This window comes from Hibiscus syriacus, unplaced genomic scaffold (genome assembly GCF_006381635.1).
Source record: "Hibiscus syriacus cultivar Baekdansim isolate YM2019G1 unplaced genomic scaffold, ASM638163v2 tig00111582_pilon, whole genome shotgun sequence".
Classification (NCBI taxonomy): domain Eukaryota; kingdom Viridiplantae; phylum Streptophyta; class Magnoliopsida; order Malvales; family Malvaceae; genus Hibiscus; species Hibiscus syriacus.
In genome coordinates this window covers 11,398,164-11,470,252 of record NW_024063126.1, presented here as the reverse complement: position 1 = coordinate 11,470,252, position 72,089 = coordinate 11,398,164, and the positions used below count along the sequence as shown (strand labels likewise).

The window sequence follows — 72,089 nt, the reverse complement described above, 5'->3', positions numbered from 1 at the left end:
TAAATATTAAAGTAAATATTTAATCAAATGTTAAAAATATTTTTCATCATTATATCTATTATAAAATCGAGTTTTAAGGGATGAAAGGGGTGGGAACAAGAGACAGATGTATGTAGAGAATGGGAGGGGCTTTTGTCCCTCCCAAATTTTTTGATCCAATATCTATTAGGTTTTTATCAGTTTAAACTTAAGTAAAATTAAACTTTTGTCCTGAGTACATAATAAATTATTATTATTTTAAATTTAAGTATCTTATTTCTTGCAATATTTGACCCTAATTCTGTCCTTGGTGGGGACCAACGAGAACATGATAAAGAGAAGAAAAGATGGAAAAGGATTTGGGGGCAATCATATTATTGGAGACTCGAATAGAAAGGACTCTTGGCCTTGGCCACATAGTGGAATTAAGAGAGAGAGTTTGACAAAGGAAGGAGCATATGCAAGTGTGAGTGGCGCATCATTTTGCCTTTAGAATTGCCATTTTTGCTGCTATTGGTGTAATGGTGGATGGACTAACCCAACAACACAGAGTTAGGTCTTAGTTTTTGGGACCATTAGGTGGGACCTTTAACATCCAAATAGTAAAAACTACACCGTTTAGTAAAAACTTCAAAAGATGAACACTACTTTGTTAAAATTGTGCTTTTGTGGGTTTAAAATAAGTATATTATCTCCAAAACCCACTACCGACAATGGCAAGGTTGCTACAGGAAGATGCTGCGTTGATATAGTTGATAGTTTTCCCTTCATTCACCAAAAAAAAAAAAGTATATTGTGAAGTCACCTATTAATGATTTTATTGAAGTAGTGTGTAGGTGTCAATAACTTTAAGATAAATTATACAATGACTAAAATTAAATTACAAAAAAGATAAAGATATAAACGTATTAACACATAAACGTACGTAATTTCTTTTGGACAAAGTAAACTTAATTTATTTCGGTTCATTTTTTATTTCAATTTAATACATGTTTGATATTTTTTGGTTTGCTCGATTTAGTGTATGTACGATTTGTCTCAAAGTCGCTGACAAATTGTGCACGACTCCGACGAAATCGTTTCTAGTTATTGATGATTTTTAGACCATAATATTTTATCCTAACATATTAGTACATGACGACTTTGCAAAGTTTTATTCATATAGGGATGAATTCATTCAACATTATAGATATTAACCTATTTTCCTAAATAATCTTCGTACATTCATATTTTTCTTGTCTTTTTTTTCATAATATTTCCCTAAATTAGACTTTTCTACATACATAATTTTCATATTAAAGAAACTTAAGAACTAATATCTTTTAAAAAGTTTAAATATTTCAAAGGTTTTATATTATTTTAAAATTAAAATTTTAGTTTCTATGTTTTATTTTTTTCAAAATTGAGTTTTTATATTATTTTTATATAAAATTTTGGTCCCTCCCTTAACTTATGTTCAATGTATTGTTAATTGAAATCTATAGATCTCGTAACTATAAAAAGGTAAATAACTTTTTAGTCCTCTACGTTTATAATTTTATCAACTTAACCCTTGAACAACTGAAAACATAGATAATTAAAATATATATATTATTTAATTAATTATATCTTTTTATATTGACAATAAAAAATTGTAAACATAGGAGCATAAAAAAGTTAATTTTGTTTTTTTTAGCTGGGATGTCAACCATTAAGAGTAAAATTGAACTGAAGTTACAGGAAAGACTAAATTTTTTAAATAAAAAAGAGTACAAGGGCTCAATTTCGTATGGATAAATTTTAAATTTTGGAATAGTATAGAATCCCTTAAAATATTTAAATATTTTAAAATTATATAATAAAATTAGAGAAAAAAACATTATCCACCTGTCAAATTCAATTTTAGAATAAGGAGTTTTAAGAATTCTGAAAATTAAAAGAATTTATAAGTTGTTTTTGGTTTTAAAGTTTGTTTGACTTTAAGAAAAATAAGGTGAGAAAATTAGAAACTTAATTTGAGTGCTTTGCTAATTATGTCGTAAGAATGGAAGATGTTTCAATGCAAAGATATATATATATATATAGAAAAAAATAAGAATTAAATTATAAGGATTATGTTAGAGAGAGGATCAGATTATCTCTGTCGATAGGATCTTAAATTAAATTTAAAATGATATCTTAAAATATCAACTGAAATTTTGGAGAAGTCATTAATTGATCATACTATCCGCCATCGTATTAATTTCACGGCAAATCTATTTAACTCTCATTGTACATATAGAGATAATGCGACAACTCTACCAATGTTAAAACAAACTCATTCATCTATATATTTCTCACATTTTTTGACAACTAAGGAATCATATTTATTAATGTTTTATTTAAATATAGATAAATATGATTTTTGAGATTTAACTAAGTAATTATATTTATTTGGTGATTTTAATGGTAAAATAATATGTTGTTTCTTTTAGAGGTTTTAGGTTCAAACAGTTTCGTCTGTAATGTATGTACATTGTCAATTATTAAAAATATTATAAACAAATACTATCTTATAATCACACCATATTATTCAAAGAAAAGAAAAGGGAACAAAGTAAAATCGCTCACAACTGGACGCTTTTTCATCTCTTATCATTAAAAAAATGCTCAAATATATAAAAGGTGCCCAATCTATGTCATTTTCCCAGTTTAGTAGCTAATGATTATTTCGTTCCAGTTTGGTACCTAACATTTTATTTCGTTACTCACATGGGTCAAGCCGCGAGGCACTGTTAGTTTTCTCTATTAAGTGACACGTGTCATAATCTCGTAATTTTTAAATTTATTTTTTCAAAAAAATATTAAAAATATTATTATATTTATAAAAAAAACTCTTATTTCTTTTAAATTACAAAAAAACCTCAAAATCCCTAAAATCCCCAAATCCTAACACTAACCCACTGTTGTCGACGTATTTCTTGTCATCATCCTAGTTATAAGTCATCGTAGTTGTTGTTGATTGGCCGTCCAAATCGTTTGGGATTGTGATTTTCATCCTAGGGTTTGAGGGGTATAAAATGTCGATTCATCGTCAATCGGCCGTTGATCAGTCACGATTTCATAGGGGATTTGGCCGACTGGGGAATGTGAGGTTGGGTGGAGCTTCGTCGACGGTAAAGGGTGACGGTAGGTATGGGTTTAGGGGTTGAAATGAAGGTTTTAAAGTTTTGGGATTATTTTAAAATTTGTGTTTTCTTTTTTAAAAATATATAATTTTATTTTTTTAATTTTATATAATTTTTTTAAAATTATCATATTGTGACATGTTTTACTTAAAGGAGAAAACTAACGGTCTGTCACGACTTGACCCATTTTAAGTAATTGAATGAAACGTTAGACACCAAACTGGAACGAAATAAAAGTTAGACACTAAACTAAAAAAATGAGCATATTGATGGACACCTTTTATAAATTTAAGCCTTAAAAAAAGACATCATTTCTTTAAATCATTACTTTTAGCGCTAAACTTCTACTTAATTTTAAAATGAATATTTCTACATAAAATTATCTAACCATATATTATGCAATTTGATATAACAATATAGTATGTAATTTCAATAACAAACATTTATCGGTTAATCTTATACAATTTCGACATTGTACGATTTATGAAAGCTTTTACCCCTCATTTTAATAAGGTTATTTAGTTCTAATAAATTTGATTATTTAAATCAATTCTTTCGATCTTAGTCTTGATGTAGACTTGAATATGATGATCCAACCTTATCTCAAACTAAAATAAACTTTTCACACCCCAATTTTAATTTTAAAATATAATTAATTTAATTAAAGGACTAAAATAGACAATTTAGAAAAATGTGGGTTAATTTTGAATGTTTGGGAAGTTCAAGGACTTAGCCTTGAATTATCCCTTTTCGATCAGTAGATAAAATTTTAAAAAGATAGGAGAATGGGTGACTGAGTGGTGTTGAACCTTGACCCCCGAAATAGTCGGTCACGCCCCTATCAATCGAGCTAGGCCACTGTTGCTAATAAGAAGTAATAAAATCTTATTTTATATTTTATATATCGGGTATTAACCCATTTTTTCCAAACCCCCTCGTATTCTTGAATTAAACCCCCTGAAACCCATATGCTCACCAACTCGAACCGTCCACGCCAGTCTCCGTCCAGCCACCTCCGATCGACATCACCGTCGCCATCAAACTCGACGTCATCCGAAGACCCGATTTTGACCCCCTGACTTACCTGGAGCTACCGTCGTTCATCGTGATAAAGAGAGGAAGCTGCTTGACTCACCCCTTCGAACCGTTCGTTGGCCCTCCTCGATTCTCTCACCTCCGGCCGGCAGTGCACGTCACCTCCCGTCCTAGTGAAGACGTCATCTCAACCCGAGCAAAACCCATATGGTTATTCGTCGAAAGGTGTCGCCGATCGCCGTGGAGAATAGTTTTAAAGTCACTAGAGAAACCAAGGTCGCGCGTTGGTTTTTCTTCGATTTCGGTCGCCTTGATCATCTGCTTGCCTCACTTCCGCCATCACTGAATTCCTCGCTGTCGTGCGCTCAAAACCCGATTGAGACCGTCACCCCTCGTCGCTCCATCATCGATTGTTGGTTTGGGTAAGGTTTCAAATGTTTTCGGTTGATTTAAATTATTCTTGATGAATTTTGGGATAGTTGTGGTTTAATTTTGTTGATTTGGTGCTCTCGGACTACTCGACAGCCGCCCGTGACCCCATATTTGTCACCATACACTGCCACGTATGTGTGGGGCTCATCCTCCCCAGCCACGACCTTTCTAAAAACGATTCAAGTGGACGAACCGGTCCGAGTCAACCTCAACCGACCTGAATCAACCTAAACCGATCCGACCCATTGACCTTGACCCAAACCATTGACTTTGACTTGACCGTTGACTTTGACCAAAAATTCAAAATTTTTGAAAAGTCGTATTTTATGCTTTTGGACATCCTGAGTCTAAATTCGAAGTCTATTTTGCCAAATTCAAACTCGGTAAGCTATTTTTTAGGATATTATTCCCGATTCAATACGAATTTTCATGTTTAAGTTATGTTTCTAATGTAATTGGTTTTTGCCATGTATCCTAGATGTTATGGGACGTGGAATTAAAGTTCGAGGGCGATCAAATAGAGTTTAATTGGTTAACCGATGTGGTTCGTAAATCAAGGTAATACTCTACTATATTTTTTATGCTTTTCAGAACTCATTGATAATTGGTAAATGAATTAATGTAAATGATTGGTCAATTAGGTGTATTTAATTATCATTGGACTCAAACTGAATATGGAATAAAGACAGAACATTGTAGAAGACTCAGACGACTCGCAAAAGAAATTGGTAGACAGATCGGAAATAATTATAAGTTTAGGGATTAGTTAGTAAATAAATTGACCTCATGATCCAAAATTCTGATTAATTTCTTTAAAGGTTAAATATAGGGAATACTTGGTTAAGAAATTACAAAATAGCTCTATGGAGTAAAATTTCAAAAATGCACTTGTATTGTAAAAGACCAAGATTGCCCCTGAAGGTGAAAAATAACCCATAAAGGACATACCTGACCAATTACCAGAAAAAGTGCATATGTTTGGATTGAAAAGAATTACCAAAATGTCATCGAACTGTGAAATAACTAAAATAACATCCAATATTCAAATGAATGAAATACCCATGAACTCCAAAAGAATTAGAATACCTTGAACTCTAAGATGACCGAAGTAACCTCGAGTGTTAAAGTAACCTAATATCCTAACGACTTGGAATAAGTGAATGTCTTTGGATAAATTCTAGAACACCAATAAACTTATGGTGTATCATCCCTAAAGGTTATGGAGCATAACTCAAGTATGTTGAGTATTCTTGATACTGATACATTACAAAAATATATAATACCATCGAATATATGATTATCTCCTCTAGTTCCATTCAGTGGTGATTCTGAAATTGACCAGTTCAACCAGTGTAATCAATAGTAAGAAAGGATTATTCGTGAAGTATATCAGTCCGGATTATTGACAAGTTTTACAGGATGGAGATCGGTTAGTAAGATTTGACTCGAAATCATGATAATTCTATATAAATTCAGAATAATACAAACTATCGTTTTACCCTTATTGGATTAAGTTACTAAGAATTAGGGATGGCAAAAGAACCCGACGGGGAAAATCGAAAATCGAATTAAATGGGTCGGGTTCGGGGATGATAAACGGGGATGGGGATGGGGACGGGGAAAAACTGTTTATGCTAAACGGGGACATAGACGGGTTTGGTAATCCCCGACCCGATTACCCGCCCCGATACCCGACCCGATAAATATTAAAAATAATAATAATTATTATTATATTATATATATATATATATTAATAAATTTAAATTAAATTAAAATATATATACTATTTATATATTTAATTTAAATATGTATAGACACCCGATACCCGGCTCGATACCCATTTAAATAACTGTTTATGCTAAACGGGATACCCGTTTTCCCGCGTTTTCCTCGATTACCCGATGGGGATCCCTGTTTAAATCCCTGCGGTTTTTTAAACGGGGACGGGGAGACCAATACCCGGCCCGAACCAGGCCTGTTGCCATCCCTACTAAGAATCCATCAAAATTAAAATGTTCAAATACCCATATTTGCCTAAATAATGGAAACATTCATGTTATATCTAGATATTCAATAATTCTGATGTAAAGGTTTCTGAGTACCTTTTTTAATACACTTGAATCTTAAATGATTTTTTGAAACATCAATTTCTGAATATTGATTAGCTCTGATAATGAACGAACCCTTTTTATAGGGACCTCGATTATAAATTTCGTCCAATCTACAGAAGTTATACATTTTCATTCTTGATAACGATTAATTACCTTCAAAAAATAATTGAATATTCTGGTGTGTTCCCTATATGCTACCTAACCGTTTTATTTGTATTGAAATTATAAATTGATATATGGTTGATTTACGATTATTTTTATTGATTAATAAAATGATTTATTGGTTACTTGTTTTACTGGAAAAATGAAATATGCCTGAAGTCTGGATCATGGAACTACTGGTTACTACTTGAATTGTTTTATTGGGACACCGTCTAGGTAGGCTGGAGTATGAAGGTTTATCTCTGATCAAGCTGGTAACTCTTTACAGACCTAAGATGTCCTTTGGGTAGGCTCTAAGGCTCCAAAGTATTCCCTTAGTATGGGGATTGTATTTTGGTGTACGAGTGGAGGGCTTTTATGTGATTTAAATAACTACATTGTCATTTTTACAACATTATATTGGATCATGATTTTGATATTAAAGTTAGGGTAAAGTATAGTAACGGTCACTGAACTTTTCTAAAGCTTTCATTTAGGTCTCCCAACTTTTAAAACTTATAATATAGTCCCCCAACATTTAGTCCGTTTGTAATATGGTCCCCGACGTTACACTGCTGTTAGTACGTTTGCAATATGGTCACTGAACTTTTCAGGTTCTTGCATTTAGGTCCCCAAACTTTTAAAACTTACAACATAATCCTCAATTTCATTCTAAACCCTAAATTCCTTTTTGATATTAAATTTCCTTTTTTTGCTTCTCTCTTATCATTTTTAGCGTAACTTTTCAGTTGGGGATGCATGAGAAATTCTAATCTAACTTTGAATTATGTGGAGGTGTTGAATTGAATAAGGGTCTATTGAGAGAAGACCTGACTAAGGGACTATCGAGACCATCAACGATTCAAGGTGTAATGTTAGATACATGTCATCTCAGGTGAAGCATAGATGTTCGATGAATTGTATGTGAGAAAAAAAAATGGGGTTAGAAATGCAGAGTTGACAAATACTACTAAAATGAACTAAGTATCATTATTGAAAATCACCAACAAAGTTGAAATTATTTTGTATAAATCACATATAATAATTTCTTCGTTTAATCATTGTGCTTAAAGATTTTCCAACAGATGATCAAATATAATGAAATCTCAAACAGCGCATTAACCTCTTGTTTGGTTTTTGTTCTTCAATTTTTCGCCATGTAAAATTGTAAACCCAAGAAATGCTATGTCTTTCATCTTTTTATTCACAAAGAAAAATGGAGGAAGAATTGCTGGAACGCAACACCAATTGTGTTTATCTTAGCCTCTCCCCTCATTTACAAGAAAGTATTTAGTTTCTCTTTTGGGCTATCCGGAAGTAAGTTTTTCCTCTTTCGCACTTTCCCATTTTCATCTCGTGTTGTGTGTTTTTTGTTGAAATTTTTATGTTTCTGGAAATGCATGTGAATGATATGGATATTCAATGTTATTTTTGAACCAAAACCATCTAATTTTATTTCTTTCTTCTTAATCAAAACTTGTAGTACTCCTTATGAAAGATATTCAACCCATCAGAATAGAAGTGAAATAGGGTCATATGCTAAATTTTTTTGATCTTCTTGTTTGAATTTTTTTAAATCATGGAATTGGTTGTGAGTATCGACATAGTGAAATTTCCAGACTCAATCCGAGAGACTGCTGGTACTAGTTTATTGGGAATTTATTGATCTGACCTATGGTTTTCGGCGTTCTATGAGCTCGTATTCTTTTTAATAAGTTCATATTGATTATGGGACTGATATATCATGAACAAATGGATTTTTTACATGTTTTGGAAATTTTACAGTTGAATTGTATTGAATTATAGCTTTAGAAGACAATTCTGCATGAATGCAACTTGAAAGACATCATGTTAGGGTAGTATATTTGGAGTAGCTACTTGACCTTGTCATGATGTCTTTCGAGTTACGAAAGAGACTGAGAGGTGAATACGCTATTTGGGATTTCATTATATTTGATTATCTGATGGAAAATCTTTAACCACAAGGATTAAATGAAGAAATTATTATATGTCATTTATACAAAATAATTCCAACTTTGTTGGTGACTTTAAAAATGATACTTAGTTCATCTTAGTAGTATTTGTCAACTCTGCATTTCTAACAAAACTTAGTTACGCTGGAAATTAGAAGAGAGAATAGAAAAAGGAAATTTGAGATCGAAAAGGAATTTGGGGTTTAGAATGAAATTGAGGATGTGTTGCAAGTTTAAAAAGTTAGGGTACATAAATGTAAGCGTCTGAAAAGTTTAGTGACCATATTGCAAACATACTAACGACACTGTAACTTCTGGGACCATAATATAAATGGACTAAATGTTGGGGGATTGTATTGCAAGTTTTAAAAGTTGGGGGATCTAAATGAAAACTTTAGAAAAGTTCAGTGACCATTACTATACTTTACCCTTAAAGTTATTGCTCAAACTGAATTCTACTGATACTATATGGGTTGGAGTCTGGAGTACGAACGTTTAGCTTTGATCAAGCTGGTAAATTCTGACGGACCTAAAGAAACCCTTGGGTAGGCCTATAGGCCCCAAGGTACTCCCTTAGGGTGACTCCTTTGTTGTGTGCTTAGGGTAAGTCCTTATACATGCAGTTCTGGGGGACTACATATGAAGTATTCAGGTGGAGCATATTACAGTGATTTTAAAACATGTTTTATTGAAATAAACTACTATTATTTTTAAACTATGATTACATTTATTCTGGTTTCGAGGGAACACACTAGACTCTTCATCTTAATCTCCTGAGTCTCTCTCTGAATATTTCCTTCAGATTTTGATTTCCTGATTGTTACATGAAGAAATGATTAATGAAATCTGAGCTCGTCGGTAGAACCTGATGATGTATGTATCGTTAAGAAAATTCATGCTTTACGTATACCTTATGGCCTGTTGCATTCATCTGGCAGTTCTGTATTACTGAGCTTTCTAAAGCTCACTCTTTACTCACCATTTTAGGTTAAAAGAATCGATACAGTGCAACTAACAACTTCAATATTAGGATTTCCTTTGGCTTTGCTTGCAGAGTAAGGTATAATGTGTAATTAGGGGGCATGTAGGTCACATTTGATCTTTTTTTATATATTGAGTCAGGAACTTGTATGATTTTAATTTTGTTTGTAATATATGAATGATTTTCTGAGCTTGTATTTTATTTATAAATTGGTTTATGATTTTACACATTTAAAAAAAATTTCCTGGATTTTTTACTGTGGGTCACTCTTGTGGCCCTAATGTGACACCTTGAATCGGATCGAGTCACCCACATTAGTCTGAGGGTGTTACAAACTTAAACTAAACTAAATTGAAATCGACCCAAATTTTAGCTCAGTTGATTTTGACCCATATCCAATTTGATTTGAACTGAAAACAACTTGAATTTAATTTATCCAAATCTAATCTAAATATTAACTCGATTTTAACCCGATAGTTGAGTCTAAGTGAAAGAATGATATTATTATTATTATTATTATTATTATTATTATTATTATTATTATCTATATTTAGTAATGTGATAAATAATAAAATAGTGTATGTTTATACTACTAGTTAACCATCGCTTTTAGTAATAATTTAATAGCATAATATCATCTTTACTCCTTTAAAAGACCATCATAATATTTGATATTATAATTTTTTATCTTTTTAAAAAATGTATTTTGAAGGATTATAAAACAAAGTTATTTACAACCCAAAATTTTAGTTTATGTGATTAATTTTAATTCACATCACTTAGACGATAGCTTGTAATTAGTTTTAAAAGAAAAGAAAAGAAAAGAAATTTTAATTTTTTTTTCTTATAAAATAACATGAAACACAAATCTTAAATAAAAAATTCACATTCAAAAAGTGATATGGAGTTACAAATCACCCCAAATATCTACACACAATTGCTCTTACATATAAAACTCAATCACATTGTATTTCTTTTCTTTTTCTTCTGAATGAAATAAGAAATAAGCAAAAGAGTTAGTTGTCTCTATTCTGCATTGGAGTTTCATGCATCTCCTCTTGAACTATTTTGAGCGTTTCCATCGGGGCTGTTCGAAAATTTGTAATCATACCGGTTGTGACCATGTCAGTCTCGTCATGTTATCCGCTACCTTATTCCTCTCCCTAGGTACAAAGATGAACTTCAAACTCCAGCATCTGGTACTCAAGTCTGTAATAAAGGAAGTCATTGAAGATGTATTACTCGATCCCGATCTAGCTATAATTTCACTAAGAGCTTCATTGCTATCTGTTTCCATAATGATGGAGTTCAATCCCAAATTCCAAGCAATCAATAATCCTTCAAAAATACCCCAAAGTTCCGCATCAAGAATAGAACATTTTCTAATGATTTTGGAATATCCCACGATCCATCTTCTTTCATGGTCTCGAATTACACCTCCGCAGGTCGAATTACATTGTGTTTCTTATTATTAATGATGTTTTTTATTAATTAGAGGTAAGTACAAGGCAATATTTGTTCTAAGATAACTCTCAACCATTTGACATTGAATACTTACACCCTTGATATTCATGGTTCTTGAACCCAATACCTCAAGGAATAACAATAATTCCTTTACCACTAAGGTCGTGTGGTTTGTGCTGAAAAAACTTATTAATGATGTTGAATTTGAAACATTGAAAGTTTGAAAGGTTGAGAGTTAAAATTAAACGTAAATGGCAAGATTGACAAATAAAAAATATTTTTATAAGAATACATCAACAATTTTATATATACTTAATCAGAAGTTTGACCCTACTTGAAAACTAATTAGTTTGATATAGGCCCGATTTGATATTGGCCTGAATCAATAATGATCCAATTTATACTCAACTCAACTCAATATACCATATAACCGAACTAAATCTAAACCAAATCTAATTCGATCTGAATCGAATCTAAATAGAATGTAGTTTAAATCTAAATTGGCTCAATCTATATTCGATTTGAACTACTCGATTGCAACCTTTAGATTATTCTACATAGTGTTTGATTTGCAATAATTCCCGAGGTGTTTTCCCCATTTGCGACGGCAATGTCCTTATATTGTATTTGGTTTTTCATTTATTTTCAAAGCTACATTTATAAGAGACGTTTCCGTCCTCACATCATGCATGTGAATTCATTTAATGCAGATTTTACATTTTCTAACACAAAAAGTAATCCAATAATGAGAAAAATAAAATTGTGGGTCAAATTTGCATGCGTATCAAAAATCATCTTAATTTTTCAAAGGTTCGAGAAGATTGCAGATTCTTTTTGTTGATTTGTCTATGTAATGAAATATATATATATATATATATATATATATATATATATATATATATATATATATATATATATATATAACCAGCAACGCCTTTGGTTTAAGTGGTAAACAGTTTGATAGTGATTAAGTAAGTCTTGAGTTTGAGTCATTGTATATATAGAAAATCCTCACTGAGAAATTTATTCTCCTAAACTAGTTGTCCACCTAAGCTTTAAACAGTTTGAAGATTTATCTAATTTATAAAAAAATATTTAAATTTAAAATATAAAAATATTATAAAAATAAAATATTAAATTATTAAAAAAATATTATCTCCCATCAGCTTGAATCTATGATTATTTATTGATCGTATTTTCAGTCAAAAATATAATAGTACTTTTTTTATATTTTTCAACTTTTTAAATATTTATCGAACATAAAATCATAAAAATTCAAATTCAAAACTCAAGAGCAAATTAATTTGTTTGAGAGTTGCAAATAGCCTTTCGGATTAATTGCAATAGGACTAAATGTGTGTATGATTAATTCAAATGATTTACGGTGTTTTCTAACCATTTCTGAATGCAAAATTCTTAAATATTGACTAATCAAGTAAAATTACTTTATATAAGTATTGATGATATGAATGTATAATAATGAAAGTATGTTTAATACACATATATGAGATAGATAGTGTTCAACATGTGTAGTGATGGTTGATATGCATATGAAATTAAAATCATGCTAGCTTTGATGATTTTGTTATATAAATATGCTTAATTTGTCTATGTGACTATATGTTACATGTATATACTTTGAATAGAGCACAAGGTTCTTAACTTTGGGGTCGTGGGATTGAGTCTCACGGAAGGCATTTTATAATTCGGAAGTCTCCTACGGAAGTTGTTCTCAACCTGGCGTTGGGGGCAGCCTACTATCCTACCTCCCCTTACCCCATTACATATGGGAATAAAGGTCCGCTAATTTATATATTCTTTGAATAGTTTAATAGTGTTATCATATAACATTTGAGTTAAATGATATGTCCAAACACTCTCAATATGAAATAATGTTTATGTACTTATATCATATAACTGAAATATGAAATATATATTAAAACGACTCTATGTATGTATTTTGTATTTTTATATGTCTAAATTTGATAACTTAACTTTTATTTTTTCATGTTTATTATAAATATAATAGATGAGATTGTTCCTCTCAATTTTTTAAACATATTCTATTATTCCTAACAAAAGTCAAAAGAGAGAAAATTTATTTTATTTTATAAATTAACATTTTTATTTTAAAAAATTAAAGTAAAACTTGACTTTTCAAATACAAAAGCATTGTCTTTACTTTTTTCTTTTTTTCTATTCTATTGTATTTTCTCATTCATTGGTGAAGTTGTATAAATAATGTTTTGAAAATATATTTTCTCATTTAAGATGTTGAGAAAATTATTTTCTCATCTAGTGTGAATACTATGATATTTTATAGAAGACGAACGAATCATCTGACGATTTTTGAAAGATGCCTGAATTATCTAACGACTTCTGGAAGACGTCCGGACCCCCTAACAATTTCTAAAAGACGTTTGGACCACCTGATGAGTTTTGAAAGATGTCAAAAAGACCCTACAACTTCTCGAGGATGCATGTAAGATCGCAAATTATGTCTTTCCAAAAGACAACGTTTCTTTCATGGATCTTCCAAAGTCATCAGATAATCTGAACGTTTTCCAAAAGTTTTTAGGTGATTCGAGCATCTTTTATAAGATATTATAAAAACACTAGATGAGAAAAAAATGTTTACGACACTCTAGATAAGAAAATCTTTTCTCTAAACACTATCTCAACAAATTTACTCCCATTCCCAAAATCACCTTTGAATTAAAAAAAATGATATTCCGCAAGATTTAAAATGGAGAAATAAATAAAGAGAACAACCAGTAGGATATAAGCCAAGATGCGAACATCAGCTTCAAATTTCTAACCAAAATGCTAAGTGATTAATTTCAAGTTTTAATCAAACATCAGTGTGAATGAAGCAAATTGAGTCGGAATGAACACTTTAAAATAATAAATCTATATAATATTTTATCTGAATTAATTGATCAATATATTAAATATAATTTATTTTACCCAAAACATTTTTTTTGTAATAATGGGCCGACATTGTAGACAAAACTCGGATAAATAATTGAAGTAGCATAGTTATGACTTGGATTCCAGCTCAAAATAACTTCTTTTTCTTGAACGATATCTAATTACAAAGTATCATATGTATTTAATGTTAAATTGGACTAAACTCGCACATATTTACAGAAATAGCTGCTGAAACTCTGATCAGATAGAGAGAATAACATTCTCTTTACCACTGGACCACTCCTTGAGTTCTCCTAAAAAAAAAGTTAAATTCAGCAATACATGGAGAAGGGAAAATAAAAGGCTAAAACATACCTTAAAACTAGTTCATCCAGTTTTTTAATCAGTATTTCTAATTCCGATTCTCCATTTTATATCGGTTTGCAACAGTTCTCTCAGTTTCCAGTTATATAACACCAGTTGAACTGTCGAACCGATTCCGCAACATTGCCTTTCACCATCTTTGATTGCAGCCTCCTTTGTATCAAAGTAAAATGGCATTTAGAGCATAACAGAGACTGAGGCAAACTAAAGAATTAACTAAAAAGGGAAAATGGATCAGTGCATCAATCAACACCCAATGCCAAGGAAAATTGTCCAATTTGAAGCTAAACATTATTTACATAGTTAAGAGTAAAACCACTATTTATTTGACTAAACCCCTTTCAGAAACAAAACCAAGCGGACTATGACTACATAATTTTGCCACAATCTTTTTTGAGATACACATATAGGACAGATTAGGGCTAGCCTAACTACTATAAACAGATCTCTACGAAGTTGTTTGTTTAAACATGGACCACATGCAAAGGACCAATACAGCAAAAAGGGGGAGGACAGATTTTTTACAATCACTTTGTAGGAATAGGAGGCATTATAGAAATGTCAAAAAGCTGAGCTCAGATCAGGACAGGATATCAGCAGGCACATCCTCCAGACTGTTCCTGGCCTGCGATGCATTCGTGTTGCTAGACTTGAGATTGACATCAACCATGTCTTCTTGCTTTGTTGAAGAAAGTGTTTCCATACCAGGTAAGGCAGCTGCAATCTTCCGAAACAGAGCCTGTAAAATGATCAAAGAGGGAACTCGGTAGATTGCACAACACTCATGGAGGAATATGGAGAACAACGAAAAAGAAATAGCAAGTCAAACAATGAACTTGGTTGGTTGCTTAAGAACACTCGGTCGATGTGCAGCAACCGTAATGATAATGCAGGATTCAAGATGCATATTAAACAGATGTTGTATCCATTAAATATGTAGAAGTTGATGCGGAAGTGAAGTAAAAGAATGATCAGACTTTCAGCGATTAGATTATTCGTCTAACTCCGAATTATCATGCAAAATCAATATTACTAGGAATATTCACAGTAGACTACCAATGGTTTACCTTGATATTAAAGCCAGCCTCGGCACTAGTTTCAATAAACATAACATTGAGTTTGTGAGACTTGGCTTCATCTTCCTCTACAGAGATTTGCCTGTAAAATTGGAAAGCTTTGCATCACTATGTTCCTTCTTCATGAGAAAGTCAAACAGATAATCAATAAATTAGTATTACCTTTTGTCCACAAGATCTGTTTTGTTCCCAACAAGCACAATTATAACATCACTACCCCGTTCAGTCCGCACCTCATCAATCCACTTTGAAGTATTTGTAAAGGACTGCCTGCCTACAACATCAAAATTTAAGTAGGTAAACTTCACCCACTTTTATTAAGAAAATGAACAATCAACAAAAGAACGACAGGGAGTTTGTGAGATTGTATTTCACAAATGCCAAAGTATTGCCATGCTAACATGCTGAACAAGAAAATACATGATATATGAAGATTACAAAGCAAGATGATAAAGTGAAGCAATAACATACTAGCAACATCATAGACAATGACTGCCACAGAGGAATCCCTGATATAACTCAGAATAAGACTCCTGAATCTTTCCTGTCCAGCAGTATCCCTGGAATAGAGACCAAGCATATAAGGATCAGAGATGCCAATCTTATCGAAAAACTTTTGCAAAATACATCGCATGGTTATAACTGAATAGAAACAAGAAACATGCAACAGAAACTGTTTGATCATTACAGCCTATATTCACCATCGGAAATGGTATCAGTATCACTAATTGTATCTACTGACAGCTCCAAGGAATATTGACAACTATACAACAAAGCACAAAGATATCCAACTTATTAGAAGAAACAGAACAGCCCAATGGGTGGTTGCCATGGCAGCTAATCCGAAACTTCATGTCAAAACGAAGCACATAGATCTTGACTTGCACTTTGTTAGGGAGAAAGTTATGTCCCATCAGTTGTTAGTTAACTACGTGCCATCTTCAGATCAAGCAGCCAATGTGCTCACAAAGCCGCCGCCTGCTAGTTTGAGGTGTTTCGAAGACAGTTGTGTGTCATTTCCACTGAAGATGTGCTGAAATCAGAAAATGGGGTGAATATTAGAAGAAATAAAGTTTGACTTCCAAGCTCAGAGAATTTTGTTGGGCGGTTGAGACGTCTGTCTCTTCGGTTTCATTTTTACAACTGGATTGGTTAATTTGCTGCTAAAAGTTTGTTAGGCTCAGCAATAAAAATGCATTGTATTGTATTTATCAAGACAGAATTTTCAAAAACGATATGAATTGAAGGAGGGAAAAACTCTCTGAATCCCCAACATATTCTCTTAATTTCTTTCTTCATGTTTAATACACTTTAGTTTCAGTTTATACATCTGCTTTCTGATACACCTAACAAAAGAAACCAAAATTCCAAACGAACACCCAAATACTAATGCATCCTTAATGAGATAATCCAAAATTAAACTAGCAATAGAGTAATTTACGAATTCTCCGCCAAGGAATCGTACCAATTACACAACAAGGTATTACTTGCAAGAGAAACTAAAGTATACACGGAAAAAAGAAGTAGAATCCGAACTTGGTATAAAAATAGCTCACAAATAAAGTAGCTCCAAGAAAACAATTACAATTCATGTCTTACCAAAGCTGCAATCGAACTGTTCGATCTTCAAGGTACATTGTTTTTTATAGGAAGTCAATCCCGATGGTAGCCTGGTTAACAGATAAATTAAAATACCTTAATAATGGATCTCAAAGAATCAGAATCAAAATAGGAATCAGATCCAAGCTGCCAAAGGAAGTTAGTAATCGGGACCCAAACCAAAAAAAGAAAAAGGGGATTGAAGATACTCATTTTTTTATTATTTATATTATTATTATTATTATTATTTTATTATTTTATTATTAATAAATATTATTATAGGCCCAAATTAGATTGGACCGGCCCAGTTACAAAGGATCCAACTGGTCCAAACCCATCTAGAAACCTTAAACCCAGATTAGGGTTTGATCTCTAACCCTAGCCGCCTCATCATCACACAGTTGGATCTGAGAGATCCAACGGCCCACACTCATCCAGCACAAACCCTAGGGTGATGATACCCTAGGGACACGTCCCCGCGCTGCTGCTTCCCAGAAAACTCCACCGCCACACCAACGTTCCAGCTTCCACCACGTCTATCGAAGACTCCAGAAGGCCGGCCGTAACCGCACAGTCTCCCCCAAACGGTGAGTCACCACTGGAAGTCTGGTGACTCACCGAAGAACCCCTTTTGGGACCGGTCCGAAGCCATCACCGGTGGTGGCTATAAAAGCCACCGAGCCCCTGCCAACAAAAAAAAGAAAAAAAAAAGGAGGAAGAACGGAGAACAAAAACCAAAACCAGCAGAGAGAACAACCAAAAACTGAGAGCAAAGATACAAAAAGAAAAAAGAGAGACCAACTCACAACAACTAGCAAAAACCAAGAGAGAAAGGAGGAGTTTACCTTACCGGAGAACCCCAAACGGCGCTGGAAAACCAAAAATACCGAAGGTATTTTCTTTAGATCTAGGAAAATCCCTAACTTTTTAGGATAAAAGAATGGTGAAATCGGGTTTAGGGTATTTAGATCTTTGGTTTGGGAATTTTTGGTGTTTTTCGACCACCGGAAACGGTGGCCGGCGGTAGTAATCACGGCGGCAGACGGCCGCCGCCCGGTAACCGACTTCCCTCTGATGAGGGAAGCTAGAGAGAAGCCAGAGAATTCTGGCTCTCTCTATGCTTGAGAGAGAAGAGAAACTGGGAAATGAAGGCTGGCCCTTCGGGCCAGCCGTTTCAGACCTTAAATAGTCCTTCCCGAACGACGTCGTTTCTGGGAGGACTATTTGTGCAATTTTTAATTGTTAAATCCCGTCCGCACCATTCTAACTTGTAACTCTTACATTTTAGTCACTAAATCGAATTTATAATCCTTTTAATTTGATCTCTAAATTTTAGTTTTATTTATTTTAGTCCTTTATATTAAAATAATATATTTAGGATAAATCATATTTAGATCGAAGAAAGGGCAGTCTTAATACAACTGGATGTCCTATTCTGGTATTTTAAAATTAAATATTAAAAAATTTGTATTATTTAATTTTATTCAAATTAATATTTATTAATACAAAGAAAAGAGCTGTCTTAAGGCACCTAGAAGTCATTTTCTGATATTTTTAAATAAATAAATTTTTATATATAATTTTGAAATAATATGATTATAAATTAAATATATTTTGAATCTTTAAATTTTTAATAATAGAGACAATTTATAATTAAAAAGTACCAATTTTGGGCGTTTAGGGGTGCTAATCCTTCCTAAACGTAACCGACACGAATCCCTTTTTATTATTAAAAAGAACGAATTTTTGGTTGTAAACGCAGATCAGTTTATTTTTTTTTATTTGATGTTTTCTTAAAACTCTTTTAAAAAATAATTTTTAGGTATTCGACCTACCTGACCCAAAAGGCCGATGGCGACTCCCAAATTATTTTCAAAACTATTTATTCACATCAATTTTCCCGCCAAATAAATATTTCGTGCCCGGACGAAAACCGGTTACGACAGCTTGGCGACTCCGCTGGGGACCGAACCCAGAATCTCTGGTTAAACTTTTAAAATCAATTATAAATTGTCTCTATTAATTATAAATTAAAATTTATATATTTAATTTATGATTTTTCCTTTTCAAATTTTTATATATTTATTATTTTCATAGTATGTATATATTTTCCTATTAATATTCATTTTTATTTGCAAGTATTTTATTTCATTATTTATTTTTCTGGCAGAGGTTTGAACATTTCTCCTCACAAACAACACTTGCATTGCATAACATAAAGCTCTATAATTGAGTTTGTCCTTTTTAAGTGGGAGTGAAAGAGACGTCTTCGTGAGAATTTATTCTCCGTGTCAGACCTAGCAAGTAACTTTCGGGGTTCATATGCTCTATGTCTTCGTGAGAATTTATTCTCCGTGTCAGGCATAGAGAAATGTATCCCCTCGAATTGAACTCAATCCACTTTAGTCTGTGATGGACTAGGATTGAGGGTTATCAACCCAAGGGGGCAATAACAAGGACAATTCGGGTACCTTTATTCTTAGATCTAAAACCCTGCATATAATAAACCCTAGAAACTCTTCCGATCTGAAGCCATACTGAAATTTTGTCCAAAATAGGTGTACACACAGGAGAAATGAATTCTATCTTTCCTTTGTTTATTTTTTTTACTTATTAAGTTACATGTGATTTTAAATTATGTAAATAATTATGAAAAAACATGTTTAAATAAAGATATTTAGGTAGATATTATTATTAAATTTCTTTATTATGTAAACTAATTTATTTCTTTTGTGTGTTCTTTATTTTTTGTTTGCATAGCATCATACAGGATAAAAGGCATTGATCCTCGTGTTAATTGTCTCATTGGAAAGCTTTCATCCATGGATAAAAAGTGTTCAAATCAAATAATTCTAAACTCAGAAGTAAGACAGTGGGCTGAGGACTTACAAAGACAAGAAGGAGACAGTCTGCAAGATGATTATGTATCTGACTTGGCCAGTTATGCTCCAGTTTCGCTAAAAAGAAATGATATGCAAGATTTGCGAAGCATTTGGAAAGTTGGGATTCAAACAAAAAATTGCAGTTTTATCAAACTTACGGAGACATCCCATATTTGCTCTATGTCGAAGTTGATGATGAATTACTCAGAGCCCTAATTCAATTATGGAATCCAGGGTACAATTGCTTCACTCTCAATAAGGAGGACTTGGTCCCTACTATTGAAGAGTACACAACTTTGCTACATATAGAAGGGGCTTTGGAGAATCGAATCTATTCAAAGTCAATTAAAACTCAACCCTTTCGAGTTAAATTAGCAAAGATTGCCGGGGTACGAGAAGAATGGGTGGCATCCCGTACAAAACAAAAAGGCGAAAGCGAAGGCATTGCTTGGACCAACATTAAAGAACTTATTCAGAGTCATCCAGACACTAAAGTACGATTCGATCTATTTGCTCTAGGTATGTATGGTATGGTCATCTTCCCAAAAGTATTGGGATATGTTGAAGATGCAGTGGTAGATTTGTTTGAACAGCTACCGAAAAAGATTAATCATGCTTCTGCAATTCTAGCAGAGACCTTCAGATCGTTAAATGCTTGTAGAAAGCTAGGAGGTGGACGATTCTCAGGGTGTACCCAGTTGTATATGTTTGGGTCCGTAGCCATTTCTGGAAGACAGAAAAGGTTTCATACCGACGCTTTAATACGGATTACTCACCATTAAAAGAATTTCTGGAGCAAGAATGGCCGAAAGAAATTAAGAAAGATATGTGGATTAATGCCTTTCGAAATCTGCAAAGCAATGACATTGTTTGGCGAGCCCTGTGGCAAATCCAAAGGGAATTCTTTTACAAATGTGGAGATTACAATTGGATAATGCTGCTCGGATTATGGGGAGGAATTGGATATGCACCACTTCTGGTCATAAGACAGTATGAAGGTCGTCAATTTGTACCTGTCACCGCTGGATTACATTCATCTGAGTTTGCATTCCAAAGCAAAAATTATAAAGAAATATCATGGAAGCCGTTACAGCTTGGAAACAACTTTTTGTATCCGAGCTAAAGCAGCAAAAGAAATGCTAACTCCTGATTATGAGGAATGGAGATATGTCAGGAAAAATGAAAATATTCCTCTACCAGATCAAAATGAAGATATCTCTATGGAAGATCGCATTAAGGTGGTTCCATCAGAGATTGAAATCCTGAGAGCTGAGTTTGAAGCAAAAAGAGAAGGTTGGTCAAGAGAATTAGAGCAAATGAGACGAGATAAAGCTATGTTGGGAGTTGATATTGACTTTTATTCATCACAATGTGCAATGTTGAGAGAAAACAAAGAAAAAGTTGATGGTGAATTTAGAACATTAAAGAAAAATTACCAAGAGTTATATAAATCCCGGAAAGCATCAGGACCAAGCCAATCAACCGTACAGATGACCAGAGAATTGAACATCGAGAAAATTCGAGTTGAAGATCTGAAAGGAAAGAATAGTCGTCTACTCAAAAGCCTTGAGAAAGGAAAGCAAAAATGGAAGATTTGAGGTTGACATAAGAGAGCGAATTATAAAACACAAAGCTGAACACCGCGAGATCATGAATGAAATGCAAAGAGAAAGGGATCGAGCCAAAGATTTAGAAGAGATGAAGAATGACATCTTTGATAAATTTGAAGGTGAGAAAAATATCATGTTCAAGGGTTTTGAATCTGAAATGAACCAGCTGATTGCCGAACTTGAAACCAGGGGCCAAAAGATTGAAGAGTTCAATATTGAAAAAGAAAAATGGGAGTTGGAAAGAAAGAATTTCAACACCAAAATTGAGGTAGAGCAAGAAGTGGCTAGCAATTGGATGCAAAGATGCAGAAACAAGAATGTTCAAATCCAGAAGATTAATCAAAGAACGCAAGAAGCACGAACAAAACTTGAAGAAGATCTGGATCAGTCTAGAAACAAAAACTCAGAGTTTAACGCTTACATTTTGCAACTTGAAGATCATTATTTCAAGAAAAGGTTCGTCTAGGACCTAATGATCTCAAAAGATTGAAGAGTTCAATATTGAAAAAGAAAAATGGGAGTTGGAAAGAAAGAATTTCAACACCAAAATTGAGGTAGAGAAAGAAGTGGCTAGCAATTGGATGCAAAGATGCAGAAACAAGAATGTTCAAATCCAGAAGATTAATCAAAGAACGCAAGAAGCACGAACAAAACTTGAAGAAGATCTGGATCAGTCTAGAAACAAAACTCAGAGTTTAATGCTTACATTTGCAACTTGAAGAATCATTATTTCAAGAAAAGGTTCGTCTAGGACCTAATGATCTCAAAGAAGTAATGAGGAAAGTGCTTCACTGCGAAGATGCATTAGAGATCTTGAAAAAATTCTGCACAATTGCCAAGTCAGAATCACTGATTTAGAGCAAACTCTGAAGGAACTAATGAACAATGGCAAAAGTAAATGATTTCTATGTTGAAAGAAGTGAAGAAAAAGTAATATGGTGTTCGAGGCCATGGTACAAATGAGCGAAGTTGCTAGATATGTTGGGGAATTAGCTGTTGAAGCTAAAATAATTGAGCACGTTGATCCAGTCTCTAAGTTTGGAAAGAGGGTGTCAGGTTATGAAAGAATTATAGAGCTTAATAGGAAAGCTACGCCTTATCTGTAGTTATGAACTATTATAAAGAAACTTTTGTATGCCGATGAAAGTTGTTCTATGACAGTTAACTTTTTGGGATCAATACCTTTTGCATACAGCATTTTGCATACATTCATTATTCATTTCATGATTTTCTTTATGTATAATTTTTATTATTAAGATAAAATTCATTAATTAAAATTTGGAAAAAATAATATCAAAAGATTTTTCAATCGCAGTTATTTGGCCAAAAGAGAATACAACATCACTATACGGTACTAGACAAGCTACTAAGAGAATTATGGAGGATAAAATACAACGTATTGAGGACATCATAATAAAGAACAAGCAGAAGAGAATGAAGCTGGAGAAAATTGAAGCCAGTATTGCAAATTCACAAGACACATGACACAGAAAATAGAAGACATGTTTAAAAGGAAGGCTATCATTGGAAAAATGCATGAAAATCCTGTATCTTTAGACCAAGAACCTATGTATCCTCTAGGTTTTCCACCATACCAATTTATCACTCTGGTACTACACCTATACAATTAATGCTCGCACTTCAGCATTTCAAGAAGCCAAACCACATGAAAATCGACAAGTGGATCTGCATCTTCAAGCAAAATCCACTTATATCAGATGTGAAAATAGGGGATTTTAATACTGAGCATTTAATCCCAGATTTGAATTAGCTGAATGAGAAAGAAAAAGTAAATGAAGAATTGACCAGACATATCAAGAGCTTAGAAGAACGAATGAAATCCGTGGAAATAACTGAATCATTCTATGGGTTTGACGCTAATGAATTGAGTTTGGTTCCAGACCTAATCCTCCCCATCAAGTTCAAAGTTCCCGAATTTGATAGATATGATGGTACTACATGCCCTTCATCCCACATTACTATGTTTTGTCGCAGAATGGCAGGATATGTGAAAGACGAAAAGTTGTTAATTCACTGCTTTCAAGATAGTTTGACAGGACCAACTTTAAAATGGTATACTCAATTGGCCAAAGCCAACATTAGATCCTGGAAAGATCTGGCTAAAGCATTCCTAGAGTACCGCCACGTAACAGACATGGTCCCTGATAGATGGACTCTCCAAAATTTGGAGAAAAAATGAAACGTTCAGACAGTATGCCCAGAGATGGCGTGACACAGCCCAAGTTCAACCACCTTTGTCAGAGAAAGAGGCCACAGTAATATTTGTTCATACATTGAAAGCTCCTTATTTAAATCATCTAATGGGGAATGCAACCAGAAATTTTACAGATTTGGTCATTTCTGGAGAACTCATTGAAAATGTCTTGAAAAGTGGCAAAATTGAATCAAATGAGGGGTCTAGTTCCAAAAGACCTATGTACCGGAAAAAAGAGAATGAAGTCAACAATGCAAACTCTTACAACAAGGATTCATCGAAAAGTGTTACAATAACCCAGCCAAGGGTTAAGAAAGAGGAAACAAACACTAATCGAGCAGAGTCCAGAGGATCTCGAAAGGAAAATGAAAGGTTGTCTTTTACACCTTTACCAATACCATATGCTGAGATCTATGATTCACTGTTAAAAGCAGATGTCATACGGCCCTATCCTTTGGTTCCTATGCAACCACCATTCCCTCCTTGGTATGATGTAAAGGCACACTGTGTTTACCAAGAAGGAATTATGTCATTCTATTGAAAACTGTTTGGCATTCAAAAGGGGGTTCAAAATTTGATCAACTGGAAAGTTGGAATTCAATTCACCATCTACATCAAATCATCCATTGCCAAATCATGGAGATAAAAACTGAATGCAATTCAGGAAGAGAACAGAAAAGAAAGCAAAAACTGACATTTCTGAAATTAAATCTCCTTTTGTTTGGATATTTCAACAACTCTCTTTAGCCGGTATAATTCCACAACAATTCAGGCAAAGCATAATGAGGCAAGAATTATTGTGAATCTCAAGAGAAGGGGCACAAAATTCAAATGTCCTGAGTTTAGGGATTTGGTGCAAAAATTAATGAATAGCAGAGAATAGAATTCTTTGAAGAAGAACCAGGAAAAAAGAAGATTATGTTTGCTCATCAGAGGATTCTAAACCTAGTCAAAGAACAAATGATCCTGTGATCATTAATGTGAAATCATCTACGGTGATTCCTGTACCAAAGTAAACCATTTCCATACAAAAGATACCCGCAAGGTACCTTGGATTATACTACCAATGTTTCAATGGTAGGATCTGTTTCTCTAGAAAAAATGGAAGAGAAAATACAGAGTTTGGGTTCGACGTCTGAAGCAGTGAGTGAAGTCGGTTTCTTTACAAGAAGTGGGAGATGTTACTCTCCCGAAATCCAATTCTTCAGAACAAGTGAAAGCAAAGGAAAGCCATGGTAATACCTCAGAAGCTATTTGATGATGAATCCCCTCCAGCATTCAATGAGCCTGTGACAGAAAAACAGCTCAAGAATTTTTGAAATTCCTGAAACATAGTGAGTATAGTGTGGTTGAACAACTACACAACACAAGAGAGAATTTCTATTCTTGATCTATTGATGAATTCAGAAGCACATAGAAATGCTTTGATGAAAATTCTCAATCAACATTTATCCCTGAAGATATATCCCTCAATAAACTTGACAAATTGTGGGACATATAGCCGCTACAATTACTAACGTTCACGGATGATGAAATACCTGAAGGCGGAATGGGGTTGTAAAAGCTTTGAATATCACGACACATTGTCATGGTCATGTGTTGCCAGGAGTATTGATTGACAATGGATCCGCTCTCAACTTGATGCCTCTAGTCACACTTCAAAGAATGCCTGTGGATAAATCACATGAAGAGTTATCAGAATGTAGTACGAGCCTTTGATGATACTCAAAAAGAGGTGCTTGGGAAAATGGAAATACCGTTGTTAATCGGACCAGTCGTGTATAATATTGACTTTGTGGTGATGGACATCCCCCTACATATAATTGTTTATTAGGGAGGCCATGGATTCATTCAGTAGGAGCCGTTCCTTCTTCATTACATCAGAAATTGAAATTTGTTGTTGAGGACAACTAATATGCGTCGGAGCTGAAGAAGAAATCATTGCGTCTATAACAAGTAATGTTCCATATCGAAACCAATGATGATGCTCTTGAATGCTCTTTCCGAGCTCTTGAATTTGTCAATGCAACTTTTATTGCAGAAGGAAGCAAAATTCCATACCCAGATTATCTGATTGTACCAAGATGACGGTACGACAAACTTTAGGCATCGGAGCTACAGCTGGGAAGGTTTAGGAAGGAATCTTCAAGGGGTTTTCAGTTCCTGTAAATATACAGATGAAGAAAGACCGTTTTGGGCTTGGATTTAAGCCCAATTTTCAGCAAAAGAACAAAGAGATGAAAAGATGTGAAGACAGAAAGGCAAGGTTGAAAGGAAAGAAATCCTTTGGGAACACATGTTTTTCCCACAGTTGAAGACCACATTCAGATCAGGGGGAACAATTAATGTAGAACAACAGCTTGTTGAAGCCTTTAAAGAAGAAAGTTGACGAAAGATCAAAACATAGTTGAAGAAGCTATGAATGGATTATTTATCAACATGATCATGAATGACAACAAGACTGGCAAATACTTGGATAGGATTTGCCCATGTTTTCCTGGAGAAACACTCAACAATTGGACCACTGAAGATCTTTCTATAGTTTTTAATATTAACGCAGAGTAATATTCAGAACTAATCTTTATGAAAACTTTTTGTTATCTTGTAAAGGAAATTATGTTAAATAAGAAATTTTCTTTAACTTTTCAGATGGCAATCATTCTTTACATTTTCTTACATTTTTTACATTTATTTATTTCATAAATTTACTATATTCTTTCGGAAATGTGTCCGACTTAAATTTACAGGTGTCACCATGTTAATAGCATGTTTATTCCTAAATTTAATCAATAGATAAATTTAGAGCAGCCCACATGTCTGGAAGAAATCAATGGGTGTGGGGATGAACTAGAATGTGATGTTCCTACTGAATTATTAATTGGTAGAAAAATAAGATAAACAAATTCTACCTCACAAAGAAGAGATTGAGACTGTGAATCTAGGAACAAATGAAGAAAGTAAAGAGGTGAAAATTGGTACTACTCTGACCATCTAGATAAAACAAGAATTGATAAATCTTCTTCAAGAGTTCAAGGATATCTTCGCCTGGTCTTATCAAGATATGCCTGGCTTGAGTACAGATATAGTGATGCACAAGCTTCCAATCAATCCAGAATATAAACCGGTCCAACAAAAGCTCAGACGAATGAGGCTAGAAATGTTGTTGCAGATCAAAGAGGAAGTGATGAAACAGATCAATGCAGGTTTCCTACAGGCAGCTAAATACCCAGAATGGGTAGCCAACATTGTTCCCGTACCAAGAAAATGGGAAAGTTGAATGTGTGTGGATTATAGAGATCTCAACAAAGCTAGTCGAAAGATAGCTTTCCATTACCCCACATAGACACATTGGTAGACATACTGCAGGACACTGGTTTTCATTCATGGATGGCTTTTCAGGATATAATCAGATAAAATGAATCCTGAAGACATGGAAAACACAACATTTGTAACCATGTGGGGCACATTCTGCTATAAAGTAATGCCATTTGGATTGAAAAATACAGGGGCAACGTATCAAAGAGCCATGGTAACTTTGTTTCATGACATAATGCACAAAGAGATTGAAGTATACGTGGATGACATGATTGCCAAATCCCGAACTGAAGAAGAACATATTCAAAATCTGAGAAAGCTTTTCCAGAGATTGAGGAAATATCAATTAAAGCTTAATCCCGCTAAATGCACTTTTGGGGTAACTTCCGGGAAACTTTTGGGATTTGTGGTCAGCAAAAAAGGAATCGAGATTGATCCAGATAAAGTAAAAGCAATTCAAGATCTTCCACCACCCAATACAAAAAAGAAGTTCGAGGCTTTTTGGGAAGATTAAATTATATATCCCGGTTCATTTCTCAATTAACTGACAAATGTGATCCAGTGTTCAAATTACTTCGAAAGAACAATCCTGAAGTCTGGAATGAATAATGTCAAGAAACTTTGGATATTATTAAGAAATATTTATCCAATGCCCCCATTTTAGTATCACCAATGCCTGATAGATCGTTAATTCTCTACTTGACGGTCTTCGAAAATTCGATGGGATGTGTACTAGGACAGCATGATGAATCTGGAAGAAAAGAAAAAGCTATTTATTATCTGAGCAAGAAATTTACTGATTGTGAAATTCGATATCCACCAATACAAAAATGTTGTGCCTTGTTGGTGGGACTACTCGAAGACTCAGACAATATATGTTATACCATACTACTTGGTTGATATCCAAACTTGATCCTTTGAAATTCTTAATGGAATCACAGCTTTGACAGGCAGAATGGCTAGATGGCAAATGTTTTATCTGAGTTTGATATTGTATATGTCAACCAAAAAACAATAAAAGGAAGTGTCATAGCTGATTTTCTGGCCAGTCGTGTATCAAATGATTATCAGCCTTTGAGTTTCAATTTTCCTGATGAAGATTTTTTGTGCATATCCATGAATGAAGAAGTCAGAACAAATGATGCATTTGCATTTTGGAAGCTTTACTTTGACGGAGCATCCAATGCTTTGGGACGAGGAATCGGGGCAGTGTTAATTTCTCCAGAAAATATTTATTATCCCTTTACAAGTAGACTGGAGTTCTTTTGCACCAATAACATGGCGGAATACGAAGCTTGTGTCATGGGATTGAAAGCAGCTATAGAAAGAAAAATCAAATGTCTCAAAATATGGAGATTCATCGTTAGTGGTGTATCAATTGCGAGGAGAATGGAAAAAAAGATCCCAAATTGTTGGAATACCGAAATTTTACCCTCGAATTAGTGAAAGAATTTGAGAGAGTTACCTTCAATTATCTCCCTCGAGAAAAAAATCAAATGGCAGATGCTTTGGCTACATTAGCTGCTATGTTTCAGGCAACTAAGAAAGTGATATGATGCCAATCAAATTCAAGTATATGAAATTCCTGTACACTGTTATAGTGTGGAAGAAGAGGTAGATGGTAAACCATGGTATCATGATATTCTGCAATATATCAAAAATCAAAGTTATCCACAAAATGCATCTGAAGTTGATAAAAGAACCTTGAGAAGAATGGATGCTGGATATTTTCTTGATGGAGAGATTATGTATAGAAGAAGCAATGATCAAATGCTATTGAGATGTTTAAATACCAGCGAAGCTAAAAGCATCATTGAAGAAGTACACAGTGGAATATGTGGAACACATGCAAATGGTCTTTCCATGGCCAGAAAAATAATGAGATATGGATACTATTGGGCTACCATGCACACAGATTGCATTGATTATGCAAGGAAATGTCATAAATGCCAGATATATGCAGACAAGATTCATGTACCCCCATCTCCTTTACATGTAATGACAGCACCCTGGCCATTTTCTATGTGGGGAATAGTGTCATTGATGCAATCACACCAAAAGCATCGAATGGACATTGCTTCATTCTTGTTGCAATTGATTATTTTACCAAATGGGTTGAAGCTGCTTCATATGCCAATATTAAGAGATCCACAGTCTGCAAATTCATAAAGAAAGAGATAGTTTGCCGATATGGCCTACCAGAAAGGATCATTACAGATAATGCTCTGAACCTGAACAACAAATGATGACCGAACTTTGTGCACATTCAAGATCAAACATGCAAACTCAGTGGCATATCGTCCAAAGAATGGGCAGTTGAAGCAGCTAATAAGAACATCAAGAGAATCATTACAAAGACCACTGAAACTTACAAAGATTGGCACGAGAAGTTACCTTTTGCTTTATATGCATACCGAACTACTGTTCGAACATCTACTGGGGCAACACCTTTTTCTTTAGTCTACGTGATGGAAGCAGTCTTACCAATTGAAGTTGAGATTCCATCACTTCGAATATTGAGAGAAACAAAATTGGATGAATCCGAATGGATCCAAGCTAGAGTTGATCAATTAAACCTTGTTGAGGAGAAAAGATTGAAAGATATTTGCCATGGACAGATGTATCAGAAACGGATGATGAAGTCTCATGACAAAAAAGTACATCCAAGAGAATTCCAAGAGGGTGATCTAGTACTAAAAAAGATCTTGCCTATACATAAAGATTTCCGCGGGAAATGGATGCCTAATTGGGAAGGACCGTACGTTGTGAAAAAGGCCTTTTCCGGAGGAGCGTTGATCTTGGCAGAAATAGATGGAAAATTCTGAGAAATCCAATAAACTCGGATTATGTCAAGAAATATTATGCTTGAAGAGAAAAAGAAAAGAAAGAAGAAAAAAAAAGAAAAAAAAAGAAAAAAGAAAAAAGGGGGTCAAGGTAAAAACCTGTAAAGGGCATCTTGTAACCAAAGGAAGGATTTGAGTTGAAAACCTGAAAGGGCGGCTCAAATTCATGTTGATATTAGGCATCTGGCAATTAAACTCTCTTAAGATTTTGACAGTTTGGGAGAAACTTCACATCTACAAGCATTTTGACAACGTTTGAGATCTTCCAGACAAAAGCTTACATCATTACTCTAAATTGTGTCAATTTGATTAATTTAGAAATACTTATGCTAATAATTTGTTGAGTCATTTGAATTTTTATCATTCTTATGCTTGTCATAACTTTGAATACAATTCTATCTATTTCAAGTTCAATTTATTTTGAGATTCAATTTATTTTCGAAAATTCAATTTATTCTTTTATGGATTAACATAATTTTGAAATAAGTTAAAGATTTCTGAATATCACTTTATGTTAATACTTTTAAAGGCATGGAATACAAAGATTCAAAAAGAATGGGGTATATTGGAGCAGTAGAAGAGACAGTTTGTTGTAGCAATCATTGCAAGTAAATGCACCAACAAAAATCTTTAAGCCCATGAATGATGTTTATTTCTTCCAGTAAGGTTGTTATAATGGATGTCACCGACAATAAGGTTGAGTCCATTAAAAACTACTCATCAGTTGTTCCAACTGATCATCATTCAGTTCTTGCACATCTGTTTTCAAAAGGCAATCTATGCATCATTGATCCCAGAGAAAAGAGACAGGACAGTGATACCCCATGGAACATGTTTCTATATAGATCCTCGTGTATGGTTTTTAGGGAACCTAGAAGTATTTCCACCTCATCAGATTCAAGTAGAACAAGTGTCGTAGACCCAATAACATCTTCTGGAAGTGTTCTTTGAGTTATCTGATCTGGTTTGATATGAACCCTAAAAAACCAATCATTTGAATTTGGAAGATGAATATGCTCATAGCATCTTTTGGAAGTGTTCTTTTAGTTATCTAATCTGGTTTGGTATGAACCCTAAAAACCAATCATTAAATTTGGAAGATGAATGTGCTCATAGCATCTTCTGGAAGTGTTCTTTGAGTTATCTGATCTGGTTTGGTATGAACCCTAAAAACCAATCATTGAATTTGGAAGATGAATGTGCTCATAGCATCTTCTGGAAGTGTTCTTTGAGTTATCTGATCTGTTTGGTAGGAACCACAGAACCAATCATTGGAATTAAAAGATGAACTGCATGATCGTCTTCATTAAGAAGCTTCTTTTCAAGCTTCCTCTGCTTATTCCTTTCCCAAAAATCATAGCCCAAGTTTCACCTTTTCTTGTAATTGGGATCATTACATAATGGCTTCCCATCTTTTACCAGAAGAAATGTGTCAACCTTAGCCATTTGAGCACATATAAATTGTCAACTCTGCAATTGATGAATCTGGACCACGTCTCTCCATGGCTATTGAAGCTTCAGCCTATGAGAATCCCATTTTTGTCAAGTATAACAGTTTATTCTCCTCATCCGAATCAGAATTCAAGATTTCTCGGTATTAAAAGAACTATCGATATCTGTGAAATCATCTTGAAAGGTCACTTCATAATCAGATGAGTTGTTATCAGAATCAACATGTTGCATGAATGCAAGCTTTTCAAGAGCCTATACTATTGAGTTTCATTCTCAAGAGATTTTGTGACATTATATCTACATCCACATTTTTCAAAGATGATAGATTCTCTGATTTAAAGAAGAAAGATCTATTGGTTTTTTACAATTGAAGAAATACACAATTCACCAATCTGAAATCAAATAACTTAACATTCATGCATCATATTTAGGTGTTTGCAAAAATAGGTGCATTTTCATTCATTTTCATCCATGTTGAATTTTTAACAGGAATTTCAAAGATTTTAGCAAAAATTCAAATCCATCATTCAATGGATCAGTTTTCCCAGTTAGAGTTCATAATGAGAAGAACTCATCTGAAGAAGGAAGAAGAAGTTCATAATAAGAAGAACTTGTTCAACTTTTGCTTGAATTCATCATTTGATGGATTAGCTTTTCCAGTTTGAGTTCATAATGAGAAGAACTCATCTGAAGAAGGAATAAGAAGTTCATAATACGAAGAACTTGTTTAACCCTTTTCTTGAATTCATCATTTGATGGATCAATAGCGCCAAAGAAAGTTCATAATGAGAAGAACTCATCTGAAGAAGGAAGAAGAAGTTCATAATAAGAAGAACTTGTTCAACTTTTGCTTGAATTCATCATTTGATGGATCAACAGCGCCAAAGAAAGTTCATAATGAGAAGAACTCATCTGAAGAAGGAAGAAGAAGTTCATAATGATAAGAATTTTTTCAACCTTTTGCTCAAATCCACCACTTGATGGATCAGCTTTTCCAGTTTGAGTTCATAATGAGAATAACTCATCTGAAAAAGGAAGAAAAAGTTCATAATGAGAAGAACTTGTTTAACCCTTTATTCAAATTCATCACTTAATGGATCAACCTTTACAGAGAAAGTTCATAATGAAAAGAACTCATCTGAAGAAGAGAAAGTTCATAATAAGAAGAGCTTATTCAACCTTTTGAATGACTCTATCACAGAAAGAAATAGGTCAACATCATCCCCAGCGGAAAGTTCATAATGAGAATAACTCATCTGAAGGAAAAGAAGAATTTATTCAACATCTCCATATTAATCAAGTGAAGTCAAATAAAAAAAAACTTATTATCTTTTCGTCTTTGCTCTATTCTTTTTAACACAAGAATAAGCAAGAGGGGCAGCTGAAGATACTCATTTTTTTTATTTTTATATTATTATTATTATTATTATTATTTTACTATTAATAAATATTATTACAGGCCCAAATCAGATTGGACCGGCCCAGTTACAAAGGACCCAACTGGCCCAAACCCATCCAGAAACCCTAAACCCATATTAGGGTTTGATCTCTAACCCTAGCCGCCTCATCATCACAGCCGTTGAATCCGTTGGATCTGAGAGATCCAACGGCCCACACTCATCCAGCACAAACCCTAGGGTGATGATACCCTAGGGACACGTCCCAGCCGCTGCTGCTGCTTCCAAAAGACTCCACCGCCACACCAACGTTCCAGCTTCCACCACGTCTACCGAAGACTCCAGAAGGCCGGCCGTAACCCCTTTTGGGACCGGTCCGAAGCCATCACCGGTGGTGGCTATAAAAGCCATCGAGCCCCTGCCAACAAAAAAAAAGAAAAAAAAAGGAGGAAGAACGGAGAACAAAAACCAAAACCAGCAGAGAGAACAACCAAAAACTGAGAGCAAAGATACAAAAGAAAAAGAGAGACCAACTCACAACCACTAGCAAAAACCAAGAAGAGAGGAGGAGTTTACCTTACCGAGAACCCTAAACGGCACTGGAAAACCAAAATACCGAAGGTACCTTAGATCTAGGAAATCCCTAACTTTTTAGGATAAAATGGTGAAATCGGGTTTAGGGTATTTAGATCTTTGGTTTGGGAATTTTTGGTGTTTTCCGACCACCGAAAACGGTGGCCGGCGGTAGTAATCACGGCGGCAAACGGCCGCCGCCCGGTAACCGACTTCCCTCCGATGAGGGAAGCTAGAGAGAAGCCAGAGAATTCTGTCTCTCTCTCTGCTTGAGAGAGAAGAGAAACTGGGAAATGAAGGCTGGCCCTTCGGGCCAGCCGTTTCAGACCTTAAATAGTCCTTCCCGAACGACGTCGTTTCGGGGAGGACTATTTGTGCAATTTTTAATTGTTAAATCCCGTCCGCAGCCATTCTAACTTGTAACTCTTACATTTTAGTCACTAAATCGAATTTATAATCCTTTTAATTTGATCTCTAAATTTTAGTTTTATTTATTTTAGTCCTTTATTTAAAATAATATTTAGGATAAATATCATATTTAGTCCTTTAATTTAAATAATTAATATTTTAATCCCGAGTTTATATTTTTAATTTATTTTAATGATATTAGAATTTTAGCTAAGTTTAATTTAGTCACTAATTTTAAATATTTTCATTTATTATAAAGCTTTATTTCTCTAATTGTTTTTTTATTATTGTTTTTTTATGTTTTAATTTTACTTATATAAACATATAAATATATAATAATAATTTGATTTTTCATAAAATATTTTTATTATATTTTAATATTTATTTTTCAAATATCGAAGGAAAGGGCAGTCTTAATACAACTGGATGTCCTATTCTGGTATTTTAAAATTAAATATTATAAAAAATTTATTATTTAATTTTATTCAAATTAATATTTATTAATATCAAAGAAAAGAGCTGTCTTAAGGCACCTAGAAGTCCTTTTCTGATATTTTTAAATATAAATTTTTATATATAATTTTGAAATAATATGATTATAAATTAAATATATTTTGAATCTTTAAATTTTTAATAATAGAGACAATTTATAATTAAAAAGTACCAATTTTGGGCGTTGTAGGGGTGCTAATCCTTCCCTAAACGTAACCGACCACGAATCCCTTTTTATTATTAAAAAGAACGAATTTTTGGTTGTAAACGCAGATCAGTTTATTTTTTTTTATTTGATGTTTTCTTAAAACTCTTTTAAAAAATAATTTTTAGGTATTCGACCTACCTGACCCAAAAGGCTGATGGCGACTCCCAAATTATTTTCAAAACTATTTATTCACATCAATTTTCCCGCCAAATAAATATTTCGTGCCCGGACGAAAACCGGTTACGACAGGGATCATAATTCGAAGTAAAAGAAAATTTCTAACAATGAAATGAAGTAAAACACCTGGTAGGTGTTATCGAATTTATCGTACATGAAGCGAGTGATGATACTGGTCTTTCCGACAGATTTATCCCCCAAGAAAACCAGCTTGTATTTGGCCATAGCTGACACTGGAGCCATGATTATTTGGATCTAGTTCGACGAGATGTTACGGATCCGGTCGAGATCGGATCCAACGACGAGATCTCACCGGAAATAAGTAGATGGTGCTGCTGTAGAGAACCAGACTGAAATCGAGAACCCTTGCCCCTTTTCTCTCTCTCTCTCTTTTGGAGTATTTATATTCGGGAGAGAAGGAAATACAGAGAAGCGAGAAGGATTTGAAGATTCAAGGGGATTTCGTCCTACGATTTTTTTTCCACATACATTATTGTTTTAAGTACCTAGAGTCTATGATACATGAAGATGAATATAGATGATGATATTACACACCATATAAAAGTGAGATGAATAAAGTGGAGGACTATTATTACTGAAGTTTTGTGTGACAAGAAGGTATCTCAAAAATTTAAAGGAAAGGCAATAAGACCAACGCTGTTGTATGGATCAGAATGTTGGGCGATCAAGAAGGATAATGTAAGGAGAATGGAGGCCACAGAAATGAGAATGTTTTGATAGGCATGTGGTAGGACGTTGTAGGACATGACATCAAACTCTGCTATTAGGATGTCTTTGGGGTGGTGCCGGTATCCGAAAAGTTGATGGAGGGAAGACTACGGTGGTTTGGTCATGTCTTTATGCGAAAACCGTCGGATGCGGTCAGGAGGGTAGAGTTGATTACAGTCGACGGTGCCAGAAGGAGGAGAGGACGACCAAGGCGAAAGTGGGAAGACTGCTTGAGATCTAATTTGAAGGATTTAGCCCTTACCGAGGACATGACATCTAATAGGAAAGTATGGAGACTTAAGACTAGGGTAGCCGAGTAGTGCAGGTCACTGCCATAGGGTGTAACAATCTCTGTCATCTTTTTAATGCATTTGTAGTAATTTCCATACTTCTACTTTATATACATTTCTGTCATTAAATTTTATGAAGGCTTAGAACTAAGGTAGCGAAGTAGTGTTGCCTTAGTTTTAGGTGTTAACCTATCTAACTTTATTTCTTCTTGTAACTTGCTATCTTGATTATTGTGTATCCTCCTCTTCAGGTTTTCTCTTTTTAATTTTAGTTGGGTCTTACGTTTTCTGTATATATGCAAAGATTTTTACGCAGAGATTTATTTGCAGGGATTATACTCCATTACAGACGAACATATGAAGACTGTTTCAACTATGTTTTTATTTATTTATTTATTTATACATGCATTGCATTTTATCTTTATTACTGTCGGAGGTCTTTCACGGAAGTTGCTCTCAACCTGGCATTGGGGGCAGCCTACTACCCTACCTCCCCTTACCCCCATTGCATATGGGAATAGGGTTTTGTTGTTGTTGTTGTTGATTTTTTTCCACATTTTTTCTATCAAATTTGGTATATATCATTGTATGTACCAAAGTTCATATTTTTGTTAGTATAATTAAAATTTTGAGTTAATTTTATTTTATTTTTAAATGCACAAACCAAGCGAGGTAAGTGGTAAAAGAGTTGTTGAATATTTTTTTAGATCTCGAGTTTAAGTATCATGAATATCAAGAGTGTAAACGTATTATTTTTGAACAAATATTATTTTGTATTTAATTCAAATTACTTAAAAAAAAATATGTATTATTTATTTCTTTTGAGTTCTTATATATATATATATATGGGGTGAGTTCAAATGTGTTTAAATAAATTGTTATTGATTCAAGGGTTAATGTTATGGATAAGAATGAATGGAATTTGATTGCTATTCAAATAATTATTTTTTAAGAAAATAAATTATTTGAGTTAATTTAAATTTTTAGTTTATATTTCGATTTTGATTTGAATTTAAATTTATAAATTTTAAATAACTAAAATTGAAATTGAAACAACATCGATATGGTCTTTAACTGATTAATTTGATTATTTCATAATTTAGCCTATTATTTTCTTGTTTCTTTATTGTTTTTATTGTCTTTAAGTTTATTTTGTGTAATTTTAATTCATATTTTTTATAACAAGTGTTTTCTTTTTTAATCTAGCTTCTTAACTTTGTATTTTATTTAATTTGATCCTTTGACTGCAACTTTTGTAAATTATTTTTTTTCAGTCATCCCTTGAATCATTTATACTTTCATCAACATTTTGTACTTCAAGTTCTTTTTCCAAAAAATAACATTATAAACATATTACATAATTTTATATGGTATTAAATTTATTAAATATCATTATACATCTTACTTATATATATAAAAAAAGAATACAATATATATGTATCGTATATAATTAAAGACAATCATCTAAATTGAAACCAATCAATACCATTACATTATAAATAGTTATATTTAAAAGTGATCAAAAACTCAAACAAATATATTTAGTTTGATTTGATTCAAATTTTATAAATTCAATCTGAAAAAATAAATAAAATTTAAATGATAAAATAATATTCATAAACTCGGTTAATTTAATTTTTTTCACTCTATTCAATTTGATAAAATATTCGCTTAGTTTAGGGGTTGACGAGTTAACTCAACACATTAATATGAGGTTGAATTATGGTTTGATCCCTTTATTTTGTTAAAATAGGTTACACAATTAACTATTTTGACATTTTAACACCACTTCATAAAGCATTTTAATCAATTCGTTAACGGCGTTATCTATTTGTATCGACATTATAAAGAGGATCAAATTATATTAAATCAAAATATAAGGACTGTATCAATATCAAATTGTAAAAGAATAGAGGGACTAAATTCAGAATTTTACATATTATCATGATGTCTGCAAGAAGCACGTGCAAAGCGCATGATCACCCGGTTGCCTTATTTTTTTTTTTCTAGAAGGCGAAATGGCTATTTTCACCGTCAGTTGCCAACAATTGTAGGAAATACTAGAACATGGCATTAAGAGCCACCGTACTTCGCCACATCCGGCTTCCCGTTCAAACCCTAACGGCGATCGGATCAAGGCCTCAGCCCCAATGGAGTTTCCTCCGGTTATTCTCATCGCACGACGATCACCTTACTAAAGAAGAAGTAATCGACAGAGTCCTCGACGTTGTCAAAAGCTTCCCCAAAGTCGACCGTTCAAGGGTTATCTCTTTTTTCTCACTTCCATTGCATCATTTTTTCCTCTTTGGTTCTGACCCAGTCCTTGAATTTTATGTTCCGTTTGTTGGGTGCTTAGAAATACATGATTTTGCAGTTACCCTTTTCGGGGATTACTTGATATTTGACACGATTTATAGTTGACGCATCAGATTTGCTCTTATTTCTCTCCGTTGAATATTTTTTTTATGGATTAGGTACCCATTTGATTGGTTGATCTGATGCTTTGTTTGATTTTCTAGAAAAAGAAATGTGGGTATTGAAAATAGGCTTAAAATTCTAAGATTGTTCTATATAATCTATTAATTGCATTTTTATTGTGGGCATTTTTTGTTTTCTGGTTTTCCATTTGTGAAAGTGAAAACTTCAGGTTGACTGTCTCAATAGGAAGCAATTTTAATTGTTATTTTAGGTTGGTTATTTTGCTATTCATGGTTAAAAAACAAAGGAATGGTTTCAAAAACCAATTTTGATGGATCTATGCTGGCATAACTTTGGGATAAGCTATTCGATGGAGGTACCATTCTTTACGTGTTTCTGATATTTTAGTTCAATGTACTTATTTATGGTATAAATTATGGATTTCTATGCAGGGTGTTGGCTTTTGTTCGATTTAAGTTCAATGTACTTATTTTAGGGTAGAAAGTATGGATTTCTATTCACGGTGTTTGCTTTTGTTCAATTTAAGTTCAATGTACTTATTTTGGGTAAGAAGTATGGATCTTTATGCATGGTGTTGCCTTTTGTTCGGTTTAAGTTCTTTCACCACAAGATGCATAACCTTGAATCTTGGAAACTCATGCATATTTGAGGGCATAATTTGTTACTGAGTAGGAAGGGAGTGTACTTTTGGTAACATCGAGTTCATTAATTCTCCTCTATATTAAGATGGATTTTAAATCTTTTTTCTCGACATTATAATGCTATAATAAAATACTAGGAGCAAATTATGCAAAAAATAATTGACCGTTTTATCACTTCAATTTTTCATTTTTCTGTAGAATATCAAGAGTAACTTAAAAGGCATGATCTTCAAGATGATCTCATACCTCTATGTATATTCTAGTAGCATCGTTGTCTTTTATTTCCCATCTTTGCTAGTTTCTTCCCTGTATTCTTTTCCAAATATTGCTCTTTATCATCTCCAAATTCTTGATTGTTGCAGTCCAAATGCATCTTCTTCTTGTATACCTTAATCATCAAATTTTCATTCCTTATAACAGGGAGTTAAAACTTATATTTGCGAAATGACTTATTGGGTGATTGAATCATCTTTATCAATCACTTGCAGGTGACTCCCGATGTTCATTTCCAGAAATATTTGGGGTTAGACAGCTTGGACAATGTGGAGATTGTCATGGCTCTAGAGGAAGAGTTCAAGCTGGAAATTCCGGACAAGGAGGCTGACAAAATTGACTCATGCAATCTTGCTATCGAGTACATATATAACCATCCAATGGCTGGTTAGTAACAAGGGTGTTTCTTGTTTGAATTTCAGTTGGGAAGAAGGATGACATATTCTGCTCTGTTTTTGTTCAAGATTTTAGGCGTTTGTATGAATTCACTCTGCATAACGAGGTTAAGACTGATGACCTGAACTTGTTTATACACCAAACGACGGCAGATTTAAGCTTCCGCAATAAACATCTCGCATTGCATGAATGTAATCTTTACCTTTTTGCTATTGTCGTGAGATAATGTTTTGCGTTTCTCTTTAACTTCTGCCCTTTACTTATGATACTCTAGCAGTTATCTTCTTTTTATTGAAATAAGAAACACCTTTTCCTATACCATAAATGGAGTAAACCTTGCTTCTTTCAGACGTTGGATTTCTGGATTCAATAACTGAATGATGCACATCCAGTAATGACTCCTGTCAACAATTTAAAAAAAACAATTAAATATCATTAAAAAACAATTATGACTTTTATTTGTAAAATTGGGGTTGAATTAATTTGAATTAAATTGAGTAGGAGTCGTCATCGATCTTTGGGCTAGGTAAGTTGAATACCTAAAAACATCTTTTAAAACAATTTTAAGAAAAATTGTTTTTAAGACAAAATTGGTATGCGTTTACCAAAAATCTGATTTAACAGGTTTGGGATTCGGTTACACGTAGGGAATGATTAACACCCCACAGTGCCCAAAATTGATACTTAGTCTCTTATACATTGTCGTAATGATGGAAATTATAAATCGAATATAAAGTTAAAATATGATCCATTTATTAAAGATTAATTAATTTGCCTTGAATTATTTATTAGGGAACATTCCTTTATTCGAGAATAAATCACCAGATTTGTACATCCTCCCATGGGAAGACTATCTATCGTCTTTCTCATTCGTAAAAGAATATTTTATCTTCGAATTAATTAAAAAAGAGTTAATATCGAAAATTTGTATAAAATAAATCATGATTTATTTTTTTATTAAAGATTAATTAATTTGCCTTGAATTATTTATTAGGGAACATTCCTTTATTCGAGAATAAATCACCAGATTTGCACATCCTCCAATGGGAAGACTATCTCGTCTATTTCTCATTCGTAAAAGAATATTTTATCTTCGAATTAATTAAAAAAGAGTTAATATCGAAAATTTGTATAGAATAAATCATGATTTATTTTTCCAAAATATACATCTTTAATACTAAAATTAAATAAAATTAAAATTAAAACATTAAACACTATGAAAATAAAATAATAATAAAAATTGAATAAATGAAATAAAATAAAATAAAAATATAATGACTATCATAAATTCGTAAAAAAGGATTCACGCTTTCAAGTTCCTATTATGTTTGAACGTAGTATCGGATTGCATCACTTCGATCAAGTGATATTTTTCACGCCCGTTCTACAAATACAGTTCTTGAAAATATTCGAATGAGATATTAACAAATAAAGAAATATAATTTTTTTATAAATATTAATCGAAATATATATAATGAATAATATATGCATACTCATAATAAAATATAAACAATAAAGAGATTTAGTACAAACATGACTAACATTTATTTTATTTTATTTATAGATATATATACACTTATTAGGAACATAAAATATATAAAAATATTTTTTCAAAATGTTAAGCATTCATACACGAGAATTTCATAAATAAATAAAAATATATAACATATTCTTACTTATATTATACCAATGAAAATAGAACATCAAGAAACCATAGTAATACATTCAGGGATCAAAAACTAAAAGGACGAAGCAGCAAGGATTAAATGGGTAATAGACCTCAAGCATTAAATTCCAAGTCAAAGAGGGTGACTAAAATAAATACTACGCTAAACATAAGGTGTAACACCCCAACCCATATCCGATCCGGATACGAATCCGAGATGTCACATTGACATTTAAAACCCTTTATTCATGCAAAATAACATAATATTTGAACTTATATTAAAAAATACAATTATATATTGTTCAATTGTGTTTACTATAAAATTTTGAGGCAAAAACATATTTATGAACAGTAAAATATGGTATGAACAGTACCGTGAACAACACCGTAAACAGTGAAAAAATTCGAATACAAATTGTGTGACGATGCACTGCTACAATACTGATACAGTAACTTTCGTAAAAATACGTATAAACTCATAAAAAATCTAAGCTTTCATCCGCATAAATTTATCAATTACATATATGCATTTAAAACATTACAAAACTCAATCATATGACTTTTCAAACCGATTAGAACATATCATATTTAAATCCCTTATTTACATGTCAACCACTATCTTTATTACAAAATACATACTATACATTTCTTTTCTGATCTGATCTTTAGAAAAGAGAAACTGACCTGTCTTGCATAATTTTTTTTACCACTCTTCCTCTTCTCGGAACCTACGCGTGAAACAAAATATCAATTAATTTAAAGAGACGAGTCTTAAAATCTTTTAATAATTTAAATTTTGATATTATAAATGAAAGAAGTCAGATTTAAAAAATTATTTTTATAATAAAATTTTATTTAAATTAATCAATGGATTGATAAATCAAATAACAATAGTTATAAAAGAGTAAATTATACGTTTAGTGCCTCTACTATCATTTTTGTTTCGTTTTTGGTCACCCAACTATTTTTCATTTCAAAATCATACCTAATGTTAGTTTTAATTTTGGTCACCTATCGTTAAAACATTAATGGTGATGCTGATACGTCACCATATGGTAATGCCATATCATCTTTAAAAAAAATAAAAAAGCTGCCAGATCAACAGTTATGTTACTTTTTTAACGGTGGATGACCAAAATGAAATAAAAAAATAACATCATATATGATTTTGAAATAAAAAATAATTGAATGATAAAAACAAAATAAAAGTAATAGTTGAAGTACTAACATGTATTTTATCCTAAAAATATGTTTGGGTTATTCATTGTGTAGACATTAATTTTTCACTTTCATTAAAATTAAAATTATTAATTTTATTATTATTATTAATATATTATTATTATTATTATTATTATTATATAAATAAATTACAAAACTGGAGGCCCGTTTACAAGCCCAAATCCCAGGCCCAACCAGAACTGGCCCAGACCCAAATGGAAACCCTGAACTGATTTGGGGTTTTAGCTAGGATTTTCAAACCCTAGCTCCCAGCCGCCGCTTCCAGTGAGCCCCAGCCGCCTCCAAGATTCCAGAATATCCACGAGGCGTCACCTCCACATCCAGCCGTCGTTGTTGACGTTTCCACTGCCAGCTGCCCCACGACGATGACACCTTGCTGCCCAGACGCCAACAGAGGATTCCAGAAGGCCAGCTGCCCCCACATGTCGCGGCTATGGGGTGAGTCACCACATAGCTCGGTGACTCACCGAGCTTCCCCCTCTGGACCGGTCCGAGCATGGCTCTGTGGTGGCTATAAAAGCCACCGGATCCTGCAAAACAGACGGCAAGACAGAGAGCAACAAAAAAAACAGAAACGAGAGAAGGAAAAAAACGAAGAAAAAAAAACTACCAACGATCCCAGTCAACGACGAACCAGTATAAAAAAAAGGAAAAGAGAAGAGAAGAGAGGAAAGAAACTTACTCTGTCATCGGAGAACCCCAACCGTCGCCAGAAACAACCAAAACCCGAAGGTATTTTCATAGATTTAATCCGATCAGGAGCTTTTTAAGAAAAACGGTCACCGGAACCGTCATTAGGATAGTTCGATCTACGTTTTGGTAAAAAAATAAAATTTCTCGGCCACCGGATGCGGTGGCCGCCAGTGAGGACGGCAGAGGCAGACGGCTGCCGGCCTATAACCGGCTTCCCTCCGGTGAGGGAAGCTAGAGAGAGGACAGAGAGAACTCTGGTTCTCTCATTTGAGAGAGAGAAGAGAGAAAGAAAAATGAGAGAGCTGGCCCTTCGGGCCAGCCGTTTGGGGAATTTATACCCCTTTCCAAACGACGCCGTTTTGGGAGGGGTATATCTGTAATTTCGTGCATGGCCAAACCCTTTCCGCAGCCATCCGAGTTTTGTAATTATTTATTTTAGTCACTGAAACTAACTTCTGAACGTTCTAATTCAGTCTTCAAATTTTATTTTATTATGTTTTAGTCATTACCAGTATTTTATATATATATTAGAGTAAATACCCATTTAGTCCCTCATAGTTTAATTAATATTTATCTTAATCACCTATTAATTAATTAGTTTAAATTAAACTATTAGTAATTATATTTTTATAATAATTCAAAATATGCCCTTTAATTTTGATATTTTACTTTTTAGTTAACAATATTTTGTTTCTTTTCATTTTTGACCCTGATTTTTTTTATATTTTGCAAATTAATATTATTGCTTTTTAATCATTATTTATTTATTATTTTTGTTATTACTTTTATATTATTTTATTATTATTTTCATATTAGTCACATAAATATATATATATATATATATTAAATAATAATGTGTATTTATTTTCAATATCAAAGAAAAGGGCAGTCTTAATACAACTGGATGTCCTATTCTAGTATTTTTAAAATTAAATATTAAAAATTATAATTTAATTTTATTTAAATTATTATATTTTAATATTATTTTTATATATCGAAGAAAGAGCTGTCTTAAGGCACTTAGAAGTCCTTTTCTGATATTTCTAAATAAGTAAATATCTTATTATGTTATATATTTTCTTAAAAATATTTGAAATAATAGAATTATGAATTAAATATATCTTTGAATTTTTAAATTTCTATTATTAGAGACAATTTATAATTAAAAAGTACCAATTTTGGGCGTTGTATCGGTGCTAATCCTTCCCCAAACATAACCGACCACAAATCCATTTTTATTATTAAAAAGAACGAATTTTTGGTTAAAACGCAGATCATTTTATCTTTTAATCGATGTTTTCTTAAAAACTCTTTTAAAGGATGATTTTTAGGTATTCGATTTACCTGACCCAAAAGGCCGATGGCGACTCCCAAAATATTTTTAAATCAAAAATCATTTTTTTATTCACATTATTTTCCCGCCGATTAAAAAAATTCGTGCCCGGACGAAAACCGGTTACGACAGCTTGGCGACTCCGCTGGGGACCGTCAAACTTTAAAATCAAATTGTAAATTGTCTCTTTCAGTTGGAAATTAAAAATTCATATATTTAATTTTTAATTCCTTTCTTTAAAATTTTTTATAACTTATTATTTTTATATTATTTTATTAATATTTTTATTTATTTATTTTATTCAGGTATTAATTATTTTATTTGTCTGTTAGAGGTTTGAACATTTCTCCTCACACACAACACTTGCATTGCATAACATAAGCTTTCTAATCAAGCTTGTCCCTTTTAAGTGGGAGTGAAAGCAACGTCTTCGTGAGAATTTATTCTCCGTGTCAAACCTAGCAAGTAACTTTCGGGGTTCATATGCTTTATGTCTTCGTGAGAATTTATTCTCCGTGTCATGCATAGAGAAATGTGTCCCCTCGAATTGAACTCGATCCGTTTAAGTCTGTAATGGACTAGGATTGAGGGTTGATAGCCCAAGAGGGAATCAATAAGGACAGCTCGAGTACCTTTACTCCTAGAATTGAAAACCTACATATAATAAACCCTATAAACTCTCTCGATCCGAAACCATGCCGAAATTTTGTCAGTAGGTATACACAAAGGAGAAATAAGCTCTAGCTTTTAATTTTATTTCCTTTTCTTTTTCCTGAATAAATGCATGCGAACTAGAAATCATGCGGTTAGGTTAATTTTTCCAAACAAAGCATGGAACTAGAAAGCATGAGGTTAAGATTTATACCTTGATAGATAGATTTTTTTAGTTGGTACTAACTATTCTATTTTTCTTATTTTTTCATGCATGTTACATTGCTCTAATCTGTTCATATTGATTTCTTTTGTTTGCATTGCATGATCATGGCATAACCAAAAGGTGTTTACTTGAAAGAATGTTCATCATATTGGAAAGAAATCCTAAATGGACAAAAAGTTTTATGATCAAACAAAATATGATGCGTCCAAGAAAAGACATCCTGAGGGAACTCTGAAGATAGAGGAGAGCTATGCATCCAAAGATCGTATGCCCATTGAAGAGCAAAAGGAGATACGAGAAATAAAGAGAGCAGATGTCCAAGATGATGGATAGAATATCTATTTTGGCCAAAAGAGAAGAGATTCCTACACAGAAAGAGAGAGAGCTCAATGAGCTTAACCCTGCAATGTCAGATATGCAAGGGACTTCGGATCTTAACCAACTTGAGAAATTACAGACAGTCATCATTCGTATTCACAAATCGTCTGGAGATACCAAAAAATGGTGACCACTGTAAAAGCTCCCAGAGATGAGAAGAAATCATGTAATCAGTAATCATCGAAGTTTGGTCTGCTCCCGAGGTTTAAAACTCAGGTTCAATCCAAGACAAAAGGTGGTTCTCATCTTGATACTATCCCCATATCATATAAAGAGTTGTATGAGAAGCTACTTGAAGCACGAGAAGTGGCTCCATATTATATAAAACCGTTCCAACCTCCGTATCCGAATTGGTATAACATCAACGTTTATTGTAAATATCATGCCGGAGCTCAAGGACATACCATTGAGAATTGTCTTGCCTTTAAACGTCGAGTCCAAAGTTTTTTGGATCAGGGAATCTTGCAGTTTATGATAAATGATTAACCTAGTTTGGTAATTGAAGATCCTGCCAGATCAACACCAAATGTATTCAAAGGTAATAGCATCAGTAGGGATGTCCAGAAGAAAGAAGATTTGCTGAGATTCGAAGCCCAAATATGTCATTTGAATGATCAAAACGATAAATTGAGCACCGAAATGGAAAGCATACAGGAAGATTTCCAGAAGGTCAGTCAAGCCTTTCAAAATGTTGGTATAGGGAACACCCCAGAAGAGTGGATAACAGGGGTCACCAAACTGAATAAGAACTGTAACATACATGAAGGACGAGCCAAGAAGTTTTATCATAATTCACGAGTTGCAGAAGAAAGATGCAATACGCCAGTTAGTTAATTGATAAGATGTCAAGTCGAAAATCAAAGGTTGAATAATGCTATGACCAACATGGAAGCATCATATCAGATTCATCATCTTGAGATCGATATTGAATTAAAAGCCACTATGGCCAAGAACAAAACATTGAGGAAATGTGTAGATGATTATAGAGATCTTGTACGAGAACTTCTTGAACATAAAGATTCTCTCACAAGAAAAAATGAACAATATTGTTTACAACTTCGAGAGTTAATGCAAAAGATGAAGGAAAAAGACAATATCATGAAGGAAGCCGCTGCTCAAGCAAACAATGTGGCTAATAAGTTGGTGGACTTAGCTGGTTTCACGAGATAGTTAAGGCAGATTGATAACTCCACACCTGAGTATAAGTGGAAGTTAGTTTGCCTTTTAAGGGAAATAGAGAAGTTAAGAGTGAAAGCTATCCCCTACATGTAAAAGTTTTGTTTGATGTACCGAAATTTTTGTGTTCAATGAAATCTGTTCTAAGATGACCACTCTTGAGTAACACCTTTTCATACATGCATTTACATTTTGTATCTGTGCATTTCCATTTTGTATTCTTACTTTTTACATCTTTGCATTACACAGTTTGCATTCTTATTTTTGCATTTATGCATTTTCACATTTACATTACATTTTCTTAGTATTGTTATATACATTAATTATAAAAACGTTAATAATCTATGAAAGGTTTTGTAACAGTAAAACCAAGATCATTCATTCATATTACTTTACCATCATCATGAAAACAATAGAGCCATCTTATGAGGGACTACAAGATCAATGGCCAGAACAATTGACAGGGTTACCTCAGGATATAAGTAAAGAAGCATCAGATTCAGTACCAGATGGATCAAATCAAATTATTCAGGGAATGGCATCTGATAAAGAAAAGATAATTGCTAAAGAGAAACCATGCTATCAGAATGAAGAGTCAAGAAAGATAGCATACCCTGGTGCATCCTAATTGGACCCAAAGAATAACCTCATTAATTATTCACAATATGAGGAGAGATTCAAGAAGATGGAGAAAGCAATCAGAAACATGAAAGATGTTAGTGCCCACCACAAAGAATTAGAAGCACGAGAGATCAGCTTGGTTCCAAATTTGGTTATTCCCCATGATTTCAAAATGCCTGATTTTGAGAAATATGATGGTACCAGTTGTCCCTTAATCCATTTGAGAATGTTTTGCAGAAAAATGGAAGGATATTTAAGTTCTGATGATCTGTTAATTTACTCTTTCCATGATAGCCTTGTTGGCCCAGCAGTAGTCTAGTATAATCAGTTGACACAAGAACAGATCAAGAGATGGATTGATTTAGCTGATGCATTTTTGGAACAATATCGGTATGTTAAAGGCTTAGGTCCAACACGTATGGATCTTCGAAGAGTAAAGAAGAAAACCAATGAAAGATTTCAAGAATATGCCTTAAGATGGAGATGAGTGGCAGCACAAGTTCAACCTCCCATATTAGAAGAAGAAATATCACGTATGTTTCGTGATTCCCTTCCAGCGCCTTTCTTCGAGTTAATGCAGGCAAACCCAACGAAGGAATTTGAGAATCTTGTGACAAGTGGAGATTTAATTGAGAATGTAATCAATGAAGAAAACTCAAAAGTCACATCTAGGAGCCCGATGGATCAAAAAGCAAAAGCTAATCATGTGAATGAGTGTCGCATCCAGAGTCCTCGCAATTGCAAAAGAAAAAGAGCGAGTAACTGTTCGGATCGACCAAAGAAAGTCATGCGATCAAGAAAAACTTTGGAAGTGTTCCAAACTTCCATTTCAGACTTGTATCCTCATTTGGTTAAAGGTCAATACATTACACCAAGACCAACTAAAGTGACATTAAACCTTTCTGCTCATAGCTATGATCAAAATAGTAATTGTAATTTCCACATGGGGGTAAAGATGCATTCTACAGACAATTGTAGGCCACTGTTAAAATAAATTGAGATGCTTGCTGACAAAGGGGTTTTGACACAAGAAATGATCAAGAAATGGGGGGAAATGAGGAAAAGAACCCTGATCCTATTACATACCCAACATTATAGGAATAATGATGCATAAACAAGTGGAAGTGTTATCTACCACTGTAGTACTTTCTATTTTTAGCATCTTGTTTGAACTTGTTTTTTTTTTTGTTCCTTTCTCCACCTTTTGTTCAATAAATAAATGTGTTGCTTTTATGGTTATGAGCAAGGAATCAAGTTTTAACCTTGAGATTATTGAGTATCAAGTAGATTAAATATTCTTTTAATTTTTCAAGAGTTATAGATCTTTGGCAAGTGGTAAAATTATATCTTCCATATCCCATCCAACACCAATTACTCGACCCGTACCAAAACCAAATTCTGACACTACATTTATCTGAGACTCTGAAGTAATATCTCCACCTATTTTTGAGACACCGACTCTAGATTTCTACTTTTTTGGGTAGAGTTGATCGATTCATTATACTACCTTCCACCATATACATAACTTTAAAAGTCACACATTTGTCCTTCCAAATACAAAACCATCATAAACCAAAATATCTCAAAAGAACCAAATTTTCAATTATCCGTGAATCTTACTACAAGAAGAGACGAGATGAGGCATCATGGACCAACTTATTGAAGATGATTTCGAGTGATTAGGACATACTCAAAGAAGAAGGAAAAAGTGATTAATTGAAATAAATATATCATGCATTAATTACATTTTTTCATGTAACTAAAGTTAATCTTGAATATTCATCCCCTGGAGATACCTCTTTTTACAAGGACTTCTATGTATGAGATGACTAAACTTCGCGCCCAGATCTAGCACGCCAACTCAGTGTCATATCGCCCAAAGATGAATGGGGCATTTGCAGGAGCAAATAATAACCTTAAGAGGATCATTACAAAGACCACTGAAGCTTACAAGGATTGGCACGAGAAGCTACCTTTTGCCTTATATGCATATTGAAATACTGTGCAAACATCTACTGGGGAAACACCTTATTGTTTAGTCTATGGGAGGGAAGAAGTATTACCAATTGAAGTTGAGATCCCATTGTTTTGTATCCTAAAGGAGGAAAAATTGGAGAAGACTGAATGTATCCAATTTCGATTTGATCAATTAAACCTTATTGATGAGAACCAATTGAAAGTTGTTTGCCATGGGCAGATGTATCAGAAATGGATGATGGAAGATCACAACAAGAAAGTACATCCTAGAGGGTTCGAAGAGGGTGATCTAGATGTGATCTAGTGTTTAAAAAGATCTTTCCTATACATAAAGATTTCCGTGAGAAATGGATGTCTAATTGGGACGGGTCAAATATTGTAAAAAATAGGCCTTTTCCGGAGAAGCATTGATTTTGGCAAAAATGAATGAGAAAGTTCTGAGAAAAAAATTAACTCAGATTCTGTCAAGAAATATTATACTTGAAAAAAAACAACAAAAGGAAAAAAGGAGAAAAAAGGAAAAATGAGAAAAAAGAAAAAAAAAAGGAAAAAGAAAAAGGGGAGAAATTGAATCAAGATGGGTGACTCCAGGAAGCTTCAAGTTACAAGATGGATCAAGTACAATTAATTCAGATATTCATATTCAACAAGAAGAGTAAGAAATGATGAAGATATAAGAAAATGAAAATTGGCAGTCTAGAGGGATCCAAATGATTGAAAAATCCCCAACAAGGCAGATTCAAGTCAAGCAAAGCAAGATTGAAGACATCTAAAGAGAATATCTTCACAATTCATTCCGCCTCTCAAGATTGATTTTTATTTGCAAAAATTGGTTTTTAAAATCTTTAATGCATGATATAAAAAATGATAAAAGGGGGGTTCAAGATGTAAATTTTTAAATAACATTTTGAAACCAACGGAGGATTCGAGTTGAAAACCTGAAAAGGTGGCTCGAATATTGAATGGTGCAACAACGACATAAGAGACGATCTTAAGCTCTTAATGAAGCACCACACATCCCAAAGACGTTCCTGAGATTCTGGAATCAAGAAGTATCTCTACAAGATGAGCATAACAACCATTTCTTCAAGTTAGTGGAAGCCCGAAGCGACATACTGAACCAACTTGAAAGAACCTACTTTACCAGAACTAACCTACACCTCAAATCAGTCAATAATTTTGACACTTGCCATAGGACTATGATTTTTGAATGATTTAAAAGTGTAGTTGATTTTATTTGATATTCATTAAATTCATTGTTTATGATTTGATTATATTGTGAACCTGAAAGGGGTAATACTTTACAAAATTATTTCATTCTTCAATAAAGAAAGGAGAAAAAACATTTTCAAACAGGACGGTCTCAAATGAGGAAGGTCTTTGAAGCAATTATTGTTTATTCTACCTCTGTTGTAAAAAAAATGAACGAGGCCAGAATAATGAAGCACTTTACATTTTTGAAGGCAAGTGGTCCAAGAAGCCAGAAAGTTTGGAGAATTGAACTTGTGACACTCTCCTATAACATTATTAGCAGCTCATCAAGAAAGATTATCGTTTATCTCATGCTGAGGTCGATAAGCATCACCAGATAAATTATTTTCCTCAGCCATCAATTCATGTTCTCTAGAAGATTACATCATAGAGCCATGAACAAGTCACTACCTGCACTCTGGTTATACCGTGATGCTGGCTCAAGTCTTGATACATCATTGCTACTTCTTCTATGCCGATCATTTTCTTTGTCAAGATGATCTCCATTATGTCCTTCAGAAGATTGCTGAATTTGAATTTGAGGACTTATGGCATAGAATAAGACATTGGAACAGAATCTACCCTTATAGGCCTTTTATATAGGGTAATATTGGTTACAGGATTCTAAAAGTTGAAGATGACTAGTTTTACTGTCAACTAAACCGTTCCATGATTCGAAAAGAATGGAATATATTGGAGCAGCAGAAGGGACAGTTGTCGTAGCAGTCATTGCAAGAAAATGCACCAACAAAAATCTTCTAGTTCATCCTGATGATGTTTATTTCTTCCAGTAAGGTTGTAACGCTGGATGCCACCGAAAACAAGGTCGAATTCGACAAATCTACTCATCAATTGCTCTAACCGATCATCATGCCAAGACAGTAGAAGGCGACCTCTGCATCACTGATCCCAGAAAAAAAAAAAGACAGGACATTGATATCACCGGAGAACATGTCTCTAGCAGCTCCTCATGTATAGTTTTTAGGCAAACCTAGAAGCATTCCCACCTCATCAGGTTCAAGTGGAGTAACTTTACTCCTTCCAACCCATACTAGATTCCATTTTCAGCACTCAACAAGAACATACTTCTGGACACTCGAAGGTGGCTCATCGTCATAAGCATCAAGAGCCTTACAGATCATTTCTGTCAATTTGGCACTTCATGTACATGTTTGTAAACAATTCAACTTTGTTCTTGGATCCCAGGAAGGTCACCAGTTTGTTGTCAATGGAAAAGCATCATGCATGGTGCAAGGAGAAAGCAGAATAAAAGGAAATCTGTTCTCAATTGGCAGATTATGAATGTAGCTTCTTTTCCGGGCAGCAACACAAAAATGCTTCGAATCTACAAATTCTGGCTCTACATCGTATAAGTACCGTGACATTTCGGTCCAAACACTAATTGGAGCAAGTGTCATGTTCTCGTAGTAGAAATAAGGAGGCCCAATAGTATTTTCTGGAAGTGTTCTTTGAGTTATCTGATTTGGTTTGATAAGAACCCTTAAACCAATCATTGGATTTGAAAGATGAATTTGCTCATAGTAGAAATAAGGAAACCCAATAGCATCTTCTGGAAGTGTTCTTTGAGTTATCTGATCTGGTTCGGTAAGAACCCCAAAACCAATCATTGGATTTAAAAGCCATTTGAGCAGCACATATAAAATCTGTCAACTCTGTAATTGATGAATTCGGACCACATCTCTCCATGGCTATTGAAGCCTTAACCTCTGAATATCCTGTTTTTGTCAAGTATAACAGTTTATTCTCCTCATCAGAATCAGAATTCAGGATTTCCTCGGAATCAGAAGAACTATCAATATCTTTGAAATCATCCTGAAAGATCGCTTCATAATCAGATGATTTGTTATCATAATCAACATGTTGCATGGGTGTGGATTTTTGATGAGTCTGTACCACTGTATATGTAGTCTTGCTATTGCATCATATTACTGTTCGCATAAATTGTTTTCTCTCCCACAGAAAAGTATATTTCAGAGATGGCCTTCACTGAAAGATGATAAGCCACTGTGTCAGCTTGGAACAGATTACCAAACTATTTATATTGCTCTGTATGACTAAATCCCTCCAGATACAGAAATGGTCACCTCATTCAGAAGACACATATCTCAGACGTTTCTGTCAGAAGGATTGAGTATTTCTTAAGTTTGTGACAACATGAAGAGAATTTCTCCAGTTACATGACAATATTATTGATTAGTGACACCAGAATGAGAGTATTCAAGATAAACAGATTTTGGGCACGAATAAAGCTAAAAGTACCTACAACAGTTCATTGTCAAAATTGGACCTCGTGGGGATCATGACATTTCAGTTAAACAGACATTGAGAGTGAATCAGAAAGATCTAGAGGGACATCTTGAGGTCCCATTTCAACCAGAAATAGAATATTGAGGTATTTTGAAGGCTCACAACAATATGAATATTTGGGCATTCTTGGAGGCTCATATCAACAAGAAGTAATGTTGAGCACACTTTTAACATCTGTATCAGTAAATGTTGGGGCATTTTGAAGGTTACTTCAGACAGATCCATGTGGGGCATTTTGAAGACTCAGATTAACAAGAAACTAATGTTGGGGTATGTTGAAAGCCCCTTTCAATCAGAATCAGGAACTTTGGTGCATTTTGAATATCTGTAGAAGCAAATGATGGGGCATGCTGAAAGCCCACATCATCATGTGTTAAAAATCATTGTCTTGAGCAGATATTTCCAATGAGACAGAAAATTTTGAAGAATGAAAATGGTGAAACAATAACAGTCAATCTAACTACACATAATTGCTTCGTTCATCAGGCAGTTGCATTAGGGTCATGTTGTTGAATAAATATTTACTCAACAAGTATGGTTTCAAATACCCAATCTTCTTAAACCATGTGTCACATGACAGTGTATTCTTTGTTAAGCTACATCACGGTTGCATGAATAAAGATGGTCCCCTTGTAGACCATTCGATCTAAGGATCAATTCCTCGAGACCTCGAACTCTGAATTCAGCCTTTTATGTGTCAGTGATAATTGAAAATATTTCTTTGAGATTCCTGTCAGTTAGTTTCAACCATACTGTTGAGGTTACGAAGCTGTTTTTCACATCAGTTTTGTTTACTTGATAACATTGAAGAGAGAAGCTCATATATATTGCTCTTTCCCGATGTTACTGGGGTTATCATTGCCAGCCAGGCTGAACTGAATTTTTATCTATTTTGGGTTTTATCATGTGCGTTTCATCCCTTGCAGCAAGAATTCTATGGATATCGTTCTGTACATGGATCCTATAGCTGAAGTGTTTCTACTTTCCACAATGCTCATTACAGAAGAAAACGTGATTAGTATCACACTTGCCTTTTCCCGAGATGATATCGAGATCAATTAATGTCTCCTATTCAATTCGACACCAGCACATTTTGTGAATTTGACCAAATTTTTGGTCATACCAGTATTTCACTTGTATTCCCATTGAGTTTTGTTCTCAAGTGGTCTTGTGACATCATACAAAAACTTTAAACACTAGGCAAGGAGCTTCAATGATTGAGAAATCTTGGAAGAAACCACAGAAAAGGATGAATGTGTTATCAAATGTTTTACATCTGAGCAGAAACCACATGAGATGATGCATGTGTTGTCAAATGTTTTACGAACCAGTGATTATGGTATTGAACCAATGTTGTTATCATATGGTTTTCCTTTATTGATCCAAGATGAAGTTTGTCTTCTTCAACACCAAGCTTTGAAGTGAGATATGACGAAGATTTTTTTCCATAGAAGGGAAGCGGAAATTTTAACAACAAGAAACTAGTGGAGCCAACTAAGGTTGAACGACAAGTTGTTGTTAAACATCTCGACATGATATGGTCCAAGTTGCCTTATTCGAGATCTGATTATATGTGGAGACATGAAAGGAATTGGAATAAATCTTCCTTGTGATGTGTTTAAGAGTTAAATTAGAACAGACTTTACTCCCCTAATTAATCCCCGCTGAGTCAGACATATCTACATCTACACTCTTCAAAGATGATAGGTTCTCTTTTTAAAGATGATAGATTCTCTTTTCAAAGATGAAAGCTTTATGGGATTTTTACACAAGTCCAAGCAAATAAAGTTGGTTTTATCCAAGACAAAATGGGGCATCAGGGTCATAATTTTGACTACGACAAGAGTTCCATAAATGAAACATTTCTTCTAAGAATTAAATGAAGCAAAAAAGGCACCAAGATACAAGTTGATCAGATGATTCTGCAGAAATGCAAGCTTGATAGCATAAATTTCTACCTTGATATGCAGAGGTAACCCTGGCAATAAATGATGAAGCGAAGGAAGACCAAGTTCACCACTTTGAAGTCAAATAAAGATTGCATCAACATTCATGCATTCATAAGAATATCATCTACACAATAGACAATGCATTACATTGATACATCTGAGTGCATTCAAACATGAAGTTTTACAGATCTTCAGAAGAACAAGAAGATTCATGGAAAAAATACCTTACAAGAAGATATTCAAAACCGCAAATACAGGAATCACGCAAACATCTGAAGAATAGATGGACACAATCCACAAGAAAGAACATTATCTTGAGATTGGGTCATGTTACCCAATCAACATGTTATTTCAAAAAAATAATGAGAAAACAATTTCCATAGTTTCTCATTTTATCTTTTCTAAAATGAAATTGTTGAAAAGTAAGAAAACGATTTCCTTAGTTTTTTTACTTAGTAAACTATTTCCAACATCCTTATCTTAAGATTGGGGCATGTTACCCAATCAACATGTTATTTTGAAAAATAATGAGAAAACGATTTCCATAGTTTCTCATTCAATCTTTTCTAGAAATGAAATTGTTGAAAAGTAAGAAAACAATTTCCTTAGTTTTTTTACTTAGTAAACTATTTCCCACATCTGTAAGTCCTGCAGTGCATGATGTTTCCAAAAAGCCTTCGGGAGCTTTTTGATGTTTTCAAAGCCTTAGGGTCATCTGTAAGTCCTGCAGTGCATGATGTTTCCAAAAAGCCTTCGGGAGCTTTTTGATGTTTTCAAAACCTTAGGGTCATCTGTAAGTCCTTCAGTGCATGATGTTTCCAAAAAAGCCTTCGGGAGCTTTTTGATGTTTTCAAAGCCTTAGGGTCATCTGTAAGTCCTTCAGTGCATGATGTTTCCAAAAAGCCTTCGAGAGCTTTTTGATGTTTTCAAAGCCTTAGGGTCATCTGTAAGTCCTACAGTGCATGATGTTTCCAAAAAGCCTTCGGGAGCTTTTTGATGTTTTCAAAGCCTTAGGGTCATCTGTAAGTCCTACAGTGCATGATGTTTCCAAAAAGCCTTCGGGAGCTTTTTGATGTTTTCAAAACCTTAGGGTCATCTGTAAGTCCTTCAGTGCATGATGTTTCCAAAAAGCATTCGGGAGCTTTTTGATGTTTTCAAAGCCTTAGGGTCATCTGTAAGTCCTGCAGTGCATGATGTTTCCAAAAAGCCTTCGGGAGCTTTTTGATGTTTTCAAAGCCTTAGGGTCATCTGTAAGTCCTGCAGTGCATGATGTTTCAAAAAAGCCTTCGGGAGCTTTTTGATGTTTTCAAAACCTTAGGGTCATCTGTAAGTCCTTCAGTGCATGATGTTTCCAAAAAGCCTTCGGGAGCTTTTTGATGTTTTCAAAGCCTTAGAGTCATCTGTAAGTCCTGCAGTGCATGATGTTTCCAAAAAGCCTTCGGGAGCTTTTTGATGTTTTCAAAACCTTAGGGTCATCTGTATGCCCTTTAGTGCATGATGTTTTCAACATTTCCATATTACTTAAAATAAGCCGAATGAAAAATTATTGTCTTTTTCGTCTTTGCTCTATTCTTGTTAACACAAGAATGAGCAAAGAGGGGCAGTTGTAGACATTATTTTTTCACTTTCATTAAAATTAAAATTATTAATTTTATTATTATTGTTAATATATATTATTATTATTATTATTATATAAATAAATTACAAAACTGGAGGCCAGTTTACAAGCCCAAATCCCAGGCCCAACCAGAACCGGCCCAGACCTAAATGGAAACCCTGAATTGATTTGGGGTTTCAACTAAGGTTTTCAAACCCTAGCTCCCAGCCGCCGCTTCCAGTGAGCCCCAGCTGCCTCCAAGATTCCAGAATATCCACGAGGCGTCACCTCCACATCCAGCCGTCGTTGTTGATGTTTCCACTGCCAGCTGCCCCACGACGATGACACCTTGCTGCCACGACGCCAACAGAGGATTCCAGAAGGCCAGCTGCCCCTCACATGTCGCGGCTATGGGGTGAGTCACCACATAGCTCGGTGACTCACCGAACTTCCCCCACTGGATCGGTCCGAGCATGGCTCTGTGGTGGCTATAAAAGCCACCGGATCCTGCAAAACAGACGGCAAGACAGAGAGCAAAAAAAAATAGAAACGAGAGAAGGAAAAAAAAGAAGAAAAAAAAACTACCAACGATCCCAGTCAACGACGAACCAGTATAAAAAAAAGGAAAAGAGAAGAGAAGAAGAGAAGAGAAGAGAGGAAAGAAACTTACTCTGTCATCGGAGAACCCCAACTGTCGCCGGAAACAACCAAAACCCGAAGGTATTTTCATAGATTTGCTCCGATCAGGAGCTTTTTAAGAAAAACGGTCACCGGAACCGTCATTAGGACGGTCCGATCTACGTTATGGTAAAAAAATAAAATTTCCCGGCCACCGGATACGATGGCCAGCGGAGGCAGACGGCTGCCGGCCTATAACCGGCTTCCCTCCGGTGAGGGAAGCTAGAGAGAACTCAGGTTCTCTCATTTGAGAGAGAGAATAGAGAAAGAAAAATGAGAGAGTTGGCCCTTCGGGCCAGCCGTTTGGGGCATTTATACCTCTTCCCAAATGACGCCGTTTTGGGAGGGATATATCTGTAATTTCGCGCATGGCCAAACCCTTTCCGCAACCATCCGAGTTTTGTAATTATTCATTTTAGTCACTGAAACTAACTTCTGAACGTTCTAATTCAGTCTTCGAATTTTATTTTATTATGTTTTAGTCCTTACCAGTATTATATATATATATATATTAGAGTAAATACCCATTTTAGTCCCTTATAGTTTAATTAATATTTATCTTAATCACCTATTAATTAATTAGTTTAAATTACACTATTAGTAATTATATTTTATAATAATTCAAAATATGCCCTTTAATTTTGATATTTTACTTTTTAGTCAACAATATTTTGTTTCTTTTCATTTTTGACCCTGATTTTTTTATATTTTGCAAATTAATATTATTGCTTTTTAATCATTATTTATTTATTATTTTGTTATTAATTTTATATTATTTTATTATTATTTTCATATTAGTCACATATATATATATATATATATATATATATATATTAAATAATAATGTGTATTTATTTTCAATATCAAAGAAAAGGGTAGTCTTAATACAACTGGATGTCCTATTATGGTATTTTAAAATTAAATATTATAAAAATTATAATTTAATTTTATTTAAATTATTATATTTTTAATATTTATTTTTATTAATATCGAAGAAAAGAGCTGTCTTAAGGCACTTAGAAGTCATTTTCTGATATTTCTAAATAAGTAAATATCTTATTTATGTTTAATATATTTTCTTAAAAATATTTGAAATAATAGAATTATGAATTAAATATATCTTTGAATTTTTAAATTTCTATTATTAGATACAATTTATAATTAAAAAGTACCAATTTTGGGCGTTGTAGGGGTGCTAATCCTTCCCTAAACGTAACCGACCACGAATCCCTTTTTATTATTAAAAAGAACGAATTTTTGGTTAAAACGCAGATAAGTTTATCTTTTAATCGATGTTTTCTTAAAAACTCTTTTAAATGATGATTTTTAGGTATTCGACCTACCTGACCCAAAAAGCCGATGGCGACTTCCAAAATATTTTTAAATCAAAAATCATTTTTTTATTCACATTATTTTTTCGCCGAATAAAAAAATTCGTGCTCGAACGAAAACCGATTACAACATATTGCCTTTATGAGAGTGACGAAATTTAATGATCTTAGATCCGACCTATCTACCTGTGCCTAATAGACAAACAAACAATAATAAATACACACTGTTTTTAGTACTATCAAATTCAATACTTTTTTTCTCATTTATATTCATTACATTATCTTTCTAACTTCTATTTTCATATATCACATGGTATTTTAGTTCATAATATTTTTTAAAATTTAACTTTTAGTTATTTTGATATTGTGGTAATATAAAATTTATCGTATAGGATTATTTTAAAATATCAGATTAAAAAAGGATTAAAATAAAATATTATTAAATCTTGAGTCTAATTTTTAAAAAAATTAAAGATTAAATTAAAAAAACAATCATTTTCAAAAACTAAAAATTATTGGGAAACTACATGTTTAGTACTTAAACTATCATTTTTGTTTTGTTATAGTTATCCAATTATATTTTTTTCAAAATTATATCTAACGTTATATTTTTGTTACATTTTGGTCATCTTTCATTAAAAAATTAATAGAATTACTGATGTGACACCTAAAAAATCAATGATGAAGTGACATTTCCTTATGGTGATACGTTAGCATCACCATTAATTTTTTAATAGTGATCAAAATAAAATCAAAATATAATATTTGATATGATACTCTACGTAAAATTATTTTATCACAAATATAAAAATGAAACCAAATATAGGATTGGATGTATTTGAATGCATAAAATACACTCCATCACATAATTGTGTAACTAATGTGAGATATTTAATAAATATGCTTCATAACCAAATGGACAAATATATCAATAGTCAATAACAACATTGCACACTCTATATTAGGGCCTAAAATTTTCTTAAAATTTATTTCGACGACTAAATTGAAATTTTAATTAAATTCAGTGACTAGTGAAATTTTGATTATATTCGAATCCAAATTGATAAAGCAACTAAAATTGGAGGACCTATAGTGTAATTATATATTTGTTTTCAAATATGGGTTTAAAATCCCTAAAGAACAGAAACTTTCCATTTTTGGAAAATTCAATCCTTCTCCTTTCTCTCTTCAACCTTTCCTCTTTTAGTAGGAAATCTTTAATCGACATTTCGTCGCCGACCGTTGTTATGTTTTCGATACCTCATGTACCATCATGTTCTTTGTGTCATCCCAAGTCCACCGGTGTCCATCTTGTCTCCATTTCCGCTGGCGTGTGAGGGAGTGAGGAATATCAAGTTTCTGACGTTGCGAAATTGAGCTCTTCGCCATTCACCGCTATGAACCAAGCTTGGTAAGTGTCTCAAAACCCCTTAAAATGCATATAGGAATTTTTTCGTAATTTTTCCAACACCGAAGGCCCTTCACGCATAGTCATTGCGCGTGGGGAAGCTCCACCGCCTAGTGGGCTTCTATAAACTACCCGACCTGACTCGCATACCTAATCTGACCCGCCTTTTCGATCCGACCCACCTGTCTGACTCGATCCAACCCGAACCGAACCAGTCAACTGTTAACCGTTGACAGGAAAAAGTCAGGAGAACCAACTACTCCTATTTTTGTACCACTATATATTTCTTTATGCCTTTAGTTATTCACATGTTTTTGCTACTGTCTTTGTATATCTGCATTGCCAGTATTTTGTTTTGTATATGTTTTATACAATTTTCTAATATATATATGAATCTTTCTTATTGCTAATTACATGTTATACTATTATATGGATTTTAACGTTATTTTAAGTATGAAAAGAATTTTTTAATACGATAAATAACTTAAAACAACGTTAAAATTCATATAATACTATAATACGGAATTAGCCATAAGAAAGATACATACGATAAACATATATATTAGAAAACCATATAAAACATATAAAGAACAAAATATCGGTAATACAGATATACCAAGACAGTAGCAAAAACACTTGTCACCAAAGTATAACTAAAGGCATATAAAGATATACAATGGTACAAAAATAGGAGTAGTCGGTCCTCCTGATGCCAAGTCTACTAGTCTACAGTCTATTACTATCTGAAAAGGTTAAAATTTACAAATTGAGCTAAATAGCTCAGTGTGCTCCTTACGGTGTATAAAAACATACAGATAAAATACTTTAGTAAAAAAATAGTCCATCAAACATGTTTTAAAAATATGAACATTACCCTCATCCGATCACCAGAATGTATAGGTTCCCCATAACCATACACCCACATATACACCCGGTAAGTGCCTTATACATATAGTATAAGGACCTGCGGTAAGGATTTACACTGTGCACAAAGCAGAGGAGTATGCAATAAGGTCTTACAAGTCATAAACTAGGTCGGATATGTTTCCTCCAATAATACCCCAATGACAATAATAAACATGTATGTATTCAAGTGAAATGGTAGTTTAATCCATTAAAGCATGCAATATTCCATACTCAGAAATCATATACAAAAATACAATAATCAGATATCATATCAGAAATACACAGTAAATCAGATATTAGATAAATAATATTCAGAAAATCAGGTATCGTGTCATAAAAATATTCAGTGTCATCATAAATCTAAAACAGTTCAGATAAATAGTTTAAAACAGTAATGTAACACCATTAGGAAACACACATATGCCGGTTTGAGTTGTCTGATAGGGAAGCCTACTACTGAGTCTTCCGATCATGATCAGCGGCAGCGCTAAATTATTCGAATAAAAAATTTATATCATAATCCTAATATGAATAATAATAATAACCTTTATTTAAACAATTTACAAAAATCTACGAGTAATTCTCGAAGAACGTGGATCTAACGGACGAAAAGTATCAAATCTAATCGACCCTCGGTCGGGGAAAACACAATTACCATAAAATTATATACTCGAATCAATTCCATAATCAAACCTCAAATAAATAAGCACAAATGCTAAAAATACTAAGCATTTTCGGATTAACATGCTAGATTCATGGCTTTTCGATTAGAATTTGGCAAAACGGATCGTAAAATCGAACTCAAGACGTCGAAAAACATCAAGATAGAGGTTTTCGAAAAAAATCAATGGTTGTCAACAGTTGATCGGTTAGGTTTGGGTTGGACCAAGTCAGGTCGGACAGGCTGGTTGGTCAGCTTCTAGAAGCCCACAAGGCGCTAGACCTTCCCCACGCGCAGCAGAGGCGCGTTGGGGCGTGCAGAGTCTTCGAAGGTCGAAAAATTACGAAAAAAAAATTCTTATATGTATTTTAAGGGATTTTGAGACACTTATCAAGCTCGATTTACAATTGTGAATGGCGGAGAGCTCGACTTCGCAATATCAGAAACTTAATCTTCCTCACCTCTCATACATCGGCGACAACGTAGACAAGATAGAACCGGTGGACTCAAGACGATGGAAGGAACACGATGGTACGAGAGGTATAAAAAACGGAATAACGGTTGGCGACAAAACGTCAATTAAAGATTTTCTATTAAAAGAGGAAAGATTGAAGAGAGAGAGGAGAAGGGTTTAAATTTTCCAGAAATGAAAAGTTTCTTATTTTTGAGTTTTTAACCCAAATTTAGAAAATGGTATAATTATAATATAGGTCCTCTAGGTTTAGAGGCTTTATTAGTTTAGATCCAAATTTAATCAAAATTTCACTATGATCTTAAAATTTTAATTTAATCCTCATAATAAATTTTAAGAAAAATTTAGGCCATAATTTTGGGTGTGACGAATATGTTTTTACTATATATATTATTCTATAGTGTAATAGTTTATTAACAAAAATGTCATACTCATTATTTAATACCGTTAGATTTTTAAGGTCAAATGTGAACCATCGGATGATCATTAAACCGATTTTAATTCAAAAATTACCAGGGAGTGTAAAAATGTTTCTCTTCCCCGAAGTCTACATGGCTTTAGCTACAGCGGGTAAATCGGTAAAAAAAAGGAAATCACCTGCACTCAAAATTTTTGCGATGTCCACTCCATTTCTTAACCTTTTTGCGCACTCGTTGACGTACGGATTACGATATTTCCGATCCGGAACAGAGTGGAATGAGCAAAAGATAGAGTAAACTAATCGAAACAAAAAACAGGAAACGGCGGACATGTCCCTACGTCAAAGTTGGAATTCTAATTGTACTATTATACCCCTGAGAACCAACGGAACATTTCGCTGATCTCCTCGCCGATGCGATTGGCTTCCACGTCATAATCACCGCCGATGGAGCCGGCGATATCGCTTCGACGACTGCTCCCGGTAGAGAACCTGCCTGAGCTACGAAATGATAACACTCGAGACGATAACGAAGAAGATAGCCTATCAACGTAATCCTTAAGCCAACTCCTTCCGGTGGCTACCTCCGCGGCGAGGCTCACTTCCGAAATTGCCTCAGAACCGGCGAAATCTTCCTTATCGGACACGTTTCTTTGATGAGTTTGATTCCTAGTCACCTCTGATTCTTCCTCTACAATGTAATCAAAAGAACCGATGGAGTAAGACCTTCTTTGCTCACCTGATTCCGAGCCTGGTTGTCGTCGGAGACTTACCGAGCCGATCTCAAGCCGGAAACTATCGCTGCCATTTCCGATAGGTGCAGCCGCATTAGAGGACTGAATCAATGACTTGATGAGATCCGATTCGGAAGTGAAGAGTGGAGAACGGCATAGAGGACAAGTCTGGTTTGACGAAAGCCACGTATCGATGCAGTGAGCATGAAACGCGTGACAACAGAGAGGGAGCAGCCTGAGTTGATCCTCCGGTTCAAACTTCGACAAACAAACAGCACAATCACCGGTCGAATCATTGCTGCAGCGGCGAGTAATGGAGGAGAAAGTGAAAAGAGGAAGAGAATCGAGCAACAAATCCGTCGGCGACTTCTCCGGACTGACACGGTGACTGGAAGCGGAGGCGATAATAGTAGAAGTCGTCGAACGAGAAAGGTGACGCAAACAACGCCGGTTCAGATGCCGCAAAAAAGACAGAGAGAAACCGAAACAATCAGCGTTATCGAAAGGATCAAAATTATTATTATTATACTCGGCTTCGCACTCTCGGATGAAGAAGACGAAGAATGCGACCGTTCTGTTCCAGTATTATCCCCGGAGGAGCCAGGTCCTCCGATTACTCCGTATAACATAGGCGGCGACGCCATAGAATCGTATGGGCTATGGAATGAAAGATATCTGTGGTTTTGAGGAGAGAGAGAGAGAGAGGGAGCATTTAATTGCAATAAAGTGGAAAGGAGAGGGGGGGGGGGGGCAGTAAATGGGGTGTCGCAGAATTTAAAGACGCGGCAGAGAGCGAGGTAACTCAACCGCAGCTCAACCGAATTAAAGACGCTTCAACGAACCAACAGCTGGCTAATTCAATATCGTGAGTCGTACACCTAAGCCTTTCATTTACTACAATTTCGGTTAACTCCTTGCTTCGTGCTTTTGTTTGCTTATAGGTCCAAATTCTTTTATTAATTTTCTATATGTAACTTATCAAATTAATCCATACATTTTAGTTTATTTTTTTGTTATATTTTAAAAAAAATTATTAAAGAGAATAAATTTTATTCATTAATTGTTGATAGTTTATCTCTTCTAATTTTGGTACAGAATTGTAGTTGGTGAGAAAATAATTGTTGGTCAGTATTTGAAAGAAAGAAAGAGTGAATTATCATGAGGAATGAGAAAGAGAGTCGGTTGGTTATAGGCGGTCCATCCCCCTTTTAAATCTTAATTAAGGGTATTCATAGTGACCCTTAGTGCATGTATAAGTTGTATGACTATTTGTAGGTTCACAATCTAAGTAGATATGATAGTTAGACTTTAAATTTTTATTTTGCCGTATCACATAAGTATGTTAGAGATTATGTCTAAAGGTCTTGTTTATAAATAATAAATTTTTGGAGGACCTTTGTATGGGGAGTCAAGTTCTTTGGAAACTCCAACAAACGAGAGAAATCGATTGGAGACTTTTGACTGATAGAGAATTGGTAGTTTCCGAAGATCGTTCTATGGAGATAATTTCAAAATTTTAATTTTAGTTCAAACAATATTCAAGATAACCTATAATAATATGTGTTCAATCAATTATCAGTTGGTCTAATAGGATAAGATACTAAATCTTTTAAATAAATTTAATAGTTTGAATTTTAACATTGTGAATGAAAAAACTGAATTGAAATGAATGATTCTATGAAAACCTCTATTGTATCTATATAAGATATTGATGATTATAAAAAAAAAACATTAAAAGAATTTGGGAACATGGGATGTGGGATGGGTAGGGCATTACTTGGAAGATTTGATTTGGCATGTGATCATTCTCATGGACCGTTTGAGTAATTGAATCATTTGATTCAATTAGTTGACGTTGGATGATATGGTAATTAAGTATTGATTTTGATCAATAAAAGTTGAATAGTAAAGTAGAATAAGGCAAAGAATTGCAGGAATAATAGGAATAGCTATTTAGCTACACAAATAAGACACACGACACGTTAAAAAAACCAACAAACCATTACTATAAGCAGGATGGAATTAGGGTCTGACAGAGACCAACATCCTTTGAAAATTTCATATTCTTATACAATTTAGATTTTTTATCTGTATTTTTTATTGACAACCTATTTTTATTTTCTTTAACATAAAATTTTATATCCGTCCATGTATATGCAAGCCTTGAATCTTGAGAATAAGTTACTAAAACTAAGATCACGACCATTGGTGTCAATATAAACCGAACTCGAACTCGAGTTGTTTTTAGATACAGTATTGACTGTTTATTACCTAACTGAGGGTGAGATGATTTTAGCTCACCTACACCGGCAGGGGTGGCCTTTGCCGGATCTAACTAGCAACAACCATCTCTTTCGGCTAATGATATTTATCCAAATAATAGGGACAAGGAAACTGTGCTGCAATTTCCCCAGCCTTGGCATTGTTAGATAAACCAATTTGATCTGTTGTAAAGTCAAGGTTTTAAAGGGTTTTTTTCTCTCTCTCTTTAAGGTGGAAGAAAATAAGGAAAAGGTAAAGCAAATTCCATGCAATTAAAAAAATAAACTTGTGATAAGGTGAGGCCAAAATCCCGGAGTCAAGATAAGGAAAGTTTAAAGAATTTTCATCTTTATATATATTTGTTGATTTTTTTTTCTTGTAAAGGAAGTAAAACATAATAAAGAGAAACAGTTACCCTATAAATTTGTTATAAAAACAACTCTCATAATTTAATCTATTTAATTTTTTAAATAGTCTGAGTTGATTATAAGATAATATTTGTTTATAGTTTCTCTTTGTCATTGACAACACACACTCAATAGACATGACTACTCGAATTCAAGACTTCTAAAAAAATGAATAAGAAAAATTATGAACGAATATTAACTTGTAATCACTCAAGACTACTCAAAAAATTTAATCAATTCACAAAACTAGAAATCAAGCTCTGGATTTTAATTAAGAGATCTAATGTTAATAAATTAAATATCGACAATTCTACTAACAAAAACATTATGACAATTGACAAAAACAAATGTGGGAATTGAAGTTTAGGAATAAATGGTGTTATGTAAGATTTAGGGACGAAGCATATAGAGAGCGGAAGGAGATCTGACCCCTCTCAAAATTCTTGAGATTAAATATTTAATGAATTCCTATTATTTTAAATTTACATAATTAGCCTTTCTAAGAGATGATCATAGATCAGGTTAAGTATGATTTTTTAGTTTACTCAAACTTGACCCAAAAATTAAACCTTTCCACTCGAATAGATCTGAATTTAAGAGAGTTCAATCCGATCCAAAACTCAACTCAAATTTTGAGGTAAAATCTAGCATTGGACTTGACATATATATTATTTTTATTTATAAAATAGGACTTAACTGGGAAAAAATACAGGGAGGTGTATTATTGTAATTATCTTTAAATATACAAAGGGTAATTATAATATTATCTCGGGTCAATCCTAAACTCAAACTTGACTCGACCTGTGATCTGATTCCATCCTCCAAAAAACTCAATCCGAATTTTCAAGAAAAAAAAGTGACATGATCAAATCAGATTGAGTCAAAATCTAATAGATTTAGATAAAATATACATCCAGCCTCTTTCAATATTTAATCCTAATTTCGTCTCTGATAAAAAAAATTATCATGTTTTGGACATCACGCCACTCTTGTGTATATCATCAGAAAACATTTTAAACTTTTTGCATAGAAGAACCATGCATTCTACCTATCTCATTTAAAGCTTTCAGAGTTTTTAAAGACTTTGACCACCCAATCTTGAAAGTTAAAACCATAAAAGAAAGAAAGAAAAATGGTAGGTTTTAGCCTTCTCATTCTCTTACTTTGCTTCCTTTGCACTCATAGAATGTCCCCATGGAATCCTTAATGTTTGGTCCCTTTGTGTTTTGATTTACAGCTCTTACTCTCTTTGTTTTTCCTTTTTAAGTCAATTCTTATATGGCCCCCCTGGAGGAATAGATACTAATAGGACCTCTGCTAATATAATTTTCTATGATCAACATATGTTGAATCGAGTAGTAAAGAGTTCGATGTCTCTTAAATAAGATCTCATATTTAAATTTTATAGATTAATAAAGAAACAATATAGGTAAAACTTTAACAAGTTTAATATAATCGAAATTCAATGTAAGTTGATTTAGACTTTGGACCAAACAATGAAGTTGATAAGGCAATGTGGGGGATAATTTTGCAGGAAAGAAATGTCAAAAAGGATGCTTTGAGTTGATGGGTATATAATATTTGTAAAAGTATGTAATGAGGATGTAGGCAATCCTAGAAACCAAGAAATTTCTGGTTGTGGAATCATTTGTCCAAAGGAAAGAGCCCATTTCTTCACATTTATGAAGACTTTGTCATATTATAATGCATCTATCCCTTTCTTCTGTGGATAATTACAATAGTGTTTCCAAATCCTTTCTCATCTTATCTATTCTTCCAGCCCTACTTTAATTCACTGTAGTTGTTCAATGATTATAATATATTTTAATTTCTGTGTAGGTTTCTAAATTAACTGGTCCCACGACATCACGGAGGGCATTTCATAATTTGGAGGTCTTCTACAGAAGCTGCTCTCAACCTGGTATTAGGGGCAACCTACTATCCTACCTCCCTCTTATCCCATTACATATGGGAATAAGGATCATCTAATTTTTTTCTAAATTAACTGGTGACGAATGAAAAATAACACGTTGCGCAAGACATTAGGGTGTCAAATGATAATTATATTAACATCAATTTTCTTTTAATTCATACTGTGGTTTAATTTTTTTTAACTTCATCATTGAATATATATATGGGTTAGAATATACTTACACAATGTAATTTTTTTTAGTTTTACACAGATTTATGACCGTTAGATTAGTGAAAATAGATGGCTGACATTAATTCCTTATTCTTTTCCCCTATGTTATTCTAATGTTATTCTCATCCATCTATTTGTACTCATCTAACGGTCTTAAATTATGTAAAACTAAAAGAGTTTCACATTGTATAATAGAACCATATATATATATATATATATATATATATATATATATATATATATATATATATATATATATATATTATAGTATTAAGAGGGGTTGTTGGATATTAGATATTACAATATCTAAATTAAGATAATCTATATTGACTTAAAATTAAAGTCAATGGGTTGTTGGATTTTTAGAGCTTTAAATAAAACCATTATATAACTACAAGTTAAACACGTATTCATGCATGTAGATTTGGTTTCTGACCTGTGGATTAAATCCAAACAACATGCTTAGATGTTAGAAAAGTCGATATAATCGATTGGATAAAAAAAAATTTAAATATAAAATGAATGAAATTCAAAATAAATTAATCAAATAATATACAACGATTAAAAAAACTAATCCGAATTGATTCGATTGGAAATTATGGGTTTAGGTTAGTAGGATTATTTTAGAAAGTAGTTAAAGGAGGGGTGGTAAGAATGGAAGAGATCGTAGATAATTAAGGAAAGTTGGTAGTAGGTGTATATATGGTGAGGCCCATTGCTTTATACCTTGCAATTCCTAGATTTTGCACTTCACTCACTATATTCAATTGATTTTTTTAATTGTGGTGGTTATAAAAAATATCTACTCAAAATCTTTTTTAATCATTGACAATGCATATATACATTACAGACGCAACTACTCAAACTTAAAACTCTTAGGGAGAATAACATTCCTATTAATCATTAAAACTACTTGATGAATTCTATTTGAAGTGGAATTTTGATATTTTGTTTATATAACCTTAACATAAAAAATAAATAATTTATACTGATGTCTTTAATTAAAAACTTAATTATACGAAAGAGTGTAAATCATTATATAAATTTCGAGTTTAAACAACTACATCTATGTGTATTTTGTCAATAATTAAAAGAAATCTCGAATAGAACCCCTTATGATCACCCTAGACTATTCGAAAAAAATATTTTTTTTCATATATCATAATCACTGACAAAATAGCTTGAGATAATCTGTGAAACTGACCCAATCTCTTAAAACAAAAAGATAATTAGTTCCTCTAAATTGTAACAATGGAGATTTCACCACCAAAATAGACAATTAAACCAAAACCAACACCAAGTTCATATAGTGAATACACCTTACAATTTCGCATTTCAAAAGCTAACCTTTCACATGGAGGCAAAAGCCTTCTTCCCTCCACCGGAAGACCCGGCTGGAATGACCTTTAAGACATTGAACCTCACTGTCTTCGACAACGGCCTGCAAAGTTTAATCGATTCATTAATATATCGGAGATGGGGAGGTCAGGGCAAAATCGAGACAATAAAAATGAAAAGGATGAAACGAAATCAAACAATGAACCTGCATTGCCCGATTATAACATGATCCCCTTCTTTAACACGAAAGCAGGGGGATATATGAGCTGGGATATTACTGTGCCTCTTTTCGTATCTGAAAACAATTGCGAAACAATATTAAATGACATACATTAGAGGTTTTTACAAATGTGAATCACAGTCTCCAGCAAATAATATAAACCAAAATATCTAGCAAATTAACAAAGATATTAAAATTAAAAAGAAAAGAGGATAACTTGCCTTTGGTATTTCTTGATGAAGTGAAGGTAGTTCCTTCGAACAATAATGGTCCTCACCATTTTCGCACTATGGCAAGTGCCGGCAAGGATACGGCCTCTGATAGAAACAGTGCCGGTAAATGGGCATTTCTTATCAATATATGTTCCTAACCAATGGCGAAACCCCCAATGTTAGTATCAACAAATCCAATTGAAGAAACAAATAAAGAACAAGAATGAAACAACAGTAAAATGAAAATGCATTAACGGAAAAAATTAAACAATGTTAGATTTCCAAACAAAGAGACACACTGTTTAAGCAAAAGTATCTGAAACATGTTAAAAAAAGATATGACATCCACATTGTATCCTATGACTGAGAAAAATCACTAAAAGTCATAAAAAACATATAACATCAAGGCCAAATGTTCAATTTGGGACTAAACCATCAAGACCCTATAGCGAATAAGGACTAAACCATCAAGACCCTATAGCGAATAAGGACTAAACCTTTAAGACATGCTCAAATAAGGACTTTTGCAAGTTGAAATGGTCCATTAAGGACCAAACCATCAATTAAACCATAAACCAATTACTCCAAACCCCAAACTATTTCGTTTAAGAATCAAAGTTCTAGCGGAGAGCAGAGAACATTATTCAGTGATGAATGCGAGGAACCATGCAAAGACTAAGAAGTAAACCAAGTTGCAAAAAAAAATTACATTGCAATAAACTTTAATCCTACAAATCACATTACAGTAAACAAACCTTCAATTGCCTCTCTGGGTGTCTTAAACCCTAATCCAATGCTTTTCCAGAAGCGATTACCACCCTTCCCAGGTCTCTTTCCTTTCCCAGATTTTTTAGAACTGAGAGAGAGGAATGGTCTCAAAACGATAATTAGAAATAAATAGTAAATAAGAAAAGAATTAAGTTAATTACCTCAAAAATATTTTTGGCTGTTTAAGAAACGCCTTCTCCGTCTAATACACGTAGTGAAATGGAAAGATCAAAGCAGTGCCAAAACATAAAGAAAATACAGAGAAAATGGAAATAGAGATAGAAATGTGGACCTGTTCCGCCATGGCTGAGCAAAGAGTGGACTACTAGTTACTGCAGCAAAAACCCTAATTGCAAGCGGCAAGAAAATGCAGCCGCCTTTTATATATATATATATAGGGTTTCATTTGCAAATTCCTTTCTTTTTTGCTTACTGGTGCTTTTAATGGAGCCATTGGTGGGCTGCCTAGTTTCAGCCCGATCAGGAAATATATGGTAATACAAAAAAATTTAAACATTAAAAGAAATAGAAGTTATTTAAAAAATCTTGAAATATTATTAATAATAAAAAATAACTAATTTTTAGTAATACAAATTTTTTATATATACTTTTACTATAATTTCAAGTAATAGCACTTTTTTAACTAATAATGGTTTCAAGTATTAACTAGGAGTAAATATAAATAATAATTGATTTCAAAATGAAGTATATCTAGGGATAGACATGAGACCCGAATTTAATGGATTTCGATCTGACCCGATCTGATCTGACTTGAACGGGGATATAGATAAAGAGATCTACATAGAGCAATTATCATATTTTGTGGCTCATGGTATGGAAGGTAAAGTGTGTAGATTCAAGAAGTCTCTTTATGGCCTTAAACAAGTTTTAATGTAATTGTACAATAAAATTCATAAAATCATTCTTAGTTTTAATTTTGTTGTTAATGATGTTGATACATGTGTATATTCAAAAATTGTTTAGTTTTGATTGTCATTATAAGTTTGTATGTAAATTAAATGTTAATTTTCAATACTAGCATAAAAACATTAATAAAATAAACAAAATTACCTATCAAATTTAAAATGACTAATTTAAGAGAGGTAGATGTAATCTTAAAAATTAAAATTACTAAAATTGAGGGAAGTTTCTTTAAATTAATCACAATACATTGAAAAATTTAAAAAAAAATTAAAAAAATTTGATAGTTTTGACATCGAAAACTACTTATGACTCGAGCATACATCTTTTAGAAATAAAGAAAATACTATTTCTCATATTGAGTAACCTCAAATAATTAGTAGCCTTATATTCTTATCGAAAAATATTTGGTCAGATATCATCTATGTTGTTAGTAGACTAAGTAGATATACTCCTACTCATAGTAATGAACACTAAATTGAACTCAAACGTTTACTAAAGTATCTTAAAGATACAATGGATCAGAAATTAGAATTTGTTGGTTATCATAAAT

The 72,089-nt window shown here is 33.4% G+C and overlaps 2 protein-coding genes and 2 pseudogenes across 4 annotated transcripts; 1 reads left to right on the top strand and 3 right to left on the bottom strand.

Moving 5' to 3' along the window:
- Positions 1-15,150: 15,150 nt before the first annotated feature.
- Positions 15,151-35,159, bottom strand: LOC120165306 (annotated as a pseudogene).
- Positions 35,160-37,843: 2,684 nt separating this feature from the next.
- LOC120165233 (acyl carrier protein 1, mitochondrial-like) lies at positions 37,844-39,715 on the top strand. Of its 2 annotated transcripts, none has more exons than XM_039174793.1 (2): positions 37,844-38,082; positions 39,389-39,715. In XM_039174793.1, the coding sequence occupies exons 1-2, from the start codon at positions 37,891-37,893 to the stop codon at positions 39,566-39,568; spliced, it is 372 nt and encodes a 123-aa protein (XP_039030724.1). In that variant the 5' UTR covers positions 37,844-37,890; the 3' UTR covers positions 39,569-39,715. The 2 variants fall into 2 exon arrangements, with proteins under 2 accessions (XP_039030724.1, XP_039030723.1); XM_039174792.1 differs by having other exon boundaries at positions 37,844-38,085; positions 39,392-39,715.
- Positions 39,716-62,810: 23,095 nt separating this feature from the next.
- LOC120165323 lies at positions 62,811-63,977 on the bottom strand (annotated as a pseudogene).
- A 5,345-nt stretch (positions 63,978-69,322) lies between these two features.
- On the bottom strand, positions 69,323-70,971 carry LOC120165532 (40S ribosomal protein S11-like). 2 transcript variants are annotated; one of them, XM_039175045.1, is made up of 7 exons: positions 70,908-70,971; positions 70,777-70,817; positions 70,603-70,703; positions 69,857-70,001; positions 69,621-69,710; positions 69,392-69,518; positions 69,323-69,340 (listed from the first exon to the last, which is right to left on the bottom strand). In XM_039175045.1, exons 1-6 carry the CDS (start codon positions 70,917-70,919, stop codon positions 69,428-69,430), a joined length of 480 nt encoding a protein of 159 aa, XP_039030976.1. In that variant the 5' UTR covers positions 70,920-70,971; the 3' UTR covers positions 69,323-69,340; positions 69,392-69,427. The 2 variants fall into 2 exon arrangements, with proteins under 2 accessions (XP_039030976.1, XP_039030975.1); XM_039175044.1 differs by lacking the exon at positions 69,323-69,340 and having other exon boundaries at positions 69,361-69,518.
- Between the last annotated feature and the right edge of the window lie 1,118 nt (positions 70,972-72,089).

Excerpts from the sequence above, each read along its gene's own strand:
- LOC120165532 (XM_039175045.1), bottom strand. Across the intron at positions 70,002-70,602 it reads ACCCAGAGAGGCAATTGAAG|GAACATATATTGATAAGAAA; the intron begins GTTTGTTTACTG and ends GCCATTGGTTAG. Across the intron at positions 69,711-69,856 it reads TTCATCAAGAAATACCAAAG|ATACGAAAAGAGGCACAGTA; the intron begins GCAAGTTATCCT and ends AATTGTTTTCAG.
- LOC120165233 (XM_039174793.1), top strand. The coding sequence starts at position 37,891 with ATGGCATTAAGAGCCACCGTACTTCGCCACATCCGGCTTCCCGTTCAA. Across the intron at positions 38,083-39,388 it reads TCCCCAAAGTCGACCGTTCA|CAGGTGACTCCCGATGTTCA; the intron begins AGGGTTATCTCT and ends ATCAATCACTTG.